At 36.8% G+C, this 72,089-nt stretch overlaps 1 long non-coding RNA gene across 1 annotated transcript; it reads left to right on the top strand.

Moving 5' to 3' along the window:
• Positions 1 to 8,200: 8,200 nt before the first annotated feature.
• LOC145693947 (uncharacterized) lies at positions 8,201 to 34,066 on the top strand. Its single transcript, XR_014132859.1, has 4 exons — positions 8,201 to 8,317; positions 15,215 to 15,356; positions 24,224 to 24,372; positions 33,174 to 34,066. It is a non-coding gene; the product is annotated as an uncharacterized LOC145693947 (long non-coding RNA).
• Positions 34,067 to 72,089: the final 38,023 nt, after the last annotated feature.

The following is a 72,089-nucleotide window of genomic DNA, read 5'->3' on the forward strand; positions in this document are numbered from 1 at the left end:
GGTGTGATAATTACCGTAAATCTTCTACGGTAATAAGACACCTGTGCATTAAAAAAAAAAAAAGACCCCTAATTATTACGGTAAATTACTCCTCCGCACACTTAATCGTCGGTCATTGTCCAAAACTTGACCCTTTTTTTGCACCGAGTCGTCCGTCTATGATGTCGATGGGCATCCCGAGCGGTCGTCGTCATTGACGGACCCCCGACCTTCCCGACACAGGTTGTGCCACATAAAAGTTTGGCGTTTTTTATCGCTCCGTCACTGTAGGCTTACCGAAGCATTTCGAGCGTCTCCGCCCCGTTTTTACTCAGTTTCACATAAAATTTGATTGCATAACGCTGCTCCGAAAACTGGTCCATTTTTTGCAGTATATACCTCGACGAGGGTGCAGTATATACATCTGCGCGGAGCGTGACCCTACCTCAACATTTGTCAACAGGAGACTGATTTCCAAGCTTAGAACCCCACCAACTTCTTCGCCCGAAGCTCCGTCCCGTCAGCTATCGTTGCCAATTACAAAACATCATTCCAGGAACTTCTGAGACAAACCCTGTAAAACAAGCAACCAACGGGGCCGATTATGAATCGTGTCTTTCCAACTTTGTGATCGCAGTATTCTTGCTTCGCAAATTTAAATTGTGAAGAATTAAATATACCGTTTGTTAGTCACGTTGCAAATTATATCTAGTGTTGTTTGTCGCAAATTGATAGCAAATATTGCGTTGCGATCAGGCAAGTCAGTATTTAATCGGGCCCAACTTAATCTCGTAATTTCGAATATAGCATAGTTGCTACATACCCTTCTGAATTTTGTCGAAGAATTTGAAGCTTAAACAAAAATTTTATGAATGATCGCAAAAAATGGATGAAAAGATTGAGATCTTGGCCAATAATTAGTTTTTGGATCAGGGGCCAAAAATTTTTGAACGGCCCCTAAATCGAGTTTTCAGTGGTAGAGCGGTGGCGCGGTGGCTCAGTGGTAGAGCGTTCACCTCCGGTGCTTGGGGTCCCTGGTTCGATCCCAGCTCGCGCCGTGTGGACTTTGTGGTGGACAAACACCATGCTCGTGGGTTTTCTCGGGGTTCTCCCATTTCCTCCCACTTTCTTCATTCCACCATTTCAGTCATTTCTCATCATCACGGTCTCCTTTAGCCTAACCGCCATAAACGTGGGACATAAAACTTAAAGATTTCATTTCATTTCCATCCTCAGTCACCAAGCATCCCAACTTTTTCATATCCGTTTTTCTACATATTAATGGTGGGACCCTTGAGGGAAGTCAGAATCGCCATAAGCTAAGAGAAGAAAACTTAAAATATGTACTAGTTTCTATGTACGAAAACTAACAAAAACTCCCACGTATTATTGTGGCTAATATTTTGTGTTCTTCCTTCTGTACTTTTCATATTGAATTCCGCTGGATTTGCAGACTGCACAAAATTCGAATGTTTTGTACATAGTGGGCACATCAGAGAAGCATCTTCTCATCTCTTTTCTTCTGTTTTGCGAGGAAGGATCCTTACAAGGCCGATATTCCTGGAGTTCTGTCTGTTATAGAAGAGGAGTATGTCGTAATTTTAATACAGGGTGGCCTAAAAGTAGGTATAACACCCTGTATAGGATAAGTGTGGCAGTTTATTAAAATAATTAGGTTATTTGCTTGTTAGGTTTAAAATAATTAGATCTATTACGAATTTAGCGTGTAAGTGAAAAGATACAAAAAATATAATAAACTAGCCTAAGTTAAACCTGTATGGATAAGAATAAGTAAATGATATAAAATGCCATAAGTTGGTCAATAGGAGACTGTATATCTACTTTTGGACCAACCTGTACATGGAGTTGAGAACTATATAGTTTCAGTTATCCGCCACCTACGGCGTTAGTTGTACTCAGTGATGTAATGCAAAAATTTTTGGTGGGTATACCTTGACCGTTTTAAAAAATAATAGTGTATACCCAGTCCCGTACGCTAGTACTTTCGTAAATTTAAGGTGAGTATACGCTGCACTATAAAAATATTAGGTGGGTATTTGGCGTATACTCCCATATACGCCCCATTAAATCTCTGGTTGTAGGTAAACGCAAATGGCGACTCGTTTAGGAAACTGATCTCGCGATGAAGTCCGCTCAGTTCTATGGGCAAAACATGTAACTGAGGCTGAAGTTCACCGGCAGCTGGTAGAGGTTTACGAAGAGACGAAACGTCTCGTCAGCATATCGCAGAATGGTGTCGAAAGTGTGCGGCTAGTAGAGAAAACGTCACCGACGAGGAGCGCAGCGGCCAACACAGGTCGCGTGGAAAAAATGATTCAGGACAACAGGAGGATCATGTTACGGCATCTGATGGCAGAATAGCGAGCACAACACTTGAAGGAGCACCTAGGAGGCTGTCACTTCGCTTCAAACGAGGAAGTACAGTAAACACTTCGTGACAACGTGGCTGAATATGCAAGGACAGAATTTGTACCAGGAGGGAATCTTCAAACTTATCTCACGATCCGATAAATGTCTTAACTGGTATGGAGACTATGTCGAAAATAACCTAATTTATGTACTATCTGTTGGCTGTATTGGTTGTATGAAATAATATATACACGTTTAATTGCAGGCATTGTAACATTACTTTCTGATCATCACTTGTAGAATAAATACCAAAAAACACTTAAATACGTGTCCAATCTTAATGGATTACCAGATATGAGCATCTTATTATATAATAACTGTAATCCCACTCATTTTCTTCTCTTCTAGGTCACATATCATAAGACACTTATTATTTTAAGTGTCGTATTATTTTAAGTAAGAAGTCCATGTACCAAATTTCATGTCTCTAACCTTCACAGAATCCGAGATATTAGTATTTTAATATAATAATCACTACCCCCTATTTCTCTCTTCCTCGTCCAATTTCGAGAACTCCTCGCTTAGTGGTACCTTACGTCACAATTCCTATTCACTGACCAAATTTGAAGTTTCTTATTTAAGCGGTTTGTCCCGCCCGTTAATCAATCAGTCCACTCACTCGCTCACACATAGTTTTTTACCTTTACCTTGGCGCGGGGTCCCTGGTTCGATCCCTGGATAAGTAAGTTTGTGGTGGACAACATCGTGTCCGTGGGTTTTCTTGGGGTACTCCCGTTTCCTCCCACTTCCTAATTCCACCAATTCTTCCATCGTCATTCACTTTCCATAATCATATGTCTCCCTTAGTCCAAACCAAAGGGCATAAACGTGGGACGTTAAACTGAATGATTTTCTACCCTTAGCGATACCGATTTGATTACCTTAAGAGCCGCCACTGCTGCATACACTGCTTGCCCTATTGGCTTATTAGCCAATCTATGTTAGAGTAGTTAGAGCCTAGAACCTTCCTTGGGCAAATCACTCAGCAACAATAAAGAAAATACTGCAATTTAGTCCAAGAATTTAATGTTGTAGACAGGATAAAACCATGCAAAATAAATAATTTTCTATATCATCCTCACTCTCGTTTCTGCGAAAGAAAATAGTGTTAGGATAGGGGAAGAACTGACGGAAGAGAGTGCAATTGGAAGGGGAGTTCGACAAGGATGCTGCCTCTCGCCAACACTATTTAATGTCTATCTAGAAGAGATAGTGAAAAAGAGCCTACATGATGATGATGGCATTTCGGTAGGAGGTAGAATGATTAGATGCATAAGATTTGCAGACGATAAGGCGCTTCTTGCAGAATCTGAAAAGAAAATCAATAAAATGTTAGAAAAAATGAGAAAGGGCTTTGAAGAATATGGGATGAAAATAAATGTTAGAAAGACAAAAGCCATGGTGATTGGAACGAAGGGGTCTGTGTCAAATATAAAAGTAGGAGGGGAGAAAATAGAACAAGTGAATAGTTTTCGATACCTGGGTAGTGTTCTTAGTAATAACATGAAGTGCGAACGTGAAATAAAAGCAAGGATAGGAATGGCGAAAGAAGCCTTTAGGAGGAAGAAAAGTCTGTTTTGTGGAACCTTAAATAAAGAGTTGAGAAAAAGACTCATAAAATGCTTCGTGTGGAGTGTTGTACTGTATGAGGCGGAAACGTGGACATTACGTAAAGGTGACGAAAATCGACTGGAAGCCTTCGAAATGTGGGTGTGGAGAAGAATGGAAAGAATTAGTTGGGTAGAGCGGAAAACTAATGAGAGAGTGTTAGAAATGGTGGGTGAGAAAAGAACACTTTTAGATATTATTAGGAAGAGGAAGAGAAACTGGTTGGGACATTGCCTAAGAAGAGATAGTAGTATCATGAGGGACGTCCTAGAGGGTATGGTGGCGGGAAAGAGAGGGAGGGGGCGAAGGAGACTACAATTAATGGATGATATTAAAACAGAAAGATCATACGCGAAGACGAAAAGGTAAGCGGAGAACCGTGGAGCATGGAAGCTTCTCAGCTGCGGCAAGTGACCTGCCAAAAAAGGCAGAATACCTATGATGATGATGATGATTTGAAAAAAAAAAACTAAAAATAAGATGTACAAAACGCCTTTTTCTAAGACAATAAATAAACAAATAAATAGACCAATATTTTTAAGTTTTGTTTTCCAATCGATCATTGCCCTGAGAACCCCGATCTTTGAGACCAGCACCAGAGGAACGGTAATTTGTGACATAGAGGAAACTCTTTGCCATATCCATAAAGGAAATGTGATTATTTCTTGTGGTTCTCCGTATGTTTCAAGAAGCTAAACTCCTTTTCTCATGAAAGGAAACGATTTTACCTCAACGTCTTAAGTTATTCGTTCTGGTTCATCTTCTGCTCGTGTGAATATTGTCACGCATCCAAGAGCTCTTGGAATTGTTGGCCGTTAACGGAAAAGAATGACCAGCTGTGGATGCCATTAGCATCTTGGGATATCCGGCGTTGGTATAAGACTGACCTCACGCCAGAGAAGATAAATGGTGTATTTCTGTCAATTTATAAAGTTGGATAGAGTAAGTCAAAAATAACGTAAATATTGAAGAATTGCAAGTAATTACTTTCTGACATGGATTCAATCCAAGAAACAAGTTCCATCTTTGATCTTATTAATCTATTCCAACCAGAGGTGTTCTGCTAATTTTTAAACAACCGATTTATATATATATATATATATATATATATATATATATATATATATATATATATATATATATATATATATATATATATATATATATATATATAGGTCTATATATATATATATATATATATATATATATATATATATATATATGTACTATGTGATCAAAAGTATCCGGACACTTGGCTGAAAATGACTTACAAGTTCGTGGCGCCCTCCATCGGTACTGCTGGAATTCAATATGGTGTTGGCCAACCCTTAGCCTTGATGACAGCTTCCACTCTCGCAGGCATTTTTCAATCAGGTGCTGGAAGGTTTCTTAGGGAATGGCAGCCCATTCTTCTCGGAGTGCTGAACTGAAAAGAGGTATCAATGTAGGTCGGTGAATCCTGGCACGAAATCGGCGTTCCAAAACATCCCAAAGGTGTTCTATGGGATTCAAGTCAGGAATATGCGCAGGCCAGTCCATTACAGGGATATTATGGTCGTGTAATCATTCCGCCAGAGGCCGTGGAGTATGAACAGGTGCTCGATCGTATTGAAAGATGCAATCGCCGTCCCCGAATTGCTCTTCAACAGTGGGAAGCAAGAAGGTGCTTAAAACATCAAGGTAGGCCTGTGCTGTGAGAGTGCCACGCAAAACAGCAAGGGGTGCAAGCCCCCTCCAAGAAAAACACGGCCACACCATAACACCACACCTCCGAATTTTACTGTTGGCACTACACACGCTGACAGATGACGTTCACCGGGCATTTGCCATACCCACACCCTGCCATCGGATCGCCACATTGTGTAGCGTGATTCGTCACTCTACACAACGTTTTTCCACTGTTCAATCGTCCAATGTTTACGCTCCTTACACCAAGCGAGACGTTGTTTGGCATTTACCTGCGTGATGTGTGGCTTATGAGCAGCCGCTCGACCATGAAATCCAAGTTTTCTCACTTCACCCTAACTGTCATAGTACTTGGAGTGTATCCTGATGCAGTTTGGAATTCCTGTGTGATGGTCTGAATAGATGTCTGCCTATAACATTTTACACTCTCTTCAACTGTTGGCAGTCTCTGTCAGTCAATAGACGAGGTCGGCCTGTACGCTTTTGTGCTGTACGTGTCCCTTCACGTTCCCATTTCACTATCACATCAGACACAGTGGACCTAGGGATGTTTAGGAGTGTGGAGATCTCGCGTACAGACTTCTGACACAAGTGACACCCAATCACCTGACCACGTTCGAAGTCCGTGAGTTCCGCGGAGCGCCCCATTCTGCTTTTTCACAATGTCTAATGACTACTGAGGTCGCTGATAATGAGTACCTGGCAATAGGGGGCAGCACAATGCACCTAATATGAAAAACGTATGTTTTTGGGGGTGTCCGGATACTTTTGATCACATACTGCTATGTAATAGAAAAACGTTGTGTGGAATGACAAATCACGGTATACAATGTGGCGATCCGATGGCAGGGTGTGGGTATGGCGAATGCCCGTTGAACGTCATCTGTCAGCGTATGTAGTGCCAACAGTAAAATTCGGAGGTGGTGGTGTTATGGTGTGGTCGTGTTTTTCTTGGAGGGGGCGTGCACCCCTTGTTGTTTTGCGTGGCACTCTCACAGCACAGGCCTACATTGATATTCTGAGCACCTTCTTGCTTCCCACTGTTGAAGAGCAATTCGGGGATGGCAATTGCATCGTTCAACACGACCGGGCACCTATTCATACTGCACGGCCTGTGGCGGAGTGGTTACACGACCATAACATCCATGTAATGGACTGGCCTGCACAGATTCCTGACCTGAATCCTATAGAACACCTTTGGGATGTTTCGGAACGCCGACTTCGTGCCAGGCCTCACCGACCTACATCGATACCTCTTCTCAGTTCATCACTCCGAGAAGAATGGGCTGCCATTCCCCAAGAAACCTTCCAGCACTTGATTGAAAGTATGCCTGCGAGAATGGAAACTGTCATCAAGGCTGAGGGTTGGCCAACACAATATTGAATTCCAGCAGTACCGATGGAGGGCGCCACGAACTTGTAAGTCATTTTCAGCCAGGTGTCCGGATACTTTTGATCCCATAGTGTATGAAAATAAAATCTTTCAGTTATACGTGCCACGGTTATGCCGGGTAGGCTAAAGGAGACGGTGATGACGATAAATGAATGAAATGGAGGAATGAAGAAAGTGGGAGAAAACGGAAAAACCTCGAGATAACCCACGCACACAGTTTTTGTCCACCACAAAGCTCACTTCACGCAAGTGGGATCGAACCAAGGACCCCATGCACCAGAGGTGAACGCTCTGCCACTGAGCCACTGCGGCCTCACTCATGGATATAAGATCATTAGGAAGGTTGCTTCATTCTAATGATAATAACGTGCAAACCATGAACCTAAGGTAAACGAAGTACGTATAGGATCTTTCTACTTTCGCATTTAATATGTGTTGATCGAAAATACTGTTCATTCATATCTGGTCGCAATATTTCATAAATTCTTGGAAAATGTATACCCTGAGTCACGTAGTTTTTTGAGGCACATTTCCTGCTGACACCTGAATCTCGGAAAATACTAGCGATGCTCAAATATACAATACTTCTTTTAGAAAACTTTCGGGAACATTTTCCGGAATGCATGGACCCGTTATGCATGCTAACGATATAGTTTGAAAGACTCTTTCTAAAGTGATGTCAAATGGAACACGAACCTACGCTAATTAAAGGACGAGCAGGGGCTGCTTTCTTCTATGTATATTGATAAATGTTATCTTCACACCTATTACAAATTCTACAATGTCTAAAATAAATAAATAATAAAAACTTTATTTTGAAAAAAGGTAAGAAAGAAGAACTGCCTGTCATAATCTTACATGATTATGCTACGTCGGGATACTACATTGATTTTACTTTTATTACATTATTTTTTCTTTTTTTTCGTTTAATTGTTGCAATGCGAATTTTGTAATTCATCTATAAATCAGAATATATTCTAGAAGGTTCTATCTACGAAAATTAATTATTTCCCTTACGTAATTTTATTACCTTTGGAGCATTAAATTAAATAACATTTCTTTCTCCAATAAAAGACAGTCTAAATAAGCGCTTAGGGACCAATCAGATTCGTTGCACAAAATTTCATGGGTGCATCTAGATAATTAACACCAATTATGGTGAAGAAGAAAAGAAGAAGAAGCTTCGTTTGAGACGTAAGAAAGTCGTCCGTCGGTTGTGTCGTAAGTGAATATCTATAATTCTTAATTTATTCTTAATTAAAATTGATAGTGTTTAAGTTTAGATTAATCAAAAGTTTTATATTCTGTTTGTTAAATCAAATTCTTATTTTGTAACAAACAACTACAAAAGAAATAAAGATGCACAAAATCGTGCAACTATGTGAGAACTTATTAGTCACATGTTAACTTCATAGGTACTACAAGTCATTTAAAAACAATTTATGTGTATCGGTAATTAATTCAGTGCTTTACTGTTTTGAAAGTTCAGGTAGCAGCACTAGAAAGTTAAGGTAGCAGCATTTGTAAGTTGGTATTTTATATTTAAGTGGGCATAAGTGGAAAACAAGGCCTAATTTATGTAGGCCTAATCTGTTTCATAAGATGATTACCTCTCAAGATGGCGGATCACAATGCCTATAAAATTAGGGTATGTCCATGGTAACTCACGTTACGTAATGACGTATATTTTGAAGAATACTAACTACAAATAAAAGCTCCGCTTTTTTAAAAAAAAGGAAAGCTGTCATATTTATACAGATAATTACCAAATATCGTCCTTTGATATGATACAGCAAACCTAGGAGAAAAGAAAATACTATAGTAACTCACGTTACAAATTTTTTCCATACATTCAGAACCTGTGATTTTTCAGTAGGTCTACATTTTCTCTTGTCCTGGCATAGCTGTGTGCATGAAATTACTATGTAAGATAGGGACACACATCATTTAATTATTACGGCAACTTATTTTAGTGAAATATGCACAGAGTCGGGTACCTCACGTTACATTTGTCAACGGTCTTTTATTATTAAGTATAAGCAACATACATTTATAATAATTTCAGATAAGCACAGAATAATTAAGTTGAACATTGAACTTTACTTTAAGAAAAGGTTTCATCAGTTATATGAAATTTTACTTGAGATTCCGACAGAAAAAAATAAGAGCTATATAATAATAAATAAAGCTTGAATAATATAATCAACATTAAAACTTAGTAGATGAAAGGTAACCTACGGAAAAAATAAGAAAATAGTAATTCTCTGAAAAAATAATTAATGATGCCAGCCCCACATAACTATATTTTTATCAAAAGAACAACTTGAGTAAAAAAAACGAAAAATGTAAATCGTGTGAACTTCATAGTGACGTTTCCAAATATCAAACCGTCTGCATTAATGTTATCTCCTTTTCACCTTTTAATCAATGTGTGTCATGTTCAATTTTCGGTTGAACAAACCAAGTAGCGGTTCGGATGCAGTGGCGAAGCTAAGGGAGGGCCAAGGGGGGCCAGGCCCCCTTGCTCAAATTCCTGGCTCCCATAGTGGCCCCCCTACACAGTGATATTGCTATAGATCGACAAACGATGAGTGCGTCGTTACTACAAGTGAAACTACTACCAAAACGTCTCTCGACAACAGAATTACCAACTGCAGAGTACCGTGTGTTGCAATAGTCTGCGTTCCGAATAAAATATCTTTACTCGTTTTTGCTTGTAGTTCAGCAAGATCTAATTCACTGAAATCTGTGGGGTGCATATGCATTGACCTCACAACCTGAACATTCCTTTTAACCTCTGTCCCTTATCTAGTTATCTCCTTTGTTTTGGACAAAGAAATAGAAAGAAAAATCTCGGCATTCTCATTCGCTTCAATGTTGAAAGTCATACTAAAATATGAGATGCTTACTTACAAATAACATATTATATTTCTTTCTTTTCAATTTTCGATTTGCTGAATTATATCTGATAAAAACAGAAATGAAAGCAATATGTAAAGATTGCTCCCCTATATTTTGGCCCATTTGAACACTGTGTGCCATATACTATTAAACATCACTTTATAATTAATGTACTTTTTAAGCTACCAAGAAACGTATACAGAAATATCATAATGTATTTTGTTATTTGTTGACATTTTGTATTGACATTGACATTATTGACATTGACATTGACATTGACATTATTCTTTATGCATGTATACATTTTATATTGATTTTTGCGTACACCGAATCTGTCGGTTTTTTTTTTTTTTTTAACTGCTGTTCCGCAATTGTTATTCAAAATATAAATGATTAGAGCAAATTGTACACTTTTCCGCTAAAATGAATGCCATAGTCAATACAGTATTTTCTTTTGTGCAAGTACTGTGCAAGACAGCGCATCTGATATATTGCGGTGACTAGTAAATCATGACACCGCCATGTATCCGAAATGAAAGTGCGTATTTAATTTAAATCTTCAGAATACTTTCATTTAAAAAAATTACAAATTCGGGTCTCAAAATGGAATCTGGGAATCTGATTTAGCTAAATCAAGTTTAGATATCCCCCCCTCAAGTCTCGCATTCATATGCGTCCGATTTTTTCAAACTAAAATTCTGGTCACCTTGACGCTACGCTCATCTTCCAGGAAGCGAACCGCCCCCCCCCCAAACGATCCTTCTGGATCCGCTAGTGGTTGGTCTACATCTTATATAGCCTCGATGCTGAAAGGGACGCTAACTTAAACTCAATCAACTCTTTGCGTCAACACATTTGAAATATTGAATATCGTACTCAAAATTTGATAGTTTGTTCAATATTACACCAACATACTTGTACTCTTGTCACACGGAGAGATTTCATTAATTATAGGCTAACACAGTATTTATTTTATATCGAGTGTAGTAGGCTAGGACTGTTCTATTTCGCTCCAACTGTGTTAAGTACAGGGGCGGATCCGGGGGAGCATCGCCCCCCCAGAAGAAACTTTTTTATTTTATATATATAAATAAAACCCATCTCAAAGTTTGGAACCCTTAAAAGTAGCAGTATAACACCCCCCCCCCAGAAGTCGGTCTTGGATCCGCCCCTGGTTAAGTATTACAGTAAACAGTTGTGTGACAACCTAAAAGGTGATTTTTAGGTAAGAAATTTCAAAATATCTATTCTCTGTTTGACGACTGTATCTTTGAAGGGTCGTTATTTTAAGGCCTTCATTTGTAGAACGAATTCAGGGTGCGAAATCCTGAGAGGGCGGAAGAAATTTACCTCCGCTTAAGAATTTCGGTTTAAATTCCACACCCATTAACAAGTTATTGGCGGGGGTAAATAAAATGACAGTTCTCAGTAGTTTGTATATTAATTAAAGTAATTACAGTAATTCATATGCAATTAACGGGTGAACTTGTGATATAGGAAGTCTGTGGCGTACGCATAATTTGAAGAAGGAAAGGTTCAAACATTAGCCGATAATAATAATAAGCAGAATTGATAAACACGTTTGATCACCGTACCTCCTGGGTGATGTGGAAAGTGGTGAATAATAATAATAATAATAATAATAATAATAATAATAATAATAATAATAATAATAGAGGAAGAAGAAGAAGAAGAATTAGTCGGAGTATTAGTGATTAACCATTTATTAATCGACTTTTATTTCCTTGGTGTAACATTAATTTGCAGCAGGTTCGTGATCCCTCAGTAGTAGATCTCTCACCTCTGGCGCATGGAGTCCCTGATTAGATTCCAGCTCTGGTGAAGTGAGCTTTGTAGTGGATAAATATCGCATGCATGAGTTTCTTGGAGTTTTCTCACTTTCTTTACTCCACCATTTCGTTCATTATCATCACCACCCAGTGCTTAAAGTGATATCAGGTGAGGTGACGGTATGGAGCAAATATAACCCCTTAGAGCAGTAATTTAGACAAAACCCTAAAGAGCATTTCTACTCTTGACCATAGGTGTCCAAACTCGCGAGCCCGACGCTCGTGAGCTCCGCACTCATGCTCAACCGGGCTCGGGCTCGGGCTCAATAATTGAGCGCGAGCTCGAGCTCCAATGAAATAAGTGAGCGCGAGCCTACTTGAGATTAGTGAGCGCGAGCCCCAGTGAGCGCGAACCCAATCGAGAGAAGTGAGTGCGAGCCCGAGTGATCGCGAACCCAGTTGGGAGAAGTGATCGCGAGCTCAAGTGAGCGCGACCCCAGTTGAGGGAAGTGAGCGCAAGCGCGAGTGAGCGCGAGTCCAGTTGAGACAGGTGAGCGCGAGCCCGAGCGAGCCCAGTGGAAAATGGCCACCTTTGCTCCTGACATTTTTGCACCATTTTTGATGTGAAGAATCTATAGAAAGAGAGAGAGTGAGTACTAATGTAGTAAATGTTTTACTCCTCACTATCATCAACCGAACAAAGTAAATAGTTATAAAATGATTTTAATTTCCTAAGATTTTGTTTGAGAATATCAGTGATCTAAATGACGAAGAACACGAATGGTGCGTATATTTAAACATCGCATTTATAAAGGTAACCAAGAAAGTTATGTCGCTTTTTGTGAAGGTCTGTGTTTAATTGGACCTCACACCGTGAGTTGAATGCTAATGGAGATAAGGCGAAGGTCAGTTGTTGGTGTTTGTATATCCAACATACCATCTGGTTGTGGCAGTTCAGTTACACAGTGAACTTGCGTAAGGACACAGTGAACATGGGTTCTCCACAGAGCGTCATAAGGCCGTGTATGCTGTACGAGTTCAAACTGAGGTCAAACGCCGCTGTAACGGGATGGAAGATATGCCAGGCCTTTGGTAAGAGTGTCGTGACTAGTGGACAGTGCAGCGGTGCTTTAACAAGTTTAAGGACGGTGATGAAACACCCGAAGACGCACTACGTGCAGGAACACTAACACATGTACAAAATGAAGATCTTTAGACAGCAATTGAGGCGAACAGTGGCCAGACATGTGAGGAACTGAGACTACAATTCAATATGAGTCGACAAACCATTCGACAGCACATCCATCAACTTGGGAAGCACTATAAGTTAGGTCGATGGGTCCCACATGACTTAACTCCGGGTCAGAAGACAACACTAGAAGACACTTGTGTTTCTTTGCTGTCTCCTCTGAGGAAGGAGCCATTTGTAGACAGGGTGTTGACATGTGATGAGAAGTGGGTGCTGTAGGAAGCTCCACCACGGCGCCACCATCATTCGTTAGCATCCCATGAACCGGTTCCAAAACAGCCAAAACTAGCACTGCACCAGAGGAAAGTCCTCCTGTGTGTTTGGTGGACTGCTCGCGGCATCGTCCAATGGGAACTTCTACCAGCTGGTCAGAACACTACTGCAACTGTGTACTGTCAGGAGTTGAGCCATGTTCAAGAAAAACTCAAAACCCTGGAACCAGCATTTCTGAATCACAAAGGGATCCACCTGTTACAGGAAACGCTAAGCCCCACGTGGCTACGATGACCCGGGACACCATTCTACGCCCTGGACTATTGCATCCGCCATACTCTCCGGACATTGCACCGTCCGATTATCCCCTGTTTCATTCCTGGGATAATCACCTTAGAGGACGCCAGTTGAAATCCCTAGTAGATGTGCTAAATGCACTTGATATCTTCTTCGCTTCACGGCCCATCAATTTCCACCGCGGTGAAATCCATTGCCTTCCAGAACGTTGGCAGAAAGTCGTCGATGCCGATGAGGACTATTTTTGGTCTTAGGTAATATATCGATATTCGTGAAAAAGTGGTGGTTGAGAAAGCGACAGAACTTTTATACAATAGCATAGTGATCCAACGTGGCCTTTAAGCAGGGTGTCTATCGGTCACGAATATCACGAAAAAGTCACGAAATCAGAAAACGGTCATGAAAGTCACGAAAAAGTCACGAAATTTAGCTTTTGGGTCACGATTTTATTTTAACTGTGCAAATGTAAGTATAGATTGGAAAGTTTTGTTCTGTAAAGAGTCAAAATTCACCATCAAAAATGTCTATGGTCGGCTTTAGACGCTACTAAATCGCAAGCAAAGTACGTGTCTATCACATGGATGAAAATTCGACCTAATCCGCACCCAAATTCGCTCTTGAAAATGTTAGGAAATTTTATGATGTGGTAAAGAAAAGGTTACGAAAAGGTCACGAAATTTCATTTTGGAATTTTAGTAGACACCCTGTACATTATCATTTGCCAATTATTTGTCATTCAGTTTCATTATTAGTCTTAACATACAGGGCATAACTATGGAACGTAAAACTGAAAAATGTATTTTTTATAGTTGAGTGAATATAAGTGTGTTGAACATGTTGCCTTTTATAAATAAAAATGGAACTCCTGTAACTCGGTTATTATGTACACAAAGGGTTAAGAGCTATAGTCTTACTGGGTTTTTCGCTCATTTTAAACTGAATTTCCCCGGTTGCCTATTATTAAGTATTTGAATATTGCAGGGACATCGTACCAGAACATGTAATCAGTCACATATGTTAATTATATAAATTTCGGTGTACAATATTTTAAAATTGATAGTTTTCAAACTTTCGTTAATGGATACGATGCAAACTTAAATTTAGCAACACTTTATGGACAGTCTTATGATTGTTTTACATAAGTTTTGACTAGCACATAGAGTTTCGTGAAGTAATTTTGGATATTTTTTTTCCATGGGATAATATATAAATTCTTGCGATTGTATGATTAGCAGCTTATGTTTGTCAGTAAGAAAATTTATTTATTTTGATCGTTCCAGAGATTATTCTAAATACCCAGACTTTAGATTAGATGGTTTTAGTGGCCTGGTATCACGTAACTGCTATCAAGAGAATTCAGTTCAGTATTATTCATTCTCAGACGAATGTGACCTTACACCGTTATTTATTTATTTATTTATTTTATTTTATTTATTATTTTTTGAGTTCGAGAACATCCCTTCAGAGATAATATAAGAAAAGGTATTAAAATTGGTCAGCGCTAGCTTCTCAGCTACAAACAAGCATCTTTTAGGATAGTGTCTGCTCAGATTTAAATCCTTTTGTTGTACACGGACTTACCTCCTAATTCATTTTTAAAAGGCATAACTATAAAAAAAAATCTCAATTATGAAAGTTTTTAATTTTGAAAACTTTTTGTGTTCGAAGGTGATCCCAAGATATATCATCTCTCAATTAGAGCTTATTGTGATATTTATGGAAACCAGATTTAAATCAAACAATGAGTAGTGACCAACGCTGCGGAAACCATTATTGAAAAAGGAGTTAGTAATATTACCAAAGTTCTGAGGTAAGTGAATCGTTAACTATTTGTCAGTTTCTTATATATGTATTTAAAAAAAAAGATTTCCACTTCAACAAAAGATCAATCCCCTATATGAATATTTTCTATACACTACATTTCATTGATATTGATTGATTTTTTATTTTAGATTTTGCACTCTTAAAGACCCTTGAATTTAATAGGTATATGTTTGTAGATTTTGAATCCCTAAGATTATTTGTTTTATTTCAAATAGTTAAAAATGTAATGAATGAATGAATTACGATATGTTGTAAATTGCTCACAAAATGTTAATTAAAGCAAGTATTTGTTTTTCGCCAGTTTTTAGATTCCTCACAGAACCCAATTTTTCTTTTATATAATCTACATGTATTTTTTTAAAATAACCATTAAAGACAAATCAGTGGTAAAAAATTTGCATATGCCTTGTTATCAATGTAAAAAATATTAGGCTTAATATTTACACATTATTTGTATATTAGTAAACAAATAATAATTACGTTCAGCTTCCACAAAACAAACTCTTGAGGATTGAACTATATAATGATCTACACAATTTTTACATACCTTTTTTTAAAACATGTTTTGCCCCCCATTTTACTCCTTCCATCGTCCTCTGAATGGTTCATCGTTGGCCCCTGATTGGTCCCATAACTGACCAATCTTATGATGGCCCTGCCCTTGCCCAATCTGATGATCATCGCTGCCCTGTTGGATTGAATGCGCCGCCTGTGAATGGGAATATTGTCCCCGTAGAATGGAAATCTGCTCCTTCAAATTGCAGTACAAAGCCACAATTACAGTCCCCGATTGCCCCGGGCCAGAACGGCAATTCAGTCTGATTTTTACTAGGTTCTCAAGCCTAATCCATGTAGCCCGGTGTCCCGACAAAACGTACCAGCGACAAAACGTACCACTTGAATTTTCGCGACAAAACGTACCACTTTTGACTACCTGTCATAAATGACAACATGTCATGGATTAATTAAAGCATTTCTGATATTTGTTCCACGACAAAACGTACCACTTATATAAATTACAACCTGTCTTGGACTAATTAAAATATTTCGGATATTCAATCCGCGACAAAACGTACCACTTCAAGTTTTTTTTTTTTTTTTTTTTTTTTTTTTTTTTTACAGCGTGTTCACAGATTATTCTCCAGATCAAACAAACTTCTTTTAAACATTCTGTTCGTGACAAACGTAACATTAAACACGTTTATCAGCGAGTAAGAGAACACGAGTCTTCCAAAATACATTAGACCAATGTGGGTGCTTACATATCTAACAAAAGAGAACATAATGTTAAGAAACTACTTCCTTATGAACAGGTAAAACAACGGCAGTATAAGGTTGAGAAGAACAGACAGGTAATGTATCGAGTTGTCAAGTGCAGAAACTCATTGGTAAAAGAGGGCTCATTTACAGAGGAAATGTAGGCTTAGCAGCCTATAAACTGAAAGACACAGCTATAGATCATGGAAACGTTTTGGATACTATTCCTTTATTAAGCAAATTTGATTTTCTGCTTAAAAGTGATTTAGATAAAGTCACCGAGAAGAGTCATATACGAGGAAGTAAGCAGGATAGTGGTCGCATAACTCTTACTAAACACGGTGAATTTTGTTTTGAATGCTATCAACACACTTATCACAGAAGATATTTCGAAAGAAGTCTCTCAAGCTTCAATATTTTCTGTTCTATTAGACGCTACTCAAGATAGAGTAGTTTCAGGCCAGTGCTCTGTTGTTTTACGGTATGTTGTTAAAATGGTTGTTAAACAAAGTATTGTTGTCATTGTAAAATGCATATCTACCACAGGCCAGTGTTCTTGCGGTTTACTGCTGGAAATTCTGCAGAAGTTGAACCTTGATATTAAGAAGTGTATTGGAAATTCAACCGATGGCTCAAGTAACATGCAAGGACAATATTCGGATTTTTTCAATTCACCTATGATCAGTTACACGTGTGATTCAGTTGATTTTGATTTTAACGGCCCTTTTAGCAGCGAGGCTATATGAGACGGGACATACTGATTTACGGGAAATTCCGAAGCACATGAGCTCCAGCCAGGAATCGAACCCAGGTCTCCCACGACAAAGGCGCATACGCTAACCGCTTAACCACTAAGAAACTCAGTTACACGTGTGGTATTACGCTCATATACTCAATCATGTCATATGTGATCTGACAAAAAATTGCATTGATTCTGTGTCATTGTTCTGCTGAATGACTGTGCGATATTTATGCGTGAGTCTTATCAGCGAATGGACATTTGGAAGATCAAATGTTAACAAAGGCGTCTTACAGTTATTGCGGAAATAAGATGGTAGAAAACACACTGTTTTTCAGAAAAAAGTTTGGTCATTTTTCGAACCCAGAAAGGGCTTTGTATTTAGAGTAGACCATAATAATTAAGAAAATTGCTTCTACAGAAAATATCAAACCAAATCTAGGTGTAAAGCGAAAGGATATATAAAAGGTCTTCTCAAGTTCAAAACAACTCGGACAGCACAAATGTCCCTTAAGATATTTCAAGTGAAAGACCTCTCTGTCAAACTATCTCCAAATAGATGGTGCTGCTAGTGTAGTACTCTCGGATGGTGCAGACTACTCTGTTTCAAGTGAAAGAGTAGAGATGATTTTGAATCCGTTAAGAATGCAGCATTAAGCTTTGCAGAATGGGCCAATAACAAATTTGAAGACTTAAAACGTGATTTCTTTTTTTTTTTTTTTTTTTCTATTGACCTGTCGACAATTCGTCTTCAGAGATGGACAAAGATTTTCCTGCGAATATGAAGATGAAGCTGCTTCTATCCAATGACCAGGTACTGCATCGAAGCATTCAACACAATATTGGACATGGTAGTTTCGAGTATTTCTTCAAGATTCAAGAAGCAATGTACTTTATGGATTATTTGGACCCTAGACACTTCAACCAAGTAACAGAATTTCCAGACGTGCATTTCGATAAACTTACATATTTTCTGAAAAACTTCAGTTAAGAAGTTTCCAAGGATACTATAAATGTATTCTCTTGGACTTTTGAAGGACGTGGATATCCTTGAAAGTCAGTCTTGATGACGAGCACAACCGAGAAAAAATGACTGTCCTGATGGTGCAGGTGATTCAGAATTAGGAGAAAATACATTTGTTTACAAGGAAAGCGAATGCAAAACGTGTTGCAAAATTGTCCAATGTGCTGATTTTTAAATTTGCAGAATTGTAAATTTTGCAGTAATACTTATCCAGGTTTCCAGCATACAAATTTTTGTTGACTTTGCCCGTAACTCAGGTAACATGTAAAAGAAATTTTTCAAAACTGAAATAAACTGAAATACATTAAAAATAGGGTAACGAGTACCATGTCTCTGGAACATTTGAAAACATTTATGTTGATGTCTATTGAAAAAGATTTATTAAAAAATATTTCGAATGCAAAAGTGATAGATACAGTAGCATCAAAACTAGTACACTAAAACATCTGCTAATTTTGTAATATAGTATACGTTCTCCTTGAACTTCATATAATCTTTTGAACAATTCAGAATAATATACTGATGAAAGAATATCAGGTTTTAATTGTCAATTGTTAATACTATTGACTTACTGTAGAAAGAAAACTGTGCAACTTGATTTGTGACATTGAGATGCTGGTGGCCCTTGTGGGAGAAAGCGCCCGCTCCCCTCTAATAATACCTATCCGTTCCTGGTCCAAAGCCTAGATAAAGTGTGATGGAAATCAGCAAATATTTAAATATTGCATATGCAAGATTCTTGCTGGTCTGGCGAGAATCTTGCAGGTATGGTCTTGGTGTTGCGAGAATCTTGCAGGCATGGTCTTAGTCTTAGCCTTAGTCGTAGTCTTGGTCTTGCATCGGTACTTTTCTCACCACCAATCTGTTCAACTTTTAACCTTATTTTGGCCGATATATATATATACTTATATGCTGTCCTATCAAGTGGTACGTTTTGTCGCCTGTCATTATTTGATGGCTGATTGGAAGACTCTTCGCAAGTAGCCCTCCAGTCAAGTGGTACGTTTTGTCGCTTGTCATTATTTAAAGTGTTTTTAGAAAACCCTTCACAAGCATCCCTCAGGGTAAGTGGTACGTTTTGTCGGTGGTACGTTTTGTCGCTAGTACGTTTTGTCGCGTATTCATGTAGCCCAGCTAGTGTCCCTCTCTAGGCAAGAAAAAATATTCAGTTTAAAAGGCCATAGATGTTTTTTTATTTTATTTTATTTTATTTTATTTTTTTTTTAATTAAGAACTTGTTAGTTTCTCTGATGGTGTCAATCGTAAAAGATTATCTAGAGATGGTACACTTTAGCATGGCAGCATGAATATGGCCTTTATAGAACAAAAGTCCCTGTTTCTTTCTGGTTATTTAGAAGCTGCTCCCTAATCGCGTAGTTTAGTTGATTGCCAGTTTTGTGCATTTTAATATACGCCATTGTAATCTGTGAACCTTTGATTAGTTGTTAAGCTGTACAGAATTTTTTTCTAAAGTAGCATAAACTATGCCAGCTAGGCTTCATTTCAGGCTGTTGTGCCATCTTTAAGCTTACTAACTTCTTAAGTTGACAGAACTCCTTTTATTATTCATGATAGCTAGTATTATCACTATTGCAAAGTAAATAACTGAAAAAAATTAAAAATCCAGCTTGCCAGTGCAAAGTGGAAAAAGAAATATAGCTTAAATCCACTTGTTGCAGTTGAAGCTATTTTAAAGTTATCAGAATGCAGACAGTGACTGTTATTGCATAAAAAAAAGTTTAATTTTAGTTTATTGTTATCAAGTTGAAACCATTATTGGTAAGAAGCTGTTCTGTACAGCTACCGCAGTATAGTGCTGCATTAAGTGCATAATTCTTACCAATGTGTATTTTATTTTTATTAGTAGTATTCTTTACTTAGTTGTTTTATATAGTTTTTAAGTTCCTTTAAGTTTTATGTATTTATTTGTATTTGATTTATTTGAAACACTGGCGTCTCTGGCATGTAAAATTTGGGGGGGGGACATCAAAGAAACTGATTTAAATGGTACTACCTAGCCCAACCTGTTTATTATCTTTGATTCCAATGTGTTACCTTCCTGCTTACCTTCACGGACCCCCTGAGGTATATCAGGAACTCTGTTACCTATTATATTGCAAGTAAATAAAATAATTATTACTTATATGTAGTTCTGTCGTTAGTAAATAAATTAATAAAATATTGAATATTTTGTACTCCAAAATATTGGGGGGGAGCAGAGACGCCCATGATTTGAAACGTTAGTTTTTTTTAATACGTTCGTTAATTTTGTTTCTCAGTGAAGTTATTTATGCACATTTTACACTTTAATAACTGGTATCAGTTTAAATCCTAAATAACATGTTGGGCTATCTGGAAATCTGCTATGCAGTTGATGGAACTTAGTTTGAGTTGAGCACGATTCCTATACATATTAACTTTTAGTCCGGATCTAATTCTTTCACCGTAAAAATTGTAAATCTGTATAAATGCTTTATTGTACACATTTCTTCCGCAATTCCAGGCCATAAATCAATGGGTTTGCAGGTAGCCTTAACTCGTTTAATCGAGTTCACGAATGTCGAAACTTTCTCGCGATCGGAAAGTAGTATTATTTTTATTTTAATAAATTCGACATTTTTTCTTAATCAGGTAATTTCATTACATTATATGTACACATTGTTTTATATTTCTTCCTTGCAATGTACACTTTGTAGTATTTATTACCAGTTTTATTATTAGTCATAAATTCAAAGCAAGCCTAAGGAAATTTGCCTTTTAATCTTATGGCCATTTCGAGAGTTTTTCAACTTCAGGAACTTCATTCCCTTGTCCCTGACCGATCCAGATCCTGTTCCCCAAGAACGTAAGTGAACAAGCGGGTGGGTCCACAAAATGGAACGATAGCTTTGACTAGTTTACAGTTCGTTCCCTCTAGTGCATTTATATACGTACGCAGGGCCACTACTGAATTTCGGTGAAAATGAAAGAAACTGTGATATGTTGTAGATCTTTTCATCGTGAGAAATTCTTAATGGGCACAACCAGCAACTATTGACAGTTAAAAAGAATAAAATAAAATAAAGACAACTATATTTTGGGTTTCGGTGAAAATAAACTGATACCTTGTAGATGCCGTGATCCTGAGAAAAGGTGTTACTTTGTGGCTACCAAGCAACGGTAGATCAGTTGGTAGAGAATTTGTTCGCATTCGTGAGGTTCGGCCCAGGCTGGTCATCCTATCTAGTGACCAAACGGTCAGTGATTGGTGGTTGTGTCTGTTGACTTTCTCAGGATCACAATATCTACAACATGTCATGGTTTCAAGCAATTCCACCAAAATCCAATTTCCATAAGGATTGTGCGAGGTTCTTTGAAATGATGTAAAACGTTTTTTCTTGAACTTCAGGATGTAGATGAGGATATGCTTCGGGAAATAAGATTCCTGCGTGTGGGAAAGGGGTCTGACTTTTGTTGTTGTTCGTTTGATCCTGGAAATCTTTGAGCATAGGAAGTTGAAATTTTATAGGAAAATTCTCCTGATACTCAAGGTTGTTCATAATACGTAGTTTTTCGCAATTAAACGCAAAAGTAATAAAAACAAGTTTGATTTTTTTTTTTTTTTTTTTTTTTTGCCGTTCACCAGTATCTGACACTTCCGAATTTACAGCAGCGAAACTTTTGATAAGGCTTTGTAGTCACTCTCGTCTCGTCTCTAGTATCTAGTTATTTAATGATTCTTTCCAATCTCATTTTCATTTTGAAAAGCTTCTTCTGGCCTCGTGTCGTCTCGTGGTCAACATTAATTTCTTTTAGTTCTAAACACAAAAGTCCAGACAATATGAAAAAAAAAAAATTTTGAATAAAAAAAGAAGTCCTGTCAATGTCAGCGGTAGATCCAGGTTAAACATTTTAGGCAGGCGGTACGGTAGTTAGATTTTTTGAAGGGGGGGGGGGTTGGAATTGCTCAAACAAATGTTGAAAAAATCAGGAGCTCAAAATCTGCCATTGAATAGGATGATAGAGAACTGTTATTTCTTTCGAAGCAGCAACAACGAAATCTTTGATAGTATAAACATATTTGTTGACTCAACACTAACGCCATACTCATTTCTATATGTAAAATGTGTTCTTTTTTTTTTTTTTTCATAGACGAAAAATTACAATTTTAATCACTTATTTTTACCGGTATGCCATACCGGCCGATTTTCTCTAACTTTCGGATGCATAACCGGCTCACTTTAAGCACTGTCACCACCTCCCTTAGCTTTGGATCATAATCATAATCAACGAGGCAGGGGCGTGTTGCGGTATCTAAGTAAATTAATACTAAACCGCTCGGATAGTACGTTTTGTGGTGTTTTCTCAGGTTAAATATAGAATTAAAGATTTGAATTTCAACTAAACAAATATAACAAATTTTATTGGTAAGCCAAAATCGGAAACAAATGTAAAAATAACTTCTTAAAAATGAAACTTTTAACTCAAACAAATATAGGTTAAATGTCAAGTAAGTTTGACTATCCGAAAACTTATTGAAACAGGAATTTAAGAACAAATTAACTATTAAGCATGTTATCTCGTAATGCAAGATTAATTCCAAATTAATGTTCCTTCTCAGTCTGCATGCCAAATATAGAAAAGTAACAAATACATACCAAAAGTCTTCTTGTGCTAACATCTAACTGTCCAATTCAATGTAACTTTTCTTTAGTCAAACTGGTTTACAACACAATTTTCTTTTATGTATTCACTTTTCACACAACTCAACATGGATATAATTTACACATAACTAATAGAATTTTCTTTTCACTTTTAGATTTTCACTGAATGCCAAAAATAATAAAAATGAAATGAAATCTTTAAGTTTTACGTCCCACGGTTATGCCAGTTAGGCTAAAGGAGACGGTGATTATGAGAGATGAGTGAAATGGTGGAATGAAGAAAGTGGGAGGAAACGGGAGAACCCCGAGAAAACCCACGAGCACGGTGTTTGTCCACCACAAAGTCCACACGGCGCGAGCTGGGATCGAACCAGGGACCCCAAACGGCGCGAGCTGGGATCGAACCAGGGACCCCAAGCACCGGAGGTGAACGCTCTACCACTGAGCCACCGCGCCCCCCCCCCAAAAATAATACGAATATATAGTATAACATGCTTGAAAACGAAAAATTTTTGCCTACAAAAGAAAAGTAGGTGTAACGATACCTACCCAGTGTTCATAACTGAAGAGGGGAGGTTAGCTGCACATCCACGAAAGCTCATAGAGGGCAGCACCTCCCACAGAACAGTCATGACACAAGGTAGCCAACTCGTAAACTTCTAGGATAGTTACCTATCCCAGAGGCTTATTTCTGCTGAAGCTTCTTAACTTTTTTTCCCAGAACAAATAAATTTAGTCACACAACAGGCGGATCCAGGACGAACTTTTGTGGGGCGGTGGATTGTATTACTGCTATTTAAGAGCTCTAAACTCTGGGATGGGTTTTATTTATATATAAAATTAAAAAAAAAAAAACTTTTCTCTTCTGAGGGGGCAATCGCCTCCCCCCTGGATCCGCCACTGCGACGAGGATGGTCAATACATGAAATGTCACTTTATGACGTTTCGCCCGAGTAATAGGTCACACTGGAATCTGTATTTTGGAAAAAGATAATCGCCAGAATTAAAATTCCCTATTTGGCAATTCGTTTTCATCAATGAACTGAAAATATTTTCAATTGAATCATGAGGTTGTAATTTGCTACCCTGTGCATATGACGTAATCTTAGTATTGTTCTATATGTTTTATAATTTTAATTTTGTTCATATTTTGTGATCTAATAATAGAATGGTTTTATTTAACATTTCAGAATGCAGCAGCATTTGTATTACATTCGAAAATCTTTTGTGTTATGTGTGTATGTTGTAAACTACCTTGAACGTACTGTATGTACGTGGACTGTGCTGTGAACTTACTGTGTGTTCGGGGACTAAAACTTAGTTGAACGGCTGAGTAGTTGTAAGTATATGATTTTTTTTCTTTCCTCTAGTAAGATAGTTTAATTACAATTAATTAGTATATGCTACTCTTATTTTCGTTTCTCTTTGCAGCACTTGCCTGCAGTGGCGTAACTAAAGGCTTGGGGGCCCTTCCGCAGACAGCGTGGAACGGGGCTCATTCTCTACGTCCCACTTCTCAATTTGGGGGCCCCCTGATGGCCTGAGGCCTCCCTCAATGCGGGGCCTGCGGGGCCCTTATTTACGCCCCTGCTTGCCTGTATGTACCCTGATTCCATATATCGTAAGGTCCGTCGACCCTACTGTTCCTTACCTCTTTGAAGGGGATCTTATACCTTTTACCACTGGTTTCTCAGTCCCCGACGTAGATCGCGAGTTATGAACGTTTTTTAGTAACATTGTAGTGGACTATATATTACATAGAGGTTGAAGATGTCTGCTCCAATTTGGTCTTCACAAACAGATGTGCTGCTGACAGGCAGGTTTTTTCCTCCCCCTCTCAAGTCCTTTTCCAGTGGGTGTGGTAGAGCACCGCGGGGTGCCACCCTCATCCTATTTGCTTCCTTCGTTTTTCTACAGAACAGATAGATTTTCTTGTAAACGCCAGAAAGGGAGAACACGACAATTTGAACTTTTTGCTTACGATTTTCTGCTGCTGCATTAGTTAAAATTTTAGTTCCAACTTTATAATAGCACTGCCTCAACTGTAAAAAATATACTTTGGGGAGTAGGATCACAAGTTCGATACAGATCATGGTTGAAATTTAGCGTTCCTTTGCAGTACTAAGTTTGTATGAGACATTTACATGAATACAAAATTCATAATTTCCTCTAGTTTCTGGGATTTGAAATTAGTGGCGGGTAGTTGCTTCCACTTCCTGGCAACATTTCAAATTTTCAGGAAGTAATGAAGAAAATCAACTTTACTTCAAGATCCATTCAACAGAAACGATGGAGTGAACCCCATGATCCAAATCGCTTGTGAATAAACATACGTAAGTAACATTGCAAAAATACAGCAGCTCTTCCCGTTGGTTTAGTGCCTAGCTCGCTCATTTTGCAACACGGATCTCGGGTTCGATACCCGATGGAAAAGCCTTGAAATTTCAACGTGTTACTAAGGATACGGATCCTACTGAAGGCTCACGTCTCTAGCAAAATTGGTTCAGAAAGGGACGCTAAACTCAGCCCACAAATCCAACCAAGCCAATCCAAGACGGACGCAGTAATGTCACCATAATTTAGACTACGTGGGCGATTTTCTAATGTTTCACACTATGGCCATAAATATAAGTGGAACTAGGGCTTCGAACATTTCTAGTTCTTATTACTTGAAAGAAAGTAAGTGTAATATATACACATGGTGTTAGGAAATAACTTTGGGAAGTGAATCCTCACACGGAAACGTGAAAAAGCCTATAGACCAATCTTGGTGTATAAATGCGTTATTTCAGAGATATAGTCCGCAGAAAGTTGGTTGTAATGGTGCAAAAAAGAAATAACTAGAGAGCGAAATGTTGGATAAGTGTTTATTTTCATCCTAGATTCCAGAGGCTATAAGAAGTGTGTCAGTTTTCCAGGATTCTCCAGGAAAGGGATTGCATTTTCTTGTACCTCTAAAAATAAGAGTAGTTTCCTGAAGAGTGAAAATTAGGGTGGAAAAAGATTTTCTCGGAAACGTCTTAACGGATTTTCGTTTATGTTTTATACATCAATATTGTATTAATAACCCTGTAGTGTATTATAAGTAATTTCTTTAAAAAAAAAAAAGAAGTTTTTAGTCTTGGCCAAAGTTCTTTTCTGACGATTAAAAAAAAGAGAGAGAGAGACTCAAGCCATTCTGTTTATAACCTGACAGACTCAGGTTATAAAAGACTCATTTGTCCTAAAGAATCACGGGATAATTTACTCTTGGAAATTCTAAAAATTATGACAAAGATAACTTTGTTGAATAAATATTTTATTATTAACATTAACGAGCCTTTGGCCGTCAGGGCCCGGGTTCGACCCCCGGCGGGAGCTCGCGTGGTTCGGATTATACGCAGTCTTGGGAAGTAACGTAACGCAAGTAACGCGTTACTTGTAACGCGTTACAAATTTTTAAGTAACGTACCTAGTTTGCGTTACTTTTTCGCGTTACTTTTCGGATGAGTAACTACAATATATGTATATTGTTTTTCGGAAACAAATGTTTCTTTCCTGTAAGTGAATTTCTCAGGTGTAATGCTGGAATTTTTTGTAGGTATACGCTTGATCGCTTTCAAAAGTATAGCGTATACGTAAGACTACTTGCCGTATACGCACCTAATATATGCTTATTCTTTCGTAAATTTAAGGTGAGTATTGTCATATAATACTCGGCACTTGGAAATGCATAAGGTTTTTTTTTAAAATTAAAATTATATTTTAGTGTACATTTTTGTACACAGTAATTAAAAAGTAACAACTTGGTCAAGGTTGTATAAATAGGAAAACAAACTTTTTCATCAAAAACAACAACAGCCAGGTAACCTTTACATAAGCTTCTCGGCCCGTTGCTTTTTCCAAAACAAACATCTCGTAACATAATAGACTTTCCTAGAGAAAAATAAAAACAAAAATACTTACTAAAAACAATTTTTGAATTTTTCACCATCATACGTCACAAAATTCAATAATATAAAAAAGCACGGGCAAGAGGCAGGAGGAAAAAAAATTAATCCATCCTTCGTTCTATACAGTTTGGGTCAAAACATCAAGAAGCAGCCATGGAGCTTGGGACTTGTACCTTATAAGTATCCTTTCTTCACTACAATATCCCTTTCCACTTTGGAGAGGAGATTCAGCAAAAACTCTGCCATCTGGCATGTAACAAGTCATTTATCATTGTGGGTGTAAGTCTCCTGAGTGGCACGCAACCCACTATGCTGTACTTCCAAATTTAAAAATTTTATTTTCTTCTATACATGCAATTTAAAAATTTTATTTTCTTCTGTACAAATCAATAATAATAAATTGCATTTTTAAATGGGGCCACTCATTTTTATTTTAAAACCCTAATATATCTTACTTTAGCATTTTTTTTTAAATATTTTAGTATACGCTGGACTATAAAAGTTTTAGGTGGGTATACGCCGTATACTCCCGTATACGCCCCATTACATCCCTGGAACAATGGAGCATGAACGATGTCAGTGACCGACAATTCCTGCACTGTTCGCCTTTTCCCGTTTCGCCTTATGACCTCTAGCAATGAAATTAGCATGTAAAACCTGTTATCACTTTTCATCTTAATGCAAGATGGAACGGGAAATCTCGATATGCATTTTCCCGTTTCGCCTTACGAACGTTACGTTGGTAGGCTTTCAAATACGTTCATAGATACAATTTGATTTGTTTATTTACACAACAAAATATAGTGCCACTTGCTGCTTTTGGAAGATGAGGACAGCCTCAGGGAAATCACGTGTACTGATTGCAAGCACCTGGAAGATTTTGTCAGCTCAAAATCAATACATTCAGTGGGTGAACTACGAATGCAATGGTGCTGGTAGTCTTATTTTACTTTGAATGGTGTTGTTTTTATAAAGATGGAGAACGAAAATATTTTATCGTTCGAACATTTGAAAGAATACTTTTTCTTAAAAGCTGAAGATGATGGTGAACAGCAGTGGCGTATTTCGGGGTGGGGCTTCCGGGCTTAAGCCCCCCCCCCCCGAAATCTTATTTACTATAGTAAAGTATATAAATTATCTTGCAGAATTTTCACATTTTCAGGCAAAGCCCCACCGAAACAAAATCGTAAGTACGCCACTGCTGAACAGAATTTAAAAGTAAAGTGGTGCCCCGGCGGGAAATATTTATCAACAATTAGAGTGCCATAATGAACGACATTCAGTAAGGGTTTATTATGAATAAACGGTGTTCTGATGACGAGGCCTACTTTATTGATGTAATGCTGATGGTATGTAATATTAAGGTTCTTTTAGATCAGTTTGCATATTCTAAAGTCCCGTTGATTATAGAGTTTGGAACAACTTGCTTTAAAAAGCATGTATTGATTTTAGAGTTATTGGCAATTTTGATTCACCCCCAGTTCATGTGTTCTCATTTCGTCAGTTGTAGTGTAATGTTTCTCTATATTCTGTATTTTTAATTTTACATAGCAACATTGTTATTATTATATAATTAGTTTAGCAGAATAATAATAAGCAACCACTTTTTCTAACGCATAGGGATGGGCACGAGTCAAGCTAAAACTCGACTCGAATCCAAGTCGAGTTTCGAGTCGAGTCAAAAGTAATATTCTCGAGTCGAGTTCCGAACCGATTCACTGTTTTTGGCGTCGAGTTTCGAGTCGAGTCGAGTTTGATAAGTGGCTCGCTCGTTTTAACTCGTTTTGAAATCATGGGCTGATTACACTGGAAAGCGAAAGCCATGAGAAATGTAAGCTAAGCAGTAATATGGAATACTTTTAGTTTTGCTCACGAGAGGGGACACTGCTCACATCTCGTCTCGTCTCGATAGCGAGACAAGAGATTTTTTATAACAAGCTTAGCTCGGCTCGGCTTAACTAAGCCGATGGCTCGAGCCGGCTCGCTTGGGGTGAACCATCGGCTCGAGCTGGCTTCGTTGGGATAAGCCATCTGCTCGGTTCGACTCAGCTGAGCGAAGGGCTCTAGCCGACTCGGTTGGGTGAGTTGTTGACTCAGTCACTTCTCGGTTTGAGTCGATAGTGAATGAGCTGTGAGCCGAGTTGCTCGAGTCGTTGACAGTTCTAAACCCGGGCTGAGCAATTTTGAAGATATTTGGCCAGTGCCCTATAACTTTTAACAACGTTTGGCTCGACCCCGAATACTCAACCTAGACTCTCAACCCAAATTCAGAAGCTCGTGAACAATGTCCTTTACTCCTAGACTTCACGACTACCGAGGTTGGCAATCAACTACTTTTTTAGTATTCATATATAAACCGCCTATCTTTCATGTTTATACACAGTGTTGTTATAATAATAATAATAATAATAATAATAGAAGAAGAAGAAGAAAAGAAGTAGTAGTAGTAGTAGTAGTAGTAGTAGTAGTAGTACCATTGATAATAATTATATTGTCTATGTAAGATACTTGAAGAGAGTACTCGAAACTATACACCAGATTTGACTCGACTCGACTCGAAACTCGACCCGAATTCGAGTCGAGTTGGAGGAAATTTTTCAAGCCGAGTTCTCGGATCGAGCTCAAAGATATCTGTTTCTAGTCGAATCGAGTTTCAAAGAAAACTTGCTCGAATTCACTCGTGCCCATCTCTACGAGTAACGCAGTATGGCATTTTAGTCAATGTTATATTACATTAAAATGTTCATATAGTTGTCAAGTAAAAATATTTCCTTGCATTTACATAAATCGATTCAGAACGTGCAATAATAATAATAATAATAATCAGACCTCGAGTTTGATTAATTTCATTTTCCAAAAAATACAGGCTGTGGCTACTCCACAGTTACAAAAAAAAAAGTTCAAAAATTAGCAGCAGTACCAGGTGTACACGAAGTAAAGGAGTTTGGTATCTGTGGTGCAACATTTTCACAATTAATATTGAAACTGGAAATTGTAGTATATTTCTATCACTTCCGGCTTTAGTACTTGTTCCATCAAGTAGTTCTTGAGATTTTTTGTCACACACACACACACACACACACACACACACACACATATATATATATATATATATATATATATATATATATATATATATATATATATATATATATACAGACACTGACATGGTAAATATATAAAGTTTTGGTAAACCAAACTCCTAATTATTCAAAAAAAAAAAAAAAAAAAAACAAAGAAAACTTGGTTTCGCCACTCCTTCCGTCCTAACGACAAAAACATCCTGTTTATTTTAACATTTGTTTTCTGTGATAAATAATATAAAATTAAAACTATCCTTCCAGAAAACAAATGTAATAGAAATGTTTCCGGCAAATAAGAAACATACTTTCCTTGGTTGTATAATTGTAAGTGGTAGAGGGGGAAGCTTCGAAGGAGAATTCGTTAGTTTCCATAAAACAGCCTTTTTTTCAGTTAGTTTTTAGGTGGTTCGTTTTCAGATGTGCACACAAAAAAATCAACCTAAAGAAATTTGTCTTTTACTTTGCTGCATTTTTTCTGAAGTGGGACATTGGCAAACGCATGAAAGTAGTATTATGAAGTATCTGTGTAATTATAGTAATGTGACAATGAGATGACTGCGAACCATTAATTTAATTTGTTAAATTCTATTTCATTATTTTTACGATCATCTTCGACAGAATCATAAACTCTTTAAAATCCAACGGAACAAAACTTTTATTAAGATTGTACATCCACACATCCTGATACTTCCCCATTCATTGAAATCCAGGCTCATCATTTTGCAACCAAACAAAACCACGCAGGACACATTAACAGGGGTATTCGACACACGGTTAGGATAGGTGCAGGATCAACAAGAGAAGCGGATCGCACCATTGGAGAACAAACAGCTCCATAACTCAAGAATACCATTCTGTTGGTTTATCACCGCAGATACATCGAGCTTAAGTTAAGACTAGTGGAATGAAGGTGTAGGAGAACATCATCGTAAAGACGCGTTGTCAAGAGAGAACTCGACGCCCCTTGCAGATCAACAGGATAGAGATCCAGACGTTGACTGACTCCAGTTTATTCAGAATCCTCCAGAGAAAGACATTCATCGTTCCAGATGACCAGGACTACGCCAGCCTCGTTGGATTTATCAGACTAGTGCCCATTCCTTTATCTTAGTTAAAACCTTTCTCTTTCTCTCAAATTTCCCACAACTAGTCATTTTTCAAAATAGAAACATTTGAACTTAACTTAAATTCAAACACAATTTTACAGTCAAGTACCGTGTTGTGCATCAGTTTCATCCCCACCACAAGACGTGGACTCATGCGCAGTGGAAACCCGCAATGTGGTCCGATGAATCGACCTTCACCTTGTTTCCAACAACCGGTCGTGTTTACGTATGGAGAACACCGTCGCTGACCTATGATACAGACTGTCTACTCTCAACTGTAAGCATGGGGGTGGTTCTGTTACAGTATGGGCAGTGATATCGTGGTTTTCTGCAGGTCCCATCATAGTCCTGCATGAAATGATGAATGCTAAGACGTATGATGCCATTTTGGGGGACCAGGTTCTACCAATGGCCCATATATTGTTCCCTGATGGTGATGGCATCTACCAAGATGACTTGGCATCCTGTCACGCTGCAAAAACGGTGAAATCATGGTTTGAGGAGCATGACCAGGAGCTATCACACCTCCCCTGGGTCCCACAATCACCAGAGCTGAAAATCACTGAGCCATTGTGGTCTGAGGTAGAAAGGCGTGTTCCGTCTCATTTACCCTCCACCAGCATCCCTTAAGGAACTGGAGCATGTTTTGGAGGAACAATAGTACAACATTCCACACACCACGATTCAGAAGCTGTATACGTCCATTCCACGTCGGATCTTAGCTGTTTTGGACCAAAAGGTCACACACCATTATATCAAGTTGTATTTCGAAAATTTCACATAAAAAACTGTCAATCGCACAAAAAAGGTGTTTGGCCGACTATTTGATGTACTAAGAAAGACACTTCCTTGTTGAAACTCTTTAACAAGACCAGGATATTCTTCAAAATTTCGTTTTTTAATAGAAAAACACGGGAACTTCGGAGGAGGGATGTTCTTAACACAGTGGTGCCCCCCTTCCCCTCATGTCCATGACGTACCCCCCCCCCCAATTGTCTATCCGTTGGTGTTCTTCCATGAAAAAAATCTTTTCGATTAATTTTTACACCCCCTCAAACATATTTATATAGATTTTTACCCCCCAAATATTTCAATGACGCAGTATGCGTCATAGCCGCCCTTTGTGGGCACCCCTGGTATATAGATAAATACATTTTTAATCAAATAAATAAAATTGTTGATAAAAGACTTGCTCGTTTCAACGTCATTGATGGCTCGAATGGTTTTCAGGTTTTCGAACTTTTATTAACGAATAGTGATCTCATTTCTCATTATAATTTTCGTTTGAGAATGCTGCTCTATGTTGTTTCTTTTAAAACTACTGGTCGGCTTACATATAGAAATTATGCATGCCATTGGTAGTCAACTGTCTTGGATTGAATTAAGACATCGTCTAGTTTTCAACTTTATTTCTGATATTCGTAGTCATTTGGTAAACACTAGAGTCTATAAGATTATGCAAGCAAATGAGAGCATCGGAGTATAGGTTCAAGCGTTTTGGATACATGATGCCGAGATCAATTGAAGAAATGAGACTTTTAGTTGATAATTTCGATCGCTATAAGGCATCTAAAAAGGAATTTGATGAGCTTAGTGCAAATAAATATAAAAATGTTAGAACTTGTGCTGCTATTAATGTTCAACCCACTATGTCCGGAAGTTATAAAGTTTGCTGTTAAGCTTGAGGAAAAAAATAATTCGGGTCGTAAGAATGATAGTAAGAATTTTGAAAGGCAAGCAACAGTTGGAAAAAAGTGGTTTTTCTTCTGAAAGGGGGAATAAAGAATTAAAGCATATGAATAATAAATTTAAAAAATATAATAAAGGTAATGAAAGGCGTGTTGGTAATTGTGAAATAAAAAATTATCGATCTTCAAGGGATCCGGTCAGTGGTTTAATCGGTGGTCGGACTCTTCGATTGCATCGGCAGCTTTTGTATTGGGTGATTACCGTCTTTAAGTTATTCACTAAAACTTATATTATAAAATTAAATACCTTAATTTCTTTTTCTCCTTGCAGATACTTGAATTTTCTATACCCCAAAAGAACAAAATGGGCAATGCATGGAGCGGAAGAAACGAAGAGCCAGCCTACCCGAGAGGACCTAATTTCCAGTGTTTGTACCCAGGATGTAATCATATGGTTAATGGCCCGGAACTCAGAAATCATCTCGTGACAGCGCATAACGCTTTTACCAGTTTGCACTCACTCCGAGCGGATGAGCATACTGAAGAAATACAATTTAATCACACAGCCGGGAACGACGAAAATATATTTTTCTTGTTTCTGATTAAGGACTGGGGAACCTTTGTGCTTGAAGCAGAAGTAACATATCGTGATAACGGAATGAAAGTCACAATTTTTAACAAGTACTATGGGATCTTCAAAGCGAAGAACTATTGTTACGATTTAGAATATTTTTTGTCAGATACAAGCAGTGTAACATTTAGTGGTGTTTATGAAAACATCAACGTGGACAATGACAGTTTGAAAAAACGTTCGAAAATACATCAACGAAATGGCACATGGTCGGTTACCAAATTCAAACTAACAATACGTAAAAACTGAGTTCATTCAATGTTTTGTTAGTTTTACCACATTTCTTAATAGTGATTTTTTTTTTTTTAATTAAATTTGAATTCATATTCATCCAAGAACTACCGGTTCGTTTGATCGGAGGGTTTCTTCTACTAGAAAATCATATACAGCAAGTAAATATAATGAATTTTTAATTTGGTTGTTGTCTGCTCCGGGGCTACTGCATACATTGCAGTTTATTTAAATATAGTTTCTAATTTATCATTGAACTATTAATTCCTTCTATTAATTTTAGTTTAAAGTTAACATTACAATTGAATGAATAAAATAGAAATAATTACTATTATATATAAAATTGTGTAAAAATAAATAAACTAATGCCTAAAATAAAATAATTATTTTGGTCATTTTATGGAACATTAATTTGTATTGGTTTGCACATGGGCATCCACAGGATTTTTCGCAGGGGTGGCAAACTTTATAGTTACAGTAGTTTTTTTTGTTTTTTTTTTACTTTTTTAAATATGCGACTCACCTTGGGGTAGGGGAGGGGTAAGAATCTCGAAAGGAGTCACCCAGGGCAAAATTTGTGTGATATGATCACGATATTCGCATGATGTGACCAGTAGCGTAGCCAGGGGTGGGTCCGAGTGGTCCGGAGCCCCCTAAAATTTTTGAAAGTTATTGAAGTAAAACCTGAAATCGGTATTGAGCAAAAATTTTCCATCATCGGACAAACCCCCCCGGAACACCTCGAACACTTCCCGAAATGAAATCCTGGCTACACCATTGGATGTGACAGAAAAAGAACATTTAGAATGACTGGTCACATGGTTTGAGCTTACTACTTCCCGGATGTAAAATGATATCAAATCTTGAGGTTTTACGTCCCATGGTCATGCCGGGTAGGCTAAAGGTGACAGTAGTGATGAAAAATAATGAAATAGTGGAATGAAGAAAGTGGGAGGAAACAGTAGAACCATGAGCAAACCCACTAGTGTTGTAAATAGAAAAAAGAACTGTTCGTATTTTTCAGAAATGACGTTTTTTTTTAGAAAAAAAAACATTGCCTCTCGTTTTTTTTCTAAATTTCGTTTTTTTTTTCAAATAGTCATTTGTAATGCATCTTACGTCTATTTAAGTATGAAATATTTTTATGTAGGTGTAATCACCGTAAAATTCAACATAAATTAAATAGACGTACTGATACTGATACGCTACAAATATTTTACAATTTACATGAATACCATACCTATTAACAATTCGGGTTTCAGCAGTTTTCATCAATAACAACTAAGAAATAAAAGGAGAAATGAAATTTTGTTTTTTCGTGAAAGCAGGCCTCTAATAAGTACGAAAATAATGTCACGAACAGTATAAAATTCAAATAACTTGTCTAAAGGTAAAAAATTAATACTAACACTAGTTAACAAAGGTTTTATTACATAAAAGGAAATACCTGTTCTTAAAGGAACTTTTTGCGCTGAATTCGAATATGCACTCGGTTTTTCTCCATCACGTACGATTTTCCCGTAACAGAGGGATTTTCGGGAAAATCCCTCAAAAATTTCCCTTTTCGTTTATTTTACACCCCAAGATCTTGTCCCCTTGCATATACTAACATAGAAATTATACCTAAGTATACTTTGATTTATATTTAGCAAACCCTCCAAGTTCCGTAATAATCGCTTTATTCTTTCTAGAGAAATAAATATGTTTGTATGTATATTGTGTGTACTGTTTATTGCACCTTATAGTAATGCTTTCAGATCTCTTAAGTTGAGGTAAAACGTTTTGCTTTATTACCACAAACACATATATAAAATATAATACAATATAATTTACAAGTGTGACAATTTACAATAAACAATAATACAAATGTACCAAAAGGTCATGAAAAGACAATCAAAACTATCACAATATATGAAACTTCCATTGGGTTACAAAAACGTACACTACTTCCTTCTTTTGTAAGAAATGTTGCATTCTCTAACAAGACCCCAACAATAGTCCCCCATCATTGAAGGATCCCATCGTCCCTGGTACCTTTTCTCCATTGCCATTATATCTTGGTGAAATCTTTCCCCTTGTTCGTCGCTGAGAGCACCTAGGTTAGCAGGAAAGAAGCTGAGGTGGGAGTGCAAAAAGTGGATTTTTAAAGACATCCTACAACCCAACTCTTTATATTTCTGTATCATGTCCTGTACGATTTCTGTGTAACTCTCAGCTTTGTTATTGCCCAGAAAGTTGCGCACAACACACTTAAATGCTGTCCAGGCAGCTAGCTCAGCACTGTTTAACTTGCTGTCAAAGCTATCATCAAGCATTAATTTCCTAATTTGGGGACCAATAAACACTCCCGCTGAAATCTTAGCATCACTCAGGTTAGGGAACTTATCTCGCAAATACTTGAAACCTTCACCAGATGTGTCCATGGCTCTGACAAAGTTTTTCATAAGTCCTAACTTGATATGAAGTGGCGGTAGTAATATCTCATTAGGATCTACCAAAGGAGCGTATTTGACGTTGCATTCTCCAGGTACGTAATTCATTCTAGGTTCCCATTCCTTCACTTCATAATGTTTGTCATCAGCTCGGCTATCCCACAAACATAAAAAACATTGGTACTTCGTGCAACCACACTGCAGTCTTAATAAAATACCAACTACCTTGAGATCACAACATATTTGCCAACAATGGTCCTTGTAATTTATAAGATTTAGCAAAGTTGACATGGTGTCATAGGATTCCTTAATCTTCACTGAGTGCGCAAGTGGTATAGAAGGTTTTTTATTTCCATTATGTAAAAGGAAATAAACCATTTCATGAACAAAACGTAAGAACTTGGAGAATTGTATATGTATGTATTAAGATATACATATACTGTACGTTTAAAAAGATATACGTTGGAAGTACATTCTATTTTTATACACGTTTCTAATTTACAGAGATCAATACAAGTGTGTTGTTGACTATTGTAAATATTCATTTTTATGTCTGTGTTTGTAGTAATAAAGCAAATCGTTTTTACCCCAACTCAGGAGATGTGAAAGCATTACTATCAGGTGCAATAAACAGTGCACACAGTATACATACAAATATATTTATTTCTCTAGAAAGAACAAAGCGATTTTTACGAAACTTTTAGGGTTTATTAAATATAAATCAAGGTATACTTAGGTATAATTTCTGTTACTATATGTAAGGGGACAGGAGCTAGGGGAATAAAATATCTGAAAAGGGAAATTTTTGAGGGAATTTCCCGAAAATCCCTCTGTTACGGGAAAACTGTACGTGATGGAGAGAAACCGAGTGCATATTCGAATTCAGCGCAAAAAGTTCCTTTAAGATCAGGTGATTTTTCTCATGTAACAAACAAAAAGTTTAAATTTGTTAACTAGTGTAATTTGCCTAATAGTATTTTTCTAAATATCATATAAATAATTTGTCGACTAGATATATATGATATACAGAGCCGGCTGTACCATATATGCAACACATGCATTTGCATGGAGCGGCAAGTTTGGAGGGTACGGCAAAATCTGTCATAAGTATATTATTTAAATTAAATATTTCTTGTTGGAAACAGACTTCATGATGATGGTAGTTACATTTACTAAGCTGACCTATTCGAATACTACATTCATAAATTATGTTTAGGTTGCATTAGTTTAAGATCACATGGACAATGCTAAAGCAAATGGTCGAATAAATTCGAGAACAATTGTTTGATTGTTGTCAAATGCAAGAATTCAATTCTTGAATAGCAGCGAATATCTGTTCCATTTAGTAAGTTATCACAGTTTTGATATGACAACTAGTCATGTTTTTGTCAGAAACCAGTTCCTTATCATTGAAGATAGAAACAAGTTTTTTTTTTTATGTTAACAGATGTAGAAGAAAAATCAAGAAATAAAGATAAAAGAGCTAGTTGCACTGGAATTGTAAACTGATACATTGAGATTGAAGCTCGATATTGAATTCTATAAAAAGGATTGCCATCTTTCCTCTGCAGGTGTGTTTACTTTATCTTTCACTAACATAATAAATATTTAAAGAAAAAACAGAGACAACGGGATTGCGTTTTTAGTAAGTATTTAAGCCTTTCTGAGTGCAACTGCACTTACCCTCCCCTTCGTTATTCATGCTGGAGTAGCATATTAAAAATCATGACTTTTAAGATTTGTTCTTTCTGGAGAAAGGGGGAGGCGGCAAATTATGCCATTGCACGGGGCGACAAATTGCCTAGGGCCGGCTCTGATGATATGTACACCCTCCATTCCAAAAGAAACCGAACGTTTAAAAAAAACAAAAAAGCAATGTACATTTTGGAACAAATCATTTTTATTAATCAATGTATTCCCCTTCTGCATCGATACACATATTTGCACGCTCCAACAAGTTGTCAAACGACTTCTCCATGTCCTTTATTGGAATGGTCTTTAGGACGGCGGTCGTCTCCTTCTCAATGGCATCAATCGATGCGTGCCACTTTCCTTTAATCGCCAAATGCAGTTTCGGGAACAGATAGAAATCGCACGGAGCGAGATCTGGTGAATAGGGCGGATGATGCAACCGAATAATGTGATTTTTGACCAAAAATTCAGTTACAAGTCGCGAACGATGTGATGGTGCATTATCGTCCAAAAGAGTCCAACTGCCGATTTCGCGATATTTGGGCCGAATACGACGAATTCTTGCCAGCAAACGCTTCATGACCCCAAGTAAAACTCTCCAGTGACTGTCTGGCCGGGCTGAACAAATTCTTTGTGGATAATTCCTTTTGAATCGTAAAAACAAATCAGCATCACCTTAACTTTTGACTTCACCAAGCGACTTTTTTTGGGTGTTCCTTCATCCGGCGCTCTCCATTCAGCACTTTGCCGCTTTGTTTCGGGCTCATATTCAAAACACCACGTCTCGTCACCAGTTACAATCAATTTCAAGAAGTTTCGATCCTGCCGAGCACTTTTAATGATGTCTTTGCAATGCGCAATTCGATCAACTTTTTGGTCTTCGGTGAGTTTGTGTGGTACAAACCGCGAATTAACCTTCTTAAGGCCCAAAACTTCGGTCAAAATGCGGTATGCGGTTGTTTGAGGAATGCCTAATTCCATTTCAATAACTTTCACCGACGATTTTTTGTTATGTTTGATGAATTCACGCACTTTTTCGATGTTTTCTTCCGATAATCCGGTTCTGGGACGGCCTGATCTTTCGTCATCATCCAGCGTCTCTCTAACCGATTTGAATCGCCTAAACCACTCGTAAACTTGCGTACGGGATAGACACTCATCACCATATGCATTTTGTAGCATTTGGTGCGTTTCACTAAAAGTTTTACCCAGTTTAACACAAAACTCAATTGCAGCTCGTTGTTTGAAAGTCATTTTCCGACCGATGTACACAACACACTGACAGTTGAAACGCAATAACTTTGTTGCCGTGCATCCAAATGTCATGACATTTATACCAGTTGTCAATGAGGGACTACGCCATCTACCGGTAAAATATTACAACAGATGGCACTAGTGGTACTATTTGTTTTCAAAAGTTCGGTTTCTTTTGGAATGGGGGGTGTATATACAAGACTTGAATATAGGATGACACAATTTGAGGTAAAGGAGGGTGTTTCAAAATGAATATTAAGGTTTTGAAACTTTGTAGTATCTATTACAATTAACTTACAATTATAAATATTATATAAAATGAAAGAGCAATACAAACAGTTTTGTACGCACGCATGCACATGATTCGTTTCTTCTGTCTGTCGTTAGAAAGAGCAAGTAAGCAAAGATGGAGACTAGAGAGCAGAAAGCTTTTTGTGTTGTAATAAAGACTGAATCTGTACAGTGCAACCGTCTGTGTGAAGAATATTAAGGAGACGCTTGCAATTACGTCCTTATCGTTTGCAGTTGCTACAGGTCTAAAGCCTACAGACTACGGTTTACGTGCCAATTTCGCAAGTGAAATATTGCTGCATAACAATGAAGATTTTCTGGATCGTGTCGTCTTCAGTGATAAATCGACATTTCACCTAAGAGCTAATGTGAACGCTCATAATGTTTGCATCTGGCCGTCAGCAAATCCTCAGGAGATGGTATAATTGAAACGAGACTCCACTAAATTGAATATGTTTTCTGCCATAAGGCGGAAAGTTTATGGCCCTTTCTCGCCTATCGACTAGATGTGTGCCGTGTGACGAATGAATCTCACATCGAACACTTGTAGCAAAAACTGTTTGAGATGCTCTTTTACTTGATGGATTGTTTATAATTGTATGTAAAATGTAATAAGTACTACGGGACGAAGACATGAAACCCCGGTATTCATTTTGAAACACCTACATTTCTCACCAACAGTGTTGGAACTAAGATGTAAAAAAGGAGAGAAAATTTTCCTTATATAGTTATTGTTTACAACAACGATATTATTATTAGTTGAGACTGTAACAATAACAACACGGGTTAGTAGTCAAAAAAATGTAATCAAATGTACACTCGTAACCCTTTCGGTTTCAGGTGGCCAAAGTGGCACACACGGGTGTGTCACTTTTTAATCCGCTCCTGTGTGGACACTAATTAAGATATCGGGATATTATTCTTGCCAAATATCGTTGGACCATAGTTTATCATACTAATTTCTTTTTCTTCTGGTGTCGAATTTCCTTCTCAAATTTTAGCCTAGCCAAAATTCGAGAATTTTCTAATTTCGAATTTCCGTTACTTCTTTTTTCCCTGTAGCTTCCTTCGTTGTTGAAAAACCTCCTTAAGACGTGCCAGGTAGATACCTCGGATGGATACCTAATTGTTGACAACAATTGGAAGGGCGTGCGCGCAGTGTTGCCAATTAGGGAAATTAAAATTTCCCTAAATTTGGGCAAAAATTCGAAATTTTTGTTTATAAATCCGTACCTATACGTCCGAGTGCACGTCAACTTACGCCAATCGAACATTTGTTCTTACTTAACAAACGCAAGTACAGATCGTTACAACGTGGTAATTAGGGGGCGCACGAAAAAATCGTATTTAGGTTCTAAGCCTTGATTTTTCTGGTTTTTTCCTACTTTTCTGTTTACCGTAATATATTTTTGGTATATAAGCTTTGTTCCTTAAATATCACCATAATACTTGTAGGATATTAGTGGTGTATCAGTGTTTAATTTAAGATAGTTTGCGTCTGTCTGGTAGCAGTGTTGCCAGCTACAGAAAATTTAATTCCAGATTTTAGGGGAAAATTTTGGGAAAATAATCTGTTTTGTCTCTATAATTTCCCTCTTGTTGGCTACATCGGAACAAACGTAACAGTATCTGAAAGTATCGTCTTTGCCCTATAAAATGCACTATAGAAAGTTTCAATAGGATAATTAGGGGACGTACAGTTGAGGTTTACAGTAGACCTTGTTCTCTAATTGAAAAGATAGCTTGCGATTTTTAAAGGTAGAATGAGATATTTTTATTGACATGTTTACTTTATTAGATATTGTCACAATACTTGTAGGATATATTAGAGGGATACCAAAGCTTATTTTAAGATAGTTTATGTGTGTCTGATAGCAGTGTTACCAGCTACAGAAAATTTTAATTCCAGATTTTAAGGGCAAATTTTGGAAAAATTTCCTTTTTTGTTTCTGTTATTTCCCTCTTGTTAGCTACACTCGAACAAACATACCAGTGTCTAAAAGCCTCGTCCTTAGCCTATACAGTGCACCATAAAAAGTTTCACTAGAATAATTAGGGGCAGTACAGTTGAGGTTTATAATAAACTATGTTCTGGAAATGGTAAGAAAATGGTGAATTTCTGAGGTAGAATGAGATATTTTTTTTTAAATTTCATGCTTATTTTGTTAGATATCGCCATGATACTTGTAGGATATATTCTTGGAGAACTAAGGTTTATTTTCAGATAGTTTTCGTCTGTCTGATGGCAGTGTTTCCAGGCAAAACAATTAATTTTTGATTTTAGGTGAAAATTTCGGATAATTTCCCTTTTCCCCTCTATTATTACCCTCTTGCTAGCTACATTGAAACAAACGTACCACTTACTGAAAGCTTTCTCTTTGCCCTAAAGAACGCACCATAAAAAGTTTCAATAGGATAATTAGAGAAGCTGTAGCCCCGGTATATCTGTTGATTTTTGCTTCTGAGGCGTAAAAAGTGTCAAAATTTCATTGTATGATGACAGAGAATTTTTTCTTTCCCACTTTGAATGGAAGCCAGTGACTTCAGGATTTCACTGTACCTTGTTAACATACCAAAGAATTTTTTTAGGTGACTTGAATCCATATAGCAGAAGTGGTGCTAGAAACAAAAATTTTGAAATTCGGTTAGGGATTTTTTTGTAAATTTTCATCCCTACATTTCCCTCAATAATTTCCAAGCCGTTGGCAACACTGGAATGCAACTTACACCAAAACATAGCCACATCTATTTTCTAAAAAACAAGGCCTTAACTATATCAATCGAATGAATAGGTTTTGAGCAATACGTCACTAACTGAAAATGTAGGAAAACGCCAAAAATGACCTGGGTCCGAAAGGAATAATCACATAATTTTGCTCGTATAGGTACAAAGAAACAAATGATTTGTAAGTTACGAGAGCTTCGACTCAAGTTCTGCTGATTATTTCAATAATCTGCAACATAAATCAATAAATAATAGCTGCCAGAAAAAAACACATTTGAAAAAAAACATGAAAAAGAACGATGTTTTTTATTGAAAAAAAACTTCACAGAGAAAAAGTTTTTTTACAACACTAAAACCCACACATATGGTCTTTGTCCATCACAAAACCCACTTGGCGCAAGCAGCGATTGAACCAGGGACCCCACACACCAGACGCAAACGCTCTACCACTATGACATATGAAGAGAGTGTCATTTATCTCCATTAAATGTTATAAAAGGTATAAAACTAAACAGTAGAAAAAACACGGCGATATAAGTGCTCAAGAATGGTATCTCAGATGAACGTATCACGCATAATTAAGAAAAAGCAACATATTTCAAATCTCGTCGTAAATTTTATATATATATATATATATATATATATATATATATATATATATATATATATATATATATATATATATATAAACGGGAGCAGGAAAATTCGGTGTAGGAAATTTCGGTGTAGGAAAATTCGGTGTAAGAAAACTCGGTGTAGGAAAATTCGGTGTACAGAAAATTCGGTGTACGGAAAACTCGGTGTGGGGAATGTTTGGTGTAAAGATTCGTTGTAGTAGACAGTAGTATTTATTAAAAACTTACGGTAACTTTGAGCATAAATGAGCGTATTAGTTTTAAGTTCAAACTTTGTGTAGAACGTACTTTTACTGTCTGCTATACCAAATTTTGAAAAGTTGTGATTGTGAAATAATTTGAATTCTAGATTTCGACGGATTTTAGCATTTCATGGCCCTTACATGACGAGAAATTTGTTTATTGATGTCCGTTTGTGTGATTTAGCGAAGCGATCATCGATACCAATCGACATTTCATTTAAAACTTAAGTTTTTATGCTGTTTTGGAGGATGTCTCCTAGAATTTTATATTTCAAAAAAAAAAAAAAAAAAAAAAAAGTAGGTTACTAGACGGGTAAAGTTGAAAATTGTAGATTTTTCAAAAATGTTCTGACGATTTTATGTATATTTTATAAATAAATATTTAAATTTAAATTCTTCAAAAACGACATAGTTTATTTATGTTACTCAAAGGTGTAAAAATAAATGCCTCAACTAAAGTATCTACGCCTGATTGGAGGAGAAGTCAATAAGGAGTCAATAGGGTTGCAGTACCTGTTTACCTTAAGGCAAACAAACTAAAGTGTCTGATTGGAGGAGAATTAAACTATTTGTACAAATATTATATGATAAAACCATCCTGCTTTATATTGCCCTTTCCACTAAGACTTTTTTGATCAATATATTTTTGCATCTTACATGTGTATATGCAGAGTGATACTCCCGGATTCATTGGGCTCTAGAATTTCCAACTAAAGTCCGGTTTTCATGCGGTTTGTTGCAAATTATCAAGGGAGAATGGGAGGTTTATGGGACTATGTTTACTGGTTTAAATTCATCCGGGGTAATATCGAGCAGGCCGCAAGAAAAACAGCAAATATTCGCCATTGTACGTTACAGTTCGAATGAGATATTGGATATTTGAAGCGAAATTGAAGAATACAAATTAAGTGTTAGTGAAATGAAACGAAATCTTTAAGTTTTATGTCCAACAACATCCGCCAGCGGTGTCCGATGCTTTCCTGCCTTACTCAGAAGAGATCCTGTTTCCTGCAATTTATTCACTAGCGACCATATTATGTTCCTGTTTGGGGCAGAACGTGAGGCAAAGTTGCGTGTAGCTGCCCTTTGCGTAGCAACAACAGATCCCGGCCTCTAAAATCTTTTTAACGATAAAATCACGTTGCTCCAAAGAGTACATTATTGTAACTGCGTCCTGATCATATTGGTACAGTAGCACAGCATAATTCTCAATACGAAGGCCCAGTTTCCTGTTTCTTATTGACCGTCGCGAGGTTGTCATCTAACGAAGAAACTCAAATCTCCATACCGCACCTCACCTAATTCCAATTCGGTACAGTGGCGAATATTTGCTGCTTTTCTAGAGGCGCGGCCTATATTACCCCAAATGAATGTAAACCAGTAAGCATAGTTCCATAAATCTTCCAACGTTCCTTGATCATTTGCCACAAACCGGATGAAAATCGGACTTCAGTTAGAAAATCTAGACCCCCAAATGAAATCCGTGAGTTTTAAAAGAATCACCTTGTATATGTTCTATGATGTACTATATAGGAAAGGTGTTTTTAGTTGTTCCTATAACTATTCTCTGAACTTATAGTTGTAATTGCTTTATTTCTGACAAAAAGTGTCAGCTTCATTGTGTGATGAAAAGTAGTTTATAGTAATACCCCGCAAAAGACATGCAAGAGGTATTGGACTCAAGGCAGAAAAATAAATTTGCTTTTCTTGAAATAGGTAATAACATTTTATTCGTTACATTATATGGTTTCCGTTTTCACAATATGAAATGTCGTAAATTATTGTAAGTAGTAATATTCAATATGTATTACACCGAATCTACCGTACACCAAAATTTCCCCACACCGAGTTTTCCGTACACCGAAGTTTCTGTACACCGAATTTTCCTACACCGAGTTTTCTTACACCGAATTTTCTTACACCGAATTTTCCTACACCGAATTTTCCTAGACCCATATATAAACAAATATTTTAAAACATACAATTACAATAAAATTCGATTTACTGTGAAATGGTTTGATGTTTCTTGCCTTAATCTCGAAAGAGAAACTGAAGTCCTCTTGGAGCCTCTCTAGCAAAAGCAGTTATTACGTTTGAAACAAAAGTTTCCTTGTCTTCTACGATCTTGTTTTGATGAACACTCATCATGCAGAGACCATCGAGTCTGTCGTCGCACATCGTAGAGCGCAACCAAGTTTTCACCCGACGTAGTGTACTAAATGTCCGTAGCAATATTTGCGGCTCTCGAAACAGCAGGGAAGAAAAGTTTAGTGTGTTCCAAAATGTCTATGAAACCAAAATGTCATGTATTTTCTAATATCCATTTTGAAATTAGCAACTACACAGAATTCAGAACACACACACACTTCCCGCACAACACAATAACTATAAGATTGTGACGAGAAAACTCAAAACAGGGTAGACGGGATAAATAGTAGAGGAAAGGTCAAGTCTACTTGCAGAACTTGGGAAATTCTTTATTTGGGAATTTCGAAAATTGTTTTAGAGGCCGTTTAGACGTTATGATAAATCATCAAGGGTAGAGATAAATTTTAGAAATCATCATGTCTAAATTAGTTTATCTCATGATATCTCTCCTGCATATGATACGATGCGATAAGTTCGACATGTTCAACTTATCGCATGCAAGCCAGGTATAGCCCCCCGTAGAGAAACAAAGGAATGAATAGGTCACCGCTTCCAACCCTCCTTGGCTGCCAGCTTCTTGGAAGGAAAGCGGGAAATATCTGGTTAAAAACAGGTTTTGTTAAGAATTTGTTTATACCTGTCGTCCAGTGGTCTGTTCTGTTGACAAAAATGAAAGAAATATCTTTTCCCCGGTTTCTGTTCATGAAATGCAAGGGGACTTCCAAACTACGAAAGCTACGACAAATTAACCGCTTCAATTGGGTTTGCTTTGATATCTGAAGTTTAACCTCGGCCAAAGCAAAGGTAGACCCATAGTTTAAAATGAGATAAAACCGGGAATTGAAACCTGGACCACATACATCAGAAGCGACACGTCCTTGATTGAAACCCTTTTCATGTCTTCGAAACAAGTCATTATAACCGACCAGAGATGGCTAACACATCAACTATGGTCTCTAGCCTATCGGCAATCGTGAGAGGTAGCCCGCGGTGGTCTGTGTCACACTATCTGTGTCAATCAGTCTCGATGGACTGATTTCTAGTTTCTGATAACAAATGAACGTTTCTGAGAAAATATAAATGAATTAATTAGGTTTTTAAAAAAATATTTAATTAATCATAATTTTATTGTTCGTATTTACTTCTTCTTTACTGTCCATCACGTCCTCATTATTAATCTATATTTTGATTAGTAGATCACTAGAGAATTCGGAAATGAGAAGTAGCACTCAAACCTAAGAAAGCCTAGCCACCCCTGTTGTAAACCTATTCAATATTGTTTTATTTTCAGTTCTTACTCTGGTTTGTGAATCAAGCGCTTTAGTGCTTATCTCATGTCATTATAATCAATTTCCAATTCCAAAATTGTATATAGATACATCATAATTAAAATTTCGAATTTTGAATTTATGTATAGTTATTTCATACTTACTTTACTTCTATATAAATTGTATTTTATTTTAAATATCGTATTAAAATATTTGAACTAAAAGTCACCGCGTTAACCATTATGTTAGTCGGGTTAATCTTCTCCCTAGAACTTCTAAGATTATATGTAATAACATTATATATATATATATATATATATATATATATATATATATATATATATATATATATATATATATATATATATATATATATATATATATATATACAATGATTAAATGAGCGCATACAATAAATTAGAAATTTTATAATGTAAAATTCAATTAAATAGCAATGTACTTGTAATTATAAACCATCATTATATCCACCTGCCATTTCGTCCTCTGTCAAGATGTCCACTCGCCACTTCCTCCATTAGTTTGGGCTGAAATATTTCCTGCTCTTTTGACCACTCTCAATAATATGTTCTTCTGTTATTTTCTGTGTAAATGATAAGAAGTGACCTAGAAGAGGCCCTGATACCGTATGGTATGGTCAAATTAAGAAGCACTGAGGAATGGTTTGAAAGAGGGTTGCCCAAGATGGAATGTTCTGGAGAAATGTTGAAAGATCTTTATCAAACATTGGATTGACAACGGTTGTAAATAATAGTTATCATGATTTTATATAATATTTTTGATTCCCCAGATAATACAGATAATTCAAATTAAACAGAGTTGTTAGATTGATTTTCCATCTAGTATAAAATAACTTATAAATAAAAATCTATTGCCATTGCTTATAGCCTACCTAATTTGCAAATATATTACAGTGCAGTGTCTTCTAAACGACCCCCCCCCCCCAAAGTTGTAGAATTCCTCTAAATATTTTTGAAAATACCTGCAACAAAAGTTAAAAAATCATGAATATCCCCTAGAGTGTTAGATTCTCCTCAAAATTAACAGAATTAGACAAAACACTGCTGGTGGTTATTTTACAACTTTATCTCACAACGCTTGAAGAGCTTTACATAGTTCATAGTTCATAGAAATGAATAGTCATAGTTCATTTCTATGCTAAAAGTTAATACCCTAATTTGCAGTTATTCATTGAGAAACTAATACTGCAAAATTCTAAACTTCGGAAATGAAAAATCAAGTAAAATGTTTTGTTTTAAATAGATTATATCTATATCTATCTACATTATAACTCACAGCATTATTAATCTAATTAATGCGCTTATCGTAGCTCCAGTATTCGGTTGCAGGGGCGTAAATAAGGGGTTCGCGGACCCCGCATTGTGTAGGGCCCATACCATCAGGGAGCTCAAAATTGTGAAGTGGGACATAGAGAAGGGGTCCCACTCCACGCTATCTACGGGAGAGCTCCAAGCTTTTAGACGCCACTGTTCGGTTGTGCCATTTGTTTGTATGGCTGGAGAAATCAAATTTATGTCAAGATAAATTTGACTTCCAGTCCTGGTTTTGGAGAGTCGCTTGAGTAATCAATCACATTGAAATTAAGATCAATGTATTAAATACTATGAGGTTAATTCGGAAAAGGACTGCCGTTTGATATCAATAGCACACACTCGCAGATACAAAATGTTTATTATACACATGGGAAATATATCACATTACATTACTTTTCAACATATTCACCATTCAAATTGAGGAACTTGTCATAACGTTTTATAAGGTTTGAATTCCTTCTTAACAAAACAAAAAAAAAAAAAAAAAAAAAAAGTGACAACGTTCTTTCACAGCGTGAAGCTTAGGGTTATTGCCATATATATAGTATGAATTGTGTCTTATTCCGTAGCTCATTGGGTCCGTGCAAATTCCCATTCCCGCGACCCGTGTTTGAGTCTTCGTTTTACTACTTTTTTATTTTTATTTTTTCATCGATCAGATAGGACTCCAGTAAGATGAAAATATTGTTACAGTTAAAGGTGTGATTCGATATTCTGCTAGTATTTATTTATATATTTATTGTCAAGCGAACAAAATGAAGTAGAATTTTACAAGCGTAAAACTGTTCTAGATTTTACTATTAATAAAAACTATGAATAAGTTTACAGCTCAAAAATAAATTGAATGCTCTTCAATTATAGTCCATAATTAGCTATGGTCAAGAAGATGGATTTAAGTTGTTTTGTGTGTGGTCCGCACATTGGCATCCATCATCTTTAATTCTATGGAACTAAATATAACTAATTTTATTTTTCGTTTAGAAATAAAATAGTCACCTTTAGCTCTGAACGAAACAGAGAGCATAGTGCAAAAGGTCACTATGGCATTACATTTCATTATATAAAGAAATGAAAAAAAAAAGTACATTTATACTTGAAAATGTCGAAGATAATTAGACAAATATTATGAACAATTCTATAATGGAATTAAACAATAATTTATAATAAAATAAAACTGCAATGAAATGCAGGTGATATGAAGTTAACAAAAATGTTTGCCCCTATATGCTGAAATACAAGTTTCTTGATTAGATAGGGAAACTTCGCCTTGAAATATACACCATGAATTTGATTCTCGATAGAATCTGAAATATGTTAAGATCATGGGATTGTTTATCGTAGGATCATAGTTTATACTTCATTTTCTTCAGCACAGTGGCGGATCGAAGGAGGCAGGGTGCGAATTACCGGGGGGATGAGGGGGATTTCCCCCCTCAATCACATTTTGTTCCCCCCCCCCCCAAAGAAGTCAGCTGAAGTATCCCCACCGGGAATGCTCGCTTTCCCCCTCAAACTATCCTTAGTATAACTCCAAATTTCACTGATATTTGTTATTTCTTGTAAATTTAATCTTCTAGCTGTATTTCGAAATGATCGATGTAAACTGTTCAGTTTTGGTCATTTCTACTTACCACCTAATTACCCACTATTTTCAACGTTGTTTAGTAGAACTATATTATTATGACTACGGTTGCTACTTGCAACTGTACCTTCGTACCCTTCAGTTCGTCATCGTTTGTGAATTTGAATGTACTAATTGCGTATAACAAAGCCACATATAAATTTATAAATGTTCTTAGCGGTTGGCCAAGAAGAAGTAAACAAATAGCTTCTTCTACCATACTTGGCGAAGTTCGGATATGTCATATTCATCGATTTATATCGATTATCATCTTATTTTAATTTTTGTTATAACATATTATTTCATTTTCCAGTGTACTCTTTGTTAGCACATGGTCTTCATTCCCTAGTAGGTTGTGTGTATGCAACTCAAAAGTTGCATTTAATTTGTGATAATTAGCATAGTAATCACTGCTTTTACAGTTTACGGAAATGAACTTTTGAAACTGTACTCAAAATCTGAGATATAGGTATTCTCTCAAAAGTATATGTTAACGTACACGCTGGGGGATATACTCCTAGTGAGCAGACATGTTAATGAAGGTGATTTTTAGGTGAATAAGCGAATAATTCAAGATTTGTTTCAGCATTTGTTAATACGACTGGTTCTCCGTGTCATTGTCCCTGTCTGTATAAGCATTTCAACTGGAGCGTTTTTTTTTTTTTTTTTTTAAGTTAACCCTTCATTTTTTCATCTTTTCGCTGTACAGTTTGCCAGTAAGCGTCAGATTATTCACAAATGTCACAGAATTAATATTCCAATGCTCCTTACATGTGCCAGTGACTTATATGGGGCTATAGCCCCCTTTTAAAAATAAAAAAAAATCACCATAAATATCCTTAGTAGGGACATACGAGAACAAGGTATTTCTTTGTTAATTAAGGTAAAATTTGGCGGCATTGTAGCAAAAAAGTATGCATTTATGAAATCTGGAATGTTATTTTGATAACGCATCATCTTAAGGGGGCAGAGGGGGCGAAGCATAATTTGGTGGATCTTCATAAAAATTTCTTAGCAGGGACGTACGGGAAGAAGGTAAGTATGCTTTACAATTAATGTGGAATTTGTCGTTATTGTAGAAGAATGTTTTGATTTTTTTTAAGTCTTGAATCTAGTGTAAATGAATATCGTCTGTCAGTGTACCAGATTGAGGATATAACTTCGTTGTTTTGGCATCACTGGAATATAATCAAAGATTTTTGCGTTTTTATAAAACAAATTGGACTCTTCTTATAGCATAAAATCACACATATAAGTCACCTGTATATTTTCTACCCACTTAAGCAAACCAACTCGAACACAAAATGACAATGGAAAATGCTGCGGGTACCACGAACGAAAAAATCTTAATGAGAAGTAATATTTTAAAAATTAAAAGTGTAATAGGTGACCTTTAAGTTTCAATAATATTTTCTTTATTCATAAAAAAACGTATATTTTCCCTACTTCTTCCACAATAACTGTGTGATCCCGCTTTCCACGCAGTAGCTTACTCGTATACTGCACTTGTAAGCACGTCAGGAAATCATATACTATGGACACATGGTTGTAGTAAAAACAAATGTCTCGCCAGGAATAAGGATCAGGTTGAGTAAGGCTATACCATAAACCCAAGAAAACATATTGTTTCTTTTTAAAAATAACACTTCTTTTTTGGCTCAGTTGTCATTAACTAAATTCTTTAAAGATTTCATTAATCTAAGTGTAAGACAAATAAAATGAACTTGCTTTCTTTCAGCATGCTCTCGTGAACGAGCAAGACATGAATTAATGCTATTTACTAAAGCCAATGTGAACACCTTCTCCAACATATCTGGAGTGATCATCTCTACGCTCTGGACAATTCTTTGTTTTAAGTCATCTACATTGTTACATGATTTTTGACAGAATTTGTTTTAGGAATCTCCACAAGAAAAAAATCGCATGGAGCAAGATGGTGGCCATTCGACACTTCACCCCATAGAAATAAGTCATTCCCCAAACTTCTCTTTTAAAAGATTTATAGTCGTAGTCGTATAAGAAGGTGGTATGGTTATTTATTGTGGTTTTCAAAGTGATTTTGGGACCAGGAAGGGGAAGTTGTAGCCCTTTCAGTAGCGAGACTATATGAGACGAGACCTACTGATTAACGTGGAATCCGAACCACATGAGCTCCCGCCGGGAATCAAACTCGAGTCTCCCACGTCAAGGCGCGTAAGCTAACCGCTTAGTCACGAAAGAGTTCTAAAGTTTCTGAGAGCTTTACACAGTCCACTTTTGAAAAGATCTCTGTTTCTATGCTAAAAGTTAATATTCGTAATTGTAAATATCTACTGAGAACCTAATACTGAAAAAGTCTAAACTTCGAAAACGAAGAGGCAAGCGAAATGTTTTGTTTTAAATAGATTATATATATGTATATTCCATATGATTTCTCTCTCCCCCCTCCATATATATAATGTGTGTGTGTATGCGTAAATCCTTTAAAAAAAAAAAAATAGGCTTCACATAAATTCTGTATAGGTTACTCATTATGGGAAACTATGCTACAAAGAACTGTTCGTTATAAATAGCTAGACTTTAGATAATTTTGTTCCAGATGTAGATAGCTTAAGGGCGTTTACCGTTGATAATATGCTGCCTGACACTTTCACCCTTCCGTATGCACATAGTTCAAAAATGAGTCATTTCGCTAGATGAACAAAATTATTTTATTTTACAGTTTCTGATTGGTTGGTGTTAACGGGAGGAGAGTGGTATAATTTCTTTCTTTGTTCGCGCGTGTGTGCAACACAAAATCCGTAATTTCAGTTCAGTTGATCATTATTAGTAGTGAGGTCTTTGTCTCACTACGGCGCGAACAAATTAGCGAGAAGCAGAAATTGTCCCTTTCCGAGTGACACAGTGCACACATACACACACACACACACACACACTCACAAACAGCGTGGTCATGTTTCGTTCGTCTAGGAGAAACTCAAAGTTTCTGAAGTAGTTCGCATAATCTCCGAAAGATGTCAGACCCTATTGACCATGTGCTAGAGATATCTACGGAAAATATCGCTGTGTGTAAATAGAAAATATCTCACATGCATATGATAAAAAAATCTCTACCCTTGATGATTTATCATAACGTCTAAAAAGGGCCTTATGATCGGCATTTCCGTTTGGGAGGGATGAGGTGGATAGGTGTCAACCCTCAATCTGTTTTGAAAACATGTTCATAACCCAATGCCTGGCCCGAATGAACTGTTATCCCCTCAGTGAAATCGACAGCACGGACACATGCGATACAACTGTGTCACATATTTTCTCGAGGCGAGCGGAATGCATCTTTGTTTCAAGCTAAAATGAAAGAAGGAAAAGTAAAGTTATAACATATCTACCCGGCCACTTCGACGTCACAATTACAGTTGTTATCGAAGTAAAGCAGTTTTCGCTTCCCTCAACAATGAAGTTAACAGCATATTCTTATCGATGCTGCTTTCTTTTTATAACAAAAACAGCATTCTGCCTTCTTCGAAGTTGCATTCTATCATTCACAGATTAGGAAAAAATATGTACGCTTATACTTTGAAAAAGGGAAAGAAAACCCGCCCGAACAAAGAAATTATTTTGCCTCAAGCCCAAATATAGAAGGTAGTAATGTAGGTAAGACCACGTTTCCACTTTACATGAATCTTGTAGCTGTCATAAAAAAGATCTTGCTACCCGATCTTTCTATCTACTGTTTAGATTTTACAACTTCTTGTAAGCAAGAAAGGTATCACTACCCATGCAGCACTGCAGTCTAGTGGACAAACAATTAACCTCATTAAAAACGTGTATTTTGGCGCACTCACCCTCCCTGTCCAAAAGAATCCGTTGTTTCAGAAGTGGCGAAATCGGTCTTTCCTTTATGTCAGCAGGAGGGCGATAACAGGTAGCAAGCAAGACGTCCCAGAAAGTTGGACACTGTTCGACTCCTTGCAAGATGGAAAAAATGTTTTATGACCCTTTCAAGACTATGTGCACACGGTGAAATAAGGCAGGGTTTCAAGATTTATTATTATTATTATTATTATTATGACAGCTACAAGTTCTTTTCTAACGTGGCAACCCGTTTTAAGGAAAGGGGTCCCACATGGTTGAAATCTCTCCCATAATATAGTAAAACAATATCAAACTTAAAATAGATGTGTGAAAATTTTCTTCAAACTCTGCTATCAGTGGCGTGTTTAGGGGAATCTATTGGGGAGCAAGCTCCCCGAAATGAATGGGAATGCGGCGTAGGACCCAAACTGCGTAGGATCAAAAAATTCAGCTCAAAACATGTTTGGATCATACGCAGTGTAGATTCTATGCAGTTTGGATCCTACGCAGTTTTGGTCCTACGCCGTTGCCCTGAAATAATTTAGGTTTTAATCATACGCTCAAAAAATATTTTTTTCTCTTTAATTTGTTTAACCTGTGCAGCTATTAGGGTTATATTCATGGACTCCGTACGACCGAAACGGCGTAGGATCCACACTGCGTAGGATCCAAACTGCACATAATCCACACTGCATAAGATCCAAACTGCGTAGGATCCACTTTGCATACGACCAGGGGAGTCGCTAAGGGGGAGCAAGTCACCGACTTCTGATCGAGTTGGAATTTTCTTAGTTATCCAGTTCTTGTGCATTTTCAATTCTTTTACGGACTTGGCAGTTGGCACAATTGAAGATTTATGTAATTAGTCTAGGTTTTTGGCTAGGTGGGGCTTCGTCTAAAATTTACCAACTTCTGAACAAGTTGGCAAAATAAAATGCCTAGTTGGCAGTTATTACTTAGAAGACTGTCGTCACGTTCAATTGACTTTCTTGGTTTAGCATTTTGTTAGTTAACCAGTTGCTGTGAACTATCAACTCTTTTACGGACTTGGCAGTTGGCATAGTTGAAGGTTTATGTAATTTGACTAGTTTTGGCCAGGTGGGGTTTCGTCGCCATATTCAAAATTTGCTCAGCCTACGGTCTCGCACCTCATAAGTCTACAAACATACCGAACTTCCAAGTTTTTATTCCGATTTCAATTACGGTACCTAAAACATGAGATTTTATGTTTCCAAAAAGTCTATCTAAATTCCATTCATTGGGACATTGCCATTTGCAGAACCTGAGAAGAAACCTGTTCAAATGCGTCAGATGCGACCCTTGATGGCTATCTGCAAAATATAACTAAGATAGACGCGTCATTTGCGGACCTGTGGAAGTGTTACGTTCAATTCGATTCTTTATGAATCCACCTGCGTTTGATGCTTTATAGTATGGATGTAAATGGTTACTTATACTCTACGATTATTAAAATATCAAACTTGAACTTACTCTAACATAAAATTTACACTTATTTTCTGTTCAAGTATAAACGTTACGTGGAAAACAACTCACTAGAGTTTTAGTTGTTTTATTGCGTTTGCAGTAAAAACAATTTTAATGGGTTGAACCATAGCTATCTCTAGGAAGGCCCCGCCATAGAAACTTGGCAACGCAGCGCGAACGTCCTATCGGCTGGAACATTTGCCTTTCGGTAAATGGTGACAATCGCACGCTGTCAGTAAAAGGCGTTGGTATTTAGATGCTGTAAAGTGTCACATTTATGGGAATTAGAGGACAGAATGCCAGATAAATGTATTATGCCTGGGTATCAACGTAATTACACTAAAACAATTAAGGAGGAAGAATATGTAAAGAGTTTCCGATTTCCAAAGCGTTCTATTCTCAAGCGAAATATTGGATGATTATTACGAATTTGTAAACAGTAAAGATTATATTAATAGTTTTTCTTGAGATTCTAAACAAAGACTATTTGAACAGTGTTACATTAGATGATTCTGCATTTCTGTACGTATGTGGCTGTACATATGTGTTTCAAGACAGCACACAAACTTAACTGTGATGCGTGTAATGATATTTTGATGCATAAAGAGGAATCAAAAGATGAATGTTCCACTAAGGTAAATCGAAGCAAATTGTCGGTACCGTCAAATTTTATTATAAGAGTATGCAAACATCTATTTGCAATTATGCAGGTGTTAATATCTAAAGAATATGAAAACAAGTTAATTTCAAATAATAATCAGAAATATATAATATTATTGTAAATCCATGCCACCACGACAGTGAAAAATTGGTAGGAAACATTGTGTGTGTAATATTCTTTTAAATAACTATTCAAAATTAATGAAGCAAGCTACTGTAAAAGAAAGAAATAGAAGGAAGTTAGACATCTTTTCAGCATGAGTACGGCCTCCAATAGACCTAAAATTCTGGCAATTCTACCAAATTTGTAAATGTACTGTGTACTTAAGAACATCGGCGCCCGAAGAAAATTTCTAGAGGGCATCTTCCTGGTTGCTATATTACGTTTATATATATATATATATATATATATATATATATATATATATATATATATATATATATATATATATATATATATATATATATATATATATATATATAGAAAACCTTAAGAAATTTAAAATGAAATCTGAGTTTTACGTCCCACGGTAATGCCGGTTAGGCTAAAGGAAACGGTGATGATTTGAAATGAGTGAAATGGTGGAATGAAGAAAATAGGAGGAAACGGGAGAACCCTGAGGAAATCCACGCACACGGTGTTTGTCCATCACAAAGTTCACTTGGTGCGAGCTGAGATCGAACCTGGAACCCCAAACACCAGAGATGAACGCTCAACCACTGAGCCATCGCGGCCCCTTAAGAAATTTAAGTTGTTTTATAATACACATTTTCGTGAACCAGGGGGCACCGGGCTCCCTGCCCCCACCTTCGTGCGCCTATGTTTTATTAATACTTATCTAAACGTAAAACTAGAATAGGAATTTATGTATATATCATCGTCACTCATACAGATAGCCTCAGTGCTGAAAAGGACGCTAAACTTCAATTTAATTGCCGATTTAGTTATATATTAAGCATATCCTACTGTTCGTTTACCCTTTCTTGCTTTAACTTATATCTTTCAATATATTTTGTAATCTTATTTTATGAATGGATTGTATATTATTGTAGTCAATTTGTTGTCATGATCCTTCTACTTGAAACGTATCTTGCTAATTATATTGTATTAGTCAATCACTCTTTGATTATTTATTACTAACTTAGATAGCCTTCGCTATATTAGTCTCTTGCTTATTACATTCAACAAGAATATTCCATTTGTTTATTGGACAAAACTATCACAAAAAGTTGACAAAAGGAAGTGAAAAAAAAGAAAGAAAAACAACCTACAGAAAAAGATTTATCCTGGTATTGCTCGCGATGGACGTCGAGTGGTGTGGGGAACAGCGTTGCCACACTGAAGGCCGGGGCCTTCCTAAAGACGGCTATGGTTGAACACTATTGTGCAGTACCTACAGCATGCTTTTGAACCCATGCATCAATGCATTTGAACCCATTTATGCCTTCTCCCCGCATCACAACCGCAGGTTATTGCCAAGAAAGAGGATTATTTTCCCCCCTTGGAGCCGGCCCTTACATGGCAATGTGCATCCTACCAGATTAGATATTAGCGGTGTTAAAAGCATTAGTCATGTATTGTCAATGACCTTAGTTATAGGACCAGGTGATTGTGAATTCTATTTCTGGGAATATCATACAAAGATTGTCGTTCTTGTGTTTTGGTAAAGAAAAACACTTTTATGTAAATATACAGCAGCCGGTGCGCTGTAAGTGGTATTCAGAAAGTTCATCGCTCTGCTTTGATCGGTAAGATCTTTTCCAAAGAAACAAAGTGCACTCACGTTCAAGGATACAGTTCAATAAATTTCCAGGATTTTGAACTGTTGCCCTAAATATAGAACCAGCTAGTGGACAGAAGTGAAAAAGGAAGAGAGAAAAACGTATGAGTTGATTTATACTGCTAATGTGAAATCTAACATTTATTTGGTTGATACAGTTGCTATTGTTTGTTAAATTTTAGCGTTTCTTGTGAGCACCGATACAATACGAGACGTGAATCTACAGTGTAACGTGGAATACAAATCACCGTAATGGGTTCAAATTTTTTACGCTCTCCTATCTGGAATCGAACACGAATCAAAGGAGCTTGAACTAGCCAGTGTCTATGTATTATGAAAACTAATAATTAACTGAAAAGAACATTGAAAAGGCACAACGAATTTATATTACAAAAAGCATTTACATAACTTCAGAAAATAAAAGTACACACAGAACCACAGATGCGTTAGTTGACAAAAAATGCATAACTTTTGTGATTTCAGCAAAAAGTTTAGATGCATAATTTTTAAGCATGCAACTAAATGCATAATGAAAATTGTGTTAATTGATGCACTTGTGTGCATAAAATTTATTACGCAGGTAAACGTTTTGCTGAAATCACAAAATGTTATGCATTTTTTGTCTCCTACTGAAGTATATACATGCATTAATTGAAACTGTGGTTTGTATCGCTGGTTGCATATTTCCTAATATATACAGGATTTCCAAGGGTGTGGAAACGATTAAATAAATTTAGAACACTACTAAAAATATGTAATCGAGGCTTTCTGGGTGATGCAGGACAGAGTGCAAATATTCCATATTACATGAGGGCCTCTACGGCCATTTTGGAAGTTGCCAAACTGGATTTGAGTTAATTCAGTGAAATATAGATTTTACGATACGCTACTATTTTTGAAATAAAGTGTGATTTTTAAAGACATTAATAAGATTGTTTTCTATATTCTTTGTTAACGAAATTTTGATCACATAGGTCTAGAATATATACAAAAACTTGTCATTGTAAATTTATGATCATAATTTCGTTCCGGATGCAAACAGAGAGGAAACTACCACATTATCGTTACTAAATCACCTTATTTCAACAATAGTATCGGATAATGAAATTATCGGATATCGGATAATGACACTAAATTTCCCTATCATAAATTGAAAATTCCCTTCGCTGGTGTAAGGCGAAATGGAAAGGGTAAACGGGAATTCCTGTTTCGCCTTAGAATCAAATTAGCATATACTATCTTGGCATCATAGCCTGAAGTAATGAAAACAGGCACAAGGCGAAACGGGAAAAGGCCAAACGGGAAGACATCCAAAGTTTCGGCGCCTATATCTCATTAACTGTGGGAGAACAAAAGCTGAAATTTGCTAGCCCATCAAGCCCGTAGACAGTACTATCTGGACTATTCATTCTCTGGACCAGCCCAGAAAGTTGGGGGGACTTACGTTAAATTAGTGCCCGAAGTCTTTGGGGCGCATATCTCATTAACCCTTTTCGTAGACTTTCAGTTAATGATTTATTGCCCAAACATTTTTAGCTCGATTGATATCGTTTAGGTCTTGTATTTTAGAAGAGGAACATGGCTATTTTTTGGTGTAAGTTAGATTGTAGTGTTGTCAATGGGAGGGATTATTGAGAGAAATATAGGGGTTAAAATTTTAAAAATAAATTCCCTAGCCGAATTTCAAATTTTTTTCTAGCTGGCAATACTGAAGCCACATGGGTTCAAGTCACCTAAAAAGAATTTAAGAATTCTTTAGTATGTTGACAAGGTACAGTAAAAACCTGAAGTCGCTGGCTGCCATATAAAGAGAGAAAGAACAATTCTCTCTCATAATACACATGAAATTTTGGCACTTCTTACGCGTCAAAAGCAAAAATCAGCATACATGGTGGTTCACCGGATTCCCTAATTATCCAATCGTGCTCCTCTATGGTGCGTTTTGTAGGCGAAGAATGATTTCAGACAGTGGTACGTTGGTTCGATTACAGCCAATGACACTGAAATAATACGGGAAAAAGGATAAATTTCCCAAATTTTTCACAAAAAATCAGAATTAAAATTTTCTGTAGCTGGCAACATTGCTACCAGACAGACGCAAACATTTTTAAAATAGCCTTTGGCCCACCACTAATATATTCAGCTAGTATCATAACGATATCTCTGAAATTAAGCATGTAATTTTTAAAAAATATATAATTTTACCTAGAAAGTCACTATTATCCTTAAAATTATGTAATAAGGTATACTATAAGATTTGAATTATAGTGTCCCTAATTATCCAAGTGAAACTTTTTATAGTACATTGTATAGGTCAAGGATGAGGCTTCCAGAATCTGGTATGTTCGTTCCAATGTAGCCAATAGAAGAAAAGCAAATAAGAGGCAAATTTTAGAAGGAAAAAAGGATTTTTTTTTTTTTTTTTACCAAAAGTCTGGAAATAAATAGTTCTATGGTTGGAAATACTGCTACGAGATAGATGCAAACTATCTTAAAATAAACCTCAACCCACCACTAATATATCCTGAAAGTATCATGTCGATATTGAATAAACGAAGCTAGTAATTAAAAAATAATAGATTATGGTAAATATAAAAGTGAGAAAAATCAAGGGTTAGAACCTTAATACGAAAATGAAATGAAATGAAATCTTTGAGTTTCACGTCCCATGGTTATGCCGATTAGGCTAAAGGAAACGGTGATAATGAGAAATGAATGAAATGGTGGAATGAAAAGTGGGGGGAAACGGGAGAACCCCGAGAAAATCCACTCTGTCATCAACATTCACTTACCTTAATTATAATCTCCCTTAGACTAAAATGCATAATCGTGGGTCATTACACTGAAATATTTCCTTTTATTTCATTTTAAAATTAAATAGGTAGTTAAGTATGATCGTATCTCTATGGATTAAGTTGAATACTCCAATAGTTTCTACAAAAAAAAAAAAAGACTAGATAAACACCATACCACTAAGCTACAGTAGAGAGTTGTCACTTGGGGCAGTTTTTTTCCTACTGCGCATGCGCAAACCCTTGACGCTGATTGGCTGGCGCAGGTCACGTGACCCCGCCCCCTTGGCCACGCCCCTTGACGCTGATTGGCTAGCCACGCCCCCGGCCACGCCCCTTCACACTGATTGGTCGGCGCCGGCCACGCTCCTTCACGCTGATTGGTTGGCACCGGCCACGCCTCTTGACGTTGATTGGTTGGCACCGGCCACGCTCTTTTACGACCTCCATTTTTAAGAGTATCTACTGCGCTGACTGGCTGGCGGCGAACCCCCGCCCCGTTCACGCCGATTGGCTGGCGCAGGACCCCGCCCCCTTAACGCCGATTGGCTGGCCACGCGCACGGTCTTTTAGGAGTGCCGCGCTGATTGGCTGGCGCCGGACCCCGCGCACATGTCACATAAGATTCGTTCCCTTTTATGAGCACTTTACGAACACATATCAGATCGATACCACATTTTCCAGCCGCATATTTAACATAGCACATATTACATAAGACTCGTTCCCTTTTATGAGCACTTTTAACATAGCAGAAATTACACAGAGACTATGAACACATAACATAGCACATATTACATAAGACTCTTTCACTTTTATGAGCACTTTTAACATAGCAGAAATTACACCGAGACTACGAACACATAACATAGCACATACAACATAAGACTATCTAACATAGCAGGGGTGCACTCGTTCCCATTTATGAGCACTTTTTTTCAACGTAGCAGAGAATGGAGACCAATTTTTTGACCTACTGCGCATATGCGCAAAACTGTTCCGACTCCGCCGGAGCAGAACTGCCGTTCTATTTATCAATGGTACCAGAACACACACACACACACATACATACACACAGCAGACCGCAGACTGTTCCAGTTTAGGAGCAGACTACGGCTATGCGCAGAAACATAAAATAAGACATAACACCCCCCCCCACACACACAGCAGACCGCAGACTGTTCTAGTTTAGGAGCAGACTACGGCTATGCGCAGAAACATAAAATAAGACATAACACCCCCGTTCTCTTTTACGAACACTTTATAGCAATATAATAGAGCAGAGAATAAAAAAAATAACAACACACACACACACACATACAGTTGATTGCTTATGCGCAGTAAAATTAAATTTCCAATTAATTACACATTGCACGCATGCGCAGAAAAATTACAGTCACATAACAAACTGTTCCAGTTGCAGTGCTAGTTCCGGTTCAGGAGCCGATTACGCAAACTGCTCCGATTCATGTTCCGATTCCCCCGGATCAGACTACGTGCAGCAAGTAGGCCGTAAAAGACTATGACCTATTATTCATTCCCTAAATAACATAGTATACACCCACGCTTGGTTGCGTATGCCAAATCCAATTTAGTAGAAATAACACGCATGCGCAAAAACATTTACATTTCCGATTTTTATGAAACTCGGTATATAGGGGTTTTCGGCCATGCTGATTACGAATACCACACTTACTTTTACCTGGGTCTTATAGTTTATATGGGATACGTCGTTTGTATGACATTGAAAACCTAATAACTCAAAAACGGAGCCACATATTGAGGTCGTGTTTCCACATTTAGTAATGGGTCACCAGCAACTACACGTTCCAAAATAATGACCATCGAGGTCAAAGGTCAACTCGAAAACGGAGCCAAATATTGAAATGGTGTTTCCAAATCTAGTAATTGGTCATCAGGTACTAACTAACTAACTACTCTATGGCCTATGGAACCCGGAGGTTCAATGCCGCGTTCACAAAAGCTCTCCATTGACTTCTATCCTTAGCTAACTGCATCCAGTTTCTACTTTGTATTCCAATCTCTGCGAGATCCATCTTAATATTGTCCTCCCATCTGCGCCTAGGTCTTCCTAATGGTCGTTTTCCGATTGGTCTTCCAGTCAAGAGTTTGAAAACATTTCTACTTTCTTCCATTCTAGCTACATGACCCGCCCACCTAAGCCTCCTAGACTTGACGACCCTTACAATGTTGGGTAAACTACAAGTTCCAAAATAATGACCATCGAGGTCAAAGGTCAACATACTTAAAACCTAATAACTCGTAAACGGAGCCACATATTGAGATGGTGTTTCCACATTTAGTAATTGGTCATCAGGTACTACAAGTTCCAAAATAATGACCATCGAGGTCAAAGGTCAAAATACTTAAAACCTAATAACTCGTAAACGGAGCCACATATTGAGATGGTGTTTCCACATTTAGTAATTGGTCATCAACTACTACAAGTTCCAAAATAATGACCATCGAGATCAAAGGTCAACATACTTAAAACCTAATAACTCGTAAACGGAGCCACATATTGAGATGGTGTTTCCACATTTAGTAATTGGTCATCAGGTACTACATGTCCCAAAATTAGTGGTCATCGAGGTCAAAGGTCAACATACCTAAAACCTAATAACTCGTAAACGGCGCAACATATTGATATGGTGTTTCCAAATCTAGAAATTGGTCATCAGGTACTACATGTTCCAAAATTATGACCATCGAGGTCAAAGGTCAACATACTTAAAACCTAATAACTCGAAAACAGAGCAACGTATTGAGGTGCTGTTTCCAAATCTAGTAATACGTCATCAACTACTACATGTTCTGAAAACACTGACCATCGAGGTCAAAGGTCAAAATACTTAAAACCTAATAACCCGGAAACTGAGCCAAATATTAAGATGCTGTTTCCAAATCTAGTAATACGTCACCAACTACTACATGTTCCAAAAGTACTGACTATCGAGGTAAAAGGTCAAATATTTAAGCTTTAATAACTTTAAACAAAGCATGTGTGACCTATTCAGTTTTGTACCAAGCAGAGAGAAGTGAAGAATGAATAAATATGACTGCCTTACTTCGAGAAAGAAAGCAAAGATATACATTTTAACTAGCTGAGAATTTTAAATCATCTTGTACTATATAAACAAACGAAAGGATAAATTTGAATGACCTATTCAATTTTGAACCAACGAGAAATGCCATTTTTATCTAACTCAGACTTTTATACCATTTTGTACTACTCAAATAAACAAAAAACCGAAGAAATATCACTTTTACTAACTCAGACTTTTATACCATTTTGTACTACTAAAATAAAGGAACGAATAGAGTATTTAGTTTTATACCAACCAGAAAAAAAAGAAGTGAACATTAGGTGGATTATTTTCTTTTGTACCAACTAGAAAAGAGAAGAAGAGCTACTTTAACTAGCTCAGAATTTATGTAACTTTTGAACTACTGAAATGTTCTATTTCTGTATCAACCAGAAAAAAGCGAAAAAAGGCCATTTTAACAAGCTCAGAATTTATATACATTTTGTACTAATCAAATATACGAAAGAATAAATTTAAGTGGCCTATTCAATTTTGTACCAATGAGAAATGTCATTTTTACTGGCTCTGAATTTTACTACTCAAATAAACAATGGAGTATTTAGTTTTATACCACCGAGAAAATCAAAGAAATTATACCATTTTGGAGTATTAAAATAAACGAAGGACTTATAATTTGTGTCAACTCTAAAAAGAGCCATTTTGTATTATTTCAACAAACAAAAGGATAAAGCAAAAAGGACCATTTTAAACTAGTCTAATAAACGAAGGCATAAATATGAGTGAGACCAGAGAAAAAAACCGAAGAATTCCATTCCATTTTAACTAGTTCAATATTTTTGTTCATTTCCATTTTTCTCTGGTGCTCCATTTTTTTTTGTTGGTACATAAGAAAGTAATCCATCCAAATTTTAATCGTTCTTCACTTCTTTTTCTTATTTTGTTTGGTACAAAACTGAATAGGTCACACAAATTTATCTCTTCGTTTGTTTAAATAGTACAACATGGTCTAGAAATTCTGAGCTAGTTAAAAATTGATTGCTTTGTTTATTTGATTAGCTTTTTTCTGTTGTTTGGTACAAATATTACAAAAAAGGCATAAAAATCTACGCCTGTTATAAATGGTTAGAACACCCGTATTTAAATGGCAACATTAGGTATGAAATGTATCATCTTTACTTTTCTTTAAATGAGTACAAAAACTTAGACTACTCAAGTTATGCTCAGTTTTTAATGGTACAAAAAAGTATAAAATGGTCCTTCTTTCGTTTATTTGGGTAGTACAAAATTGTACAGAAATATTGAACTAGTTAAAATCTAATGGAATTCTTCGGTTTTTTTCTCTGGTCTCACTCATATTTATGCCTTCGTTTATTAGACTAGTTTAAAATGGTCCTTTTTGCTTTATCCTTTTGTTTGTTGAAATAATACAAAATGGCTCTTTTTAGAGTTGACACAAATTATAAGTCCTTCGTTTATTTTAATACTCCAAAATGGTACAATTTCTTTGATTTTCTCGGTGGTATAAAACTAAATACTCCATTGTTTATTTGAGTAGTAAAATTCAGAGCCAGTAAAAATGACATTTCTCATTGGTACAAAATTAAATAGGCCACTTAAATTTATTCTTTCGTATATTTGATTAGTACAAAATGTATATAAATTCTGAGCTTGTTAAAATGGCCTTTTTTCGCTTTTTTCTGGTTGATACAGAAATAGAACATTTCAGTAGTTCAAAAGTTACATAAATTCTGAGCTAGTTAAAGTAGCTCTTCTTCTCTTTTCTAGTTGGTACAAAAGAAAATAATCCACCTAATGTTCACTTCTTTTTTTTCTGGTTGGTATAAAACTAAATACTCTATTCGTTCCTTTATTGGAGTAGTACAAAATGGTATAAAAGTCTGAGTTAGTAAAAGTGATATTTCTTCGGTTTTTTGTTTATTTGAGTAGTACAAAATGGTATAAAAGTCTGAGTTAGATAAAAATGGCATTTCTCGTTGGTTCAAAATTGAATAGGTCATTCAAATTTATCCTTTCGTTTGTTTATATAGTACAAGATGATTTAAAATTCTCAGCTAGTTAAAATGTATATCTTTGCTTTCTTTCTCGAAGTAAGGCAGTCATATTTATTCATTCTTCACTTCTCTCTGCTTGGTACAAAACTGAATAGGTCACACATGCTTTGTTTAAAGTTATTAAAGCTTAAATATTTGACCTTTTACCTCGATAGTCAGTACTTTTGGAACATGTAGTAGTTGGTGACGTATTACTAGATTTGGAAACAGCATCTTAATATTTGGCTCAGTTTCCGGGTTATTAGGTTTTAAGTATTTTGACCTTTGACCTCGATGGTCAGTGTTTTCAGAACATGTAGTAGTTGATGACGTATTACTAGATTTGGAAACAGCACCTCAATACGTTGCTCTGTTTAAGAGTTATTTGCGTTCATTGGTTCATTGGGCTTTCATTATTTTTGAAACTTGTAGTACCTGATGACCAATTACTAAATGTGGCAACAACACCTCAATATTTTGCTCAGTTTTCGAGTTATTAGGTTTTAAGTATTTTGACCTTTGACCTCGATGACCACTAATTTTGGGACATGTAGTACCTGATGACCTATTGCTAAATGTGGAAACAGCACCTCAATACGTTGCTTCGTTTTCGAGTTATTGGGTTTTAAGTATTTTGACCTTTGACCTCGATGGCCACTATTTTGGTACTTGTAGTACCTGATGACCAATTACTAAATGTGGCAACAACACTTCAATATGTGTCTCAGTTGTCGAGTTATTAGGTTTTAAGTATTTTGACCTTTGACCTCGATGGTCATTATTTTGGAACTTGTAGTATTTGATGACCAATTACTAAATGTGGAAACACCACTTCGATATGTGGCTCCGTTTCTGAGTTATTAGGTTTTAAGTATTTTGACCTTTGACCTCGATGATCACTATTTTGGAACTTGCACTAGTTGATGATCTATTACTAGATTTGGAAACAGCACCTCAATACGTTCCTTCGTTTTCGAGTTATTGGGTTTTAAGTATTTTGACCTTTGACCTCGATGACCACTAATTTTGAGACATGTAGTACCTGATGACGTATTGCTAAATGTATGATATTCGTACTCAGCATGGTCGAAAACCCCCATATGCCGAGTTTCATCCAAATCGGTTCAAAGAGCGTATCGAATCGCTATGTTATATAGGTATTCATTGTTTTAAAATAGGGGTTGAAAAAAATGCTATGGTAAAATAGGGGTTGGAAAAGTAATCATAAAAGGGAATGAATACACCCCTAAAATGGATGGATGTTGTGTTTATTATCTGCTCTGCTATGTGTTCATAGTCTCAGTGTAATTTCTACTATGTTAAAATAGGGGTTGGAAAATAAGCAATGTGCTTTTATTAGCTGTGCTATGTATTATCTGTTCTGCTGTGTGTTCATAGTCTCAGTGTAATTTCTGCTATGTTAAAATAAGGGTTGAAAAATATGCTCATAAAAGGGAATGAATACACCCTTGTTATGTTAGGTACTCTTATGTGTTATCTGTTCTGCTGTGTGTTACGTAGTGTTATGTGTTATCTTCTCTTCTATGTGGTGTAATTTCTGCTATGTTAAAATAGGGGTTGAAAACGAATACACCCTTGCTATGTGTTCGTAGTCTTATGCTATGTTAAAATAAGGGTTGGAAAATAAGCCATGCTCTTTTATTAGCTGTGCTATGTAATTTCTGCTATTTTAAAATAGGGGTTGGAAAATGTGCTCATAAAAGAGAACGAATTCACCCCTGAGACAGTGTTCATAAAAGGGAACGAGTCTTATGTATTATCTGTTCTGTTGTATGTTCATAGTCTCAGTGCAATTTCTGCTATGTTAAAATAGGGGTTGAAAAATATGCTCATAAAAGAGAACGAGTTCACCCCTTAAAAAGTGGTCATAAAAGGGAACGAGTCTTATGTATTATCTGTTCTGCTGTATGTTCATAGTCTCAGTGTAATTTCTGCTATGTTAAAATAGGGGTTGGAAAAGGGAACGAGTTCACCCCTTAAAAAGTGGTCATAAAAGAGAACGAGTACACCCTTGTTATGTTAGGTAATCTTATGTATTACTAGCAGCGTTCACCCCGCTTCGCTGCGGTCACCCCGGAACGCAATAAACTTTGTTACTTAGATAATTTTTACTTTTTCGCTTTCAAATTGCAAGCGCCTGTCATTTATGTTAACCCGCCGAGTCACGTGGTCATGCGGGTTGCATATACATACGTTTATTTTTACCTATGATGAACTATGGAGACTTGAATGGTCCATTATCTCAAGACACTGGTAATTAAAAATTAAAGTGATATGATAAAAACCATCTAGGGTCCAAATCCTAACAACCCCCCAAAAATGAAAGAAATCGGTTCAGCCGTATTAGCGTGATGAGTTCACAAAGGATTTGTACGTTCTCTTTTATATATATAGATATGTTCTGTTGTGTGTTCATAGTCTCAGTGTAATTTCTGCTATGTTCAAATAGGGGTTGGAAAATATGCTCATAAAAGGGAACGAGTTCACCCCCTAAAATGTGCTCGTAAAAGAGAACGAATACACCCCCTAAAAAGTGATCATAAAAGGGAATAAATTCACCCCTAAAATGGAGGTCGTAAAAGACCGTGGGCTCACGGTGTACGGTGGTCAATTTCCCAGGGGCTTGTGAGTTGTCTGATGCTGTTCTATGTTGGCCTAGGTTGGCCCAGATCGATCCATTTTCTACTACTGCTACTGTGTCCCCGCCCATTGAATTGTCTATTAAGGTATATACAGTTTTTTTCTGATTTTTTTCTTATAGCAAAGACCCAAAAGTACAAATCCATAAAGATCTCTATTTTTATGTCATAAAATATATAATTCCTTATATCTTGGTTACTATATTAGATATTGACAGCGAATTTTAATTGCCTTGGAATTGCCTGAAGAAAACCTAGGACTGAACTAATCTTTCGATCGAAATTGTACTGAGGTACTCATTTAACCCATAGAAGTACCATCTTATTTAATTTTGTTGCGACCAATAATTGTTTCCGAAATTTCAAGATCTCATACGCTTTTATTTCAGTGTTTCTCCAGATGTTAGATGTACTAGCTGGAAGTTTTGGGTAAACACATATTTCAAATACTGTTTACAAAGGTCAGATTATATTTTCAAAAGCTTTTAAAATTTAATTTTGGTAGACTCCATGATGTTCTAACACCCCATGAAGATATCTAATTACTTTAAGATGAAATTGCCACTGGTGCTTATTAACTTTCCATGACCGATTTCGGAAATTTTAGCATCTAACACGAAAACCACTTAACTGTGTTGGTCCTCCCTTTATTTGACAACATCTTGATAGCCATTAGTCATATTTTAATTCATTTTCCGAATTGTACCGTCAAGTATGCAAGACCCACATACCTATGGTGTTGCTCTTTATTTTTCCACATCTCGGTATCCATAAGGTTTACCGAGTTGCAGTTTTCAGTTTTAAAAAAAATCAGTTCTTTACATTTTAGAGACATGTATTTCCATATATCTAAAATGCAGAAATTAGATACCGCATGGGAACCCCATTGGAGTACCCACTTACTTTTGCATAGTAGGGTAAAAACGCCAGTGGTTGTCATTTTAAGGTTGAAAACATGCTATTTTGTCTCTTCTGTGAGCATCGTGAATCTGTCGGAGCTGTACCATAGTTGGAAAGACTCGCTGATCCTTCCTGTAATAACCATGTACTCAGAATTCAAAATGGAGTAGCCGTTGAAGGAAAAACAATATTTTAAAATCCCTTGTATTGCACCAGTAGTCGTCACCTTAAAATCAAAATGTTCCAGTAGTAGTCAGGATTTCGTACCAGTGTTCGTCACTCAAATAACTTTACATAATTTATTCAAAAACGCACTGTTTATCAGTTTAAGGTTAAGAATAGAATATAAAGTAGTAAGCTTAATAACTTTGCATCACTTTTAGCACTCAAGAAAGAAAATAAAAACGTTTTTACATACTTTTTCAGTGGTGCCCACCCCCTTTTGTTCATGACGCACCCCCCAACTGTCTGACTTAAACCCCTTCCCTCCCAGCCTGATCGTATAATTATGACAATTCAAATTTAAATGTTATATATATACAAATACTTTCTCTTCCCAATCGTCTGTTCTACTATCCATAATTTTAAGTTCAAACACAAACTTCTTCCTGCAAACTACAAACAGTTCTCAGCAAGCAAAATCCAAAGAACACTGGCTAAAATTCAGGCTCAACTACAGTATGCCAAAAGTAAAAAAGAAATCCTGAAACAGTTTCAAGATAGCGGCCCAGGATAACAAATATCTTATCTGAGGCTACTGATACGTGGAAGTTCTCGTCACTATAAAAAATTTAAAATGCTGTTACATAAAAAAGCTACTATAACCGACTAATTCAAATATCAATCTGGTCTGATGCAACGAATTTTAACGCATATAAAATATAAATCAAAACAACGCTTTAATCAAAGAGGATTGATGACTGGTTAAACATGGACAAGAGTAATGACTGGTCAAGGATCTGCTATCTAAATACTACTTTACATATTCCAAACTCTGGACAAAACACACGTGAACTTCAAGCTAAACCCCTAATGTAATAAAGTTCAGAAAAAGTGCAGATTGAAGTGGTGTAGACAAGATGATTTTAGGTAAGGAATGCAATCGAAAACCTTAAAACCGTTTCAACTATTAAACCAAAATGGTCAGTATCGTGGTATAAAGGACAGAAGAAAAAATTATGCATTGTGTTATCCGTAGATGTTCTTTCATGAAAATAAAATATTCTTTTCGATTAATTTTTACACCCCCCTTCAAACGTACAAGGGTGAATCAAAAAGTAAGGCGAATTGTTGATTTACAGAAAAGCGTACAGAGATACGTCGATGAAGCTTTACTATGTTTGAAGTATGGTATCACACTATTATTCGAAGAAGGAACCGTAGTTGTCTAAACATTTATTCCAACGTCCATCCATGCCCTGTTCAAAGAAATGTGGTTCCAGATTTCCTAACCAGGTACGTGTAGCCTGTTGTGCTTCTGTCAGTGTCTGGAAACGCTACCCACGGAGATGTTGCTTCAGGGGGCCGAACAAATAGTAATCCGACGGGGCTAAATCAGGGCTATACGGAGGGTGATCGAGAATTTCCCACTTGAGCCCGCGGAGGTGTGTACGGGTCTGTTCGGCTGTATGTGGACGTGCGTTATCATGCAGTAACAACACGCCCTCTCGGAGTGCCCCCCGCCGTTTCTGCCGTATGGCTGCTTTCAGCCTGTCCAGGGTTTGGCAGTAGGTGTATGCATTAATGGTCGTACCCTTTTCCAGAAATTCAACATGAATAACACCGGTCCCAAAAGACAGTAGCCATTGTTTTCTGGGCAGATGCTATTGTCTTGCATTTCTTGGCCTGTGGTGACGATGGATGCTTCCATGTCATGCTCTGACGTTTGGATTCAGGTGTCCATAGAGGTATCGGAGTTTCATCGCCCGTTATGATGCGATGAAGGAATGAATTTCCTTCGTCGGCATAACGTGTGAGGTGGCTCAGGGAAATGCCATTCGCTGGTTTTTGTGTTCGTTACTCAGAAGCTTGGGTACCCAGCGCGCACACACTTTTGTGAAGCCCAGTTGGTCATGGACGACACCGCTTACGGAACCATAAGAGATATTCAATTCATTGACAATGTCCTGCAACCGCACTCTTCTGTCTTCACGAATCATGGCATCGACGACAGCCACATTCGTGCCGGTGATGGACGTTGATGGTCTGCCACTTCTGCCATCATCTGTGACAGTACTCCTACCACTTGCAAATGCGTTACACCACACGTACACTTGTTTCAGCGACATAACACTATCTCCGTAGACCTGCACCAATTCTCGATGAATATCACATGGTTTTGTTCCCTTGGCTCAGAAAAAACGAATGACACCGCGCACTTCCTGCTTGGTGTAATATTCCAGTTGTTGCGCCATCTTTTAGTTGCTCTCAGCACCAGACGGGTGGACATAGAATGTTGTACAAGCCGTCACACTTCTATTACCAGATTACTGGTAACATGGAAAAGAATTAATTAGCTACACACAATACTATGGGTTTGACAGGCAATTTCACCTTACTTTTTGATTTATCCTTGTATTTATATAGATTTTTAACACCCCCAAATATTTCAATTACGCACTTGCGTCATAGACCCCCTTGTGGGCACCACTGTTTAAAAACAATTTCAGAAAGAAAAATGTTAACTGAATTCAAAAGTTAACTGTATATCACTTTCACGTTAAGAATGCAATATTAAATACTATGTTCAGTAACTATACGTCACTATACGCTCAAGAATGAAAATAAACGTTTGTACATACATTTTTAAAACAATCGGAGAAACAAAATAGGTTAACTGAATTCAAAATTTAATTATATATCACCTTAAGCTTAAGAATATACTATAAAATACTGAGATTAATAACAATGCATTACTGAAGAATGAAAACAAAAATGTTTTAGCTACCTATATTGTATTTACATGTTATTTCTCATTAAAGTTTTTTTTTTTTTATAACTCATGATCAAGCCTAGGGATGCGCAAGAGAAAAGATTTGAGATTGTCTCCTCTCGAAAAGGTGCCGCGAAAGTTATGTCTCGTCTCGAAAACTGGATCCGTTTCTATTGGAAGAGCTCTATCTCGTCTCGAATTTCGTAACAAAAATTCTGTCTCGTCTCGTGCGCATCCCTAATCAGGTCCATAGCCAAAAACTTCATTTCGGAGGGGTTCGATAGGGCTTTGCGATATCCGAATTTAGATATAGATAATCGGTATCGACAAACTATCGAAACTTGTTCGAAATATCGAAAAATACAGCAATATCGAAATATAAACAATATCAAAAATCGAAAATATAGAAATATGAAAGAGATCAAAAATATAGATATATCGATCAAAAATTTCGATATCGATGTTTTGATATTTGAAAATATCAATCATTCGATCGAAATATCACACAGCCCTAGGCTCCTACTGTTGTCACCTTTAAAATTAATGTGAAAATTGCTGACTAATCTTC

Source organism: Thermobia domestica, chromosome 9, assembly GCF_964235325.1.
Source record: "Thermobia domestica chromosome 9, izTheDome1.hap1.1, whole genome shotgun sequence".
In the NCBI taxonomy this organism is placed as follows: Eukaryota; Metazoa; Arthropoda; class Insecta; order Zygentoma; family Lepismatidae; genus Thermobia; species Thermobia domestica.